This window comes from Bemisia tabaci, chromosome 1, assembly GCF_918797505.1.
Source record: "Bemisia tabaci chromosome 1, PGI_BMITA_v3".
Classification (NCBI taxonomy): domain Eukaryota; kingdom Metazoa; phylum Arthropoda; class Insecta; order Hemiptera; family Aleyrodidae; genus Bemisia; species Bemisia tabaci.
Window position 1 is genome coordinate 82,024,804 of NC_092793.1, and position 72,089 is coordinate 82,096,892.

The 72,089-nt window shown below is 40.2% G+C and overlaps 1 protein-coding gene and 1 long non-coding RNA gene across 4 annotated transcripts; one reads left to right on the top strand and one right to left on the bottom strand.

Annotated features, from left to right (window-relative positions):
• The first annotated feature begins 43,148 nt into the window (after nucleotides 1–43,148).
• On the top strand, nucleotides 43,149–48,279 carry LOC109044056 (mitochondrial intermembrane space import and assembly protein 40-B). Of its 3 annotated transcripts, none has more exons than XM_072306280.1 (4): nucleotides 43,158–43,306; nucleotides 43,896–44,053; nucleotides 44,822–44,912; nucleotides 46,889–47,143. In XM_072306280.1, the coding sequence occupies exons 1-4, from the start codon at nucleotides 43,256–43,258 to the stop codon at nucleotides 47,099–47,101; spliced, it is 513 nt and encodes a 170-aa protein (XP_072162381.1). In that variant the 5' UTR covers nucleotides 43,158–43,255; the 3' UTR covers nucleotides 47,102–47,143. The 3 variants fall into 3 exon arrangements, with proteins under 3 accessions (XP_018917089.1, XP_072162381.1, XP_072162382.1); XM_072306281.1 differs by having other exon boundaries at nucleotides 43,160–43,306; nucleotides 43,896–43,936; XM_019061544.2 differs by lacking the exon at nucleotides 43,896–44,053 and having other exon boundaries at nucleotides 43,149–43,306; nucleotides 46,889–48,279.
• A 12,556-nt stretch (nucleotides 48,280–60,835) lies between these two features.
• LOC109038789 (uncharacterized) lies at nucleotides 60,836–67,463 on the bottom strand. Its single transcript, XR_011900836.1, has 2 exons — nucleotides 67,409–67,463; nucleotides 60,836–63,615 (listed from the first exon to the last, which is right to left on the bottom strand). It is a non-coding gene; the product is annotated as an uncharacterized lncRNA (long non-coding RNA).
• Nucleotides 67,464–72,089: the final 4,626 nt, after the last annotated feature.

The window sequence follows — 72,089 nt, forward strand, 5'->3', positions numbered from 1 at the left end:
CGAAAGAAAATGGCTCGAAATCACGATGAGCACGTCGAGAAAGGCTGACATACACTCGTAACTCCACAATCTCCGTGTAAAATATGCCTTTTTTTAAGCTCCCCGCTTCAAATACGATACTACGGCACAGGTGAATATTTCGGAGGAGGGGTTGTCCCATCAAACCCTTGAGCCTTGCGCCTTAGGATGATACGCAATAATCAACATAGCCGACGCCAACCCGCCAAAACTCACTTGAAAAAAAAAAGGGATTTTGTCAACCGGCGTGTCTATTTTTACATTTTCCTTGCTTTGACAAAGGCCCTGGTGCTTCCTGACAATTTTGACGCGGAAACATCAGCCATTTTGATTATCGTGCAGCATTCTAGTGCGAAAGGGCTGGATGGAACAGCCCATCTCACGAAATGTTCCATTATGCTGTAATATTGTTTTTGAAGTGGGAAGCTTAAACGTATATTTTCAACGCAGATTGTAAAGTTCGGAATGTATTTCAGACTTTTCTGATGCGCTCATTGTGATTTTTAAGCAATTTCTTACAATATTTAACTCTACTCTTTGCTTTAGCTGAGGTTTGCGCCGGCCCATTCGCCAACAGAAAGACGATATCCAAGTGCCAAGTTGCTGATTCTTTATTATTGGAAATCTTCCCTTTGGATAACATCCACTCCGTGGAGGCCCCTGCTTCAGGCTCTCCCGCCGGTCTGCTGATCATTAATTCTCTATTTCGCACTAGGTGGACGCGCAGCACGTATCTTACGATCCTATTTTCGATGCGGGCTCTGGCAACGAAAGTAAGATGAGAGGCAGAAGCTGCGCGGATGGTCCAAAGTTTGACGGAGTCTTGGGTTTGGTTGGAGAACTTTGGGTCCACGCCACAGCGGAGCACGCTGCCACCCTGTCAGTGAGTGGTGGCCTTTAATAATGGAGCTTGTCTTGCCCTCAATTATCGGCTGTCTTTCATCAGTTCTCAACGTTCCTGGCCCTTCCCTCTCCCCCCTTCTCTCACTCCCTCTCCCCGCCCATCTAGGTCCTGCAGCCTCTTATCTAAGCAGTTTCCTTCCATCCACACCTGCTTTTCTCAGTGGCGTCATTTCACCAAAATCTTCGCGAGGCAAAGGACCTTTTTTTGCTTGTCAAAACAACATCGTACCTAAGTAAATAAATAAGTAGCACGATCAGGACATATGTAAAACGTTGATTAAAAAATGCGGTTTTTTTCTTTTCTTTCATTCATTCCCGTTCATCCCGTTATCAATACAGGGTGTACCAAAAGTCCGTCCCACCCCTGCTAACTTTTGAACGAATTGAGCTAGGGTAATGAAACTTTGGGAATGTTCCTATCTCAAGGGGGACCATCTTTTGGGAGGGTCAAAATTTTGGCCCCCCCCCACCTTTTTTTTTCAAATGGCAACCCCTATCTTGTGATACCTCATTCGAAAGAGCATAAAAAACTAAGAATTTTGGCGCAAACCGCAGATTAATATCTTAATTTTTGACCGAGTTATGATAGATCAAAGGTCAAATTTGACCTATTTTCAAAAAATCATAACTCCGGTTCAAATTATCGTAAAGAAAAAAGTAAAACGGGAAAATTTACCAAATTGTGTCCGCTTTTAAGTAAAAATTGCAGAAATCACTTCGTTTTAATTTTAAGGGGGGCTCGGACCCCCAAATACGTCAATTCAAAGGTTATTCAATTTTCCCGCGAAATAAGCCAATTTCGCCTAGATTTGCCTCCACTTAATCTCAGTAAGGTCGAAATCAGTTCAACATTACGTTGGCAAGTCCCCAAATTTTGGGAAAAGTTAAAAAAAAGAAACGAAATTTAAGGTGATTAAATTTGATTGTTTAAATTTCGTTTTTTTTTTAAATTTTTACCGAAATTTGGGGACTTGCCAACGTAATGTTGGCAAATGACAAAACTTTCAATTACGCAGCAGTAACAATTTATACTAGCATATCTACGAATAACTCATGAAAAACACATGAAAACACTGTTAAATCGCCTTTTGCCTTTATCACAGGAGGATATAAGATGTGCATAGCCTCAAACTTGCTTGCTGATAACAGCCATCTTGTTTGTTCATGCACGGCCGTAAGAACATCGTGTCAGCCTATTTTCACGCGACCAATGAAAAACCGGCACAGAAATGGCCATACCCCGTCTATATAGGTGCTCTAGTGTCTTCGACCGTGATCGAGAGGACAACTTTCACGGTGCAAAGCGAGTTTTTGCCAAGATCACAAGAAATAATTTAACGGCCACCACTCGACGGGGGCAAGTTGCTGAGCCGACCACAAGGAAGTAAGGCTCCGGAGTGCGGGTCTCAAAAATCCGCGTGCAAAGTTTGGACAGGGCTTCCGCCTCCGCCGCCACCTCCACCTCCACCTCCACCTCCACCTCCACCTCCACCTCCACCTCCACCTCCGCCTTCACCGCTCGGGAGTCGAGAAGACGACTCTCGCCGCGGTGCGGTGCGGTGCGGGTGCGGCACGGCGCGGAAACTTTTAAAACCAGCCGCAGCCGGAGGCGCTTAACTTTGTTCTCAGATGCTTGTTTATGAAGCTCCGCTTTCGGGAGCCGTCAAACCAGTTTTGACTCCGATCGGGAGGCCTAAGCTCATCACTTACTCATTCCCTGTGTTTTCCACCCTCGCCCGCGTTGCCAACTCAAACCTCTGAACAGAGACAAGACACCCTCCACTGGCCTCCTCGTGACAGGTGGCAGCTTTCACTTTCAGGGCCTATTCAACACTTCCTTATGTGCAATGAAGATGTTGCATGTGTGAGGAATTTGCGATTTGACTGTTGATTCTTCTATAAAAGTTCGCGAGACACACGATGGTGCCACTGGTTTTCTCTGAAATCAACTCCCAAGCTCAAAAAAAGCTCTCAAGTTGAGGCCAAAATGGAGGGGATATCCCACGCTATCCTGAGAGTCCACCTCTACATCAAGACAAACTCTCCATGCAAAAGATAGGGAGCAAATACATTAGCAGGGTTGCCGTGTTTTCAATTGTGGAGCCCCCAAATAAAGTGGCAGCCCTGTCAATGTATTTGCTCCCTATCTTTGCATAGAGAGTTCGTCTTGATGTAGAGGTGGACTCTCAGGATAGCGTGGGATATCCCCTCCATTTTGGCCTCAACTTGAGAGCTTTTTTTGAGCTTGGGAGTTGATTTCAGAGAAAACCAGTGGCACCATCGTGTTTCTCGCGAACTTTTACGTAAGAATCAATTGTCAAATCTGTCAAATCGCAAATTCCTCACACATGCAACATCTCCATCATAAGGGAGCAACAGTCATCACTCTGGTGAACGACGTCACCGACGTCGGTGAACCCGCAGCGAAATGACGTTGTCTCGGTAAAAATCGATTATCTCGCAAACCAGTGGTCCAAAAATAAAAATCTATAGCTCGTTAGAAAGCTAAAATCTTGTAGAACAGTATGATGCGTTGTAATATTAACTTCCTTGTCGCTGTTATCCTCCCTGAAAATTAGGGAAACTTATTTTTTTAAAGAACCGCGCAAGTTAACATAAAAATCGCTTTTATTTCCGAAGAGCCCGACAGATTTTTTTCATTTTTGGCTGAAATAACAGTACTTGCATCCTACTTCAAGCTCCCAAAGAGATTTTTTGGTGTCATCGACTTCTCATTTCAAGTTGGTTCAGACGAGCCGTGCCGGTCATCCGATGTAAACAATTACGTATATCGTAAAACAGTTACTAGGTATTCTACATCGCCATCTTGGATCGAAAATCTATATCGAGAGGATACTCGAATCTCGGCGCACAGCGGGCCCGGAACTCGTCGACCAGAACATGGCCCCCGCTCCTCTCATTATAATACGATTCTATTCTATGTACTCTATAGAAAAGGCTGATGGAAATAAAGAGGTACGAGAGTTTAAAGGGAACTGAGGGGTCCGCCGGCCACCTCCGTAGACTACGTCACATTGAAAGTCGAATTACACCTCCGAAGGGGAGAAAACTACAAAATACTCACATATCGAGGATACTAGACGCGGCTCGAAAGGACGACGTCAGCACACTAACTCGCACCTATAAAACTCAACCTGACCTAACTTATGAAATCAAATCGAAACCAAGCCGACGCCAATTTTTAAGCGCCCAGCCGATAGGCAGCGCTTTTTGATTTCGACTTGCCTCTAGAGTACTAGTATACTAGTGCTAATTCGTTTAAATGGCGCACCAGCTCATCGATGTGTAGGCTTTTTTTTGGGGGGGGGGGGGGGGGTCCAGTTTTAAAATAAATAAAGCTGTGAAAACCGTATTTTACGCTTTTAACGTAATGCGCAGGTGGTTTCGATCGTTTGTCTATAAGAGAATTTCTTAGCGGTAGAGTAATTCTTATCGAAATTGATCGTTAAACTCAAATGAAGCCTAAAAAAACGCGCCTGATGAGCTCAACGGTGACTATCATTTTTCGGGAAACGAAAAAACGCGTTTACGGTTTCCTTGGTAACCTTCGTTTGCTATCAGCTGATGTTTTATTTCCATTACCCAGCCAAGTCGACGGAGTTTATACTTCCTTTCTTCACTAAATACATTGACTAACACCTGAGCGCTTTTCTAGTACGACAGTATTAGAACTTTCCCGCTTGTTTTGTATTCCATGCGCATTGTAGCGATCTTATTGGCTATTGTTTAACCGCTTCGGGCAGAGAAGCCTCCATGTGTTAACATCCATAACACCATACAGGAAATGTTTAATTTCAGCATATTTTTCCTGTAATACTGACGAAGTTTTTCGCGAGAATCAGCCGAAATGCAGCGAGATGCGTAGGGAAAAAACGCGGGGAAACGGTGGGAAATATGCGCCCCGGAGGAGAGAGCGCACCTGAAGAGCGCAAGGCGCAACACCCGCCCAATTAAATTCTGACGACGGGTGGCTCCCTCCCCAAAACGGCATTGACTCGGGGTATTTATAATAAATTAGAGGTACTTCACTTTGGCGCGTCAAATTCCCCTCTGCTCACCATCTCGGCGCAACCCCCCCCCCCCCCCCCACGCCCCACCCCCATCGCGGAGCTCCCGTGCCCCAGCTCGTTACCCTTGATAAAGTATTGACTGTTAAAGTAAGCACTAATTAATTGGCAGTAATGATAATAACCCAAGTGCGTCAAGTGAAAGGCACGGCCTCAGCCTCACCTCAGCCCGAGTCGAGTCCCGGACCCGGGAAACTTTATTCGGCACTCTGATTAGACAGCCCTGCTCAGTGCTCGGTGCTCGGTGCTCAGTGCTCAGCCTACTCTGCACACAAGAGCTTCTAATGAATGCGTATGAACTCTCAATTCTCCGGCCTTTGCCTCTCTCACGCTTCGCTTCCGGGGTTGCCGCATCCCGGACCTTCTTAGCTGGTCCAACCCAAGGCATCGTAATGACCGAGTTCTTGCATGTGTCAGGGATCTGGGCCCATAACCTGACAAATGTAAAAGAAAAAGAACCGAGATATCATGAATGACCGTATATTGAAATGTAACAAAAAACCGCTTGTCGGGCCGCATCCCGGACCTTCTTAGCTGGTCCAACCCAAGGCATTGTAATGACCGAGTTCTGGCATGTGTCAGGGATCTGGGCCCATAACCTGACAAATGTAAAAGAAAAAGAACCGAGATATCATGAATGACCGTATGAAATGTAACAAAAAAACCGCTTGTTGGGCCTTGCCGCCACATACTTTGTCACTCGACTGACAAGCCGCGTTGAGACAATTTGCCAAAATTCGCGGATATAATGATTGATTTAAATGAATAAATCCCCAAAAACACTCACAGCCTGCGATTCTCTCATTAGCCGTGTTAAAAAATACCGAGCGGTTCCCAGATGGTTTCCGTTTTCCGGCGAACAAGGGGCTCGGAATGGCCCATTCATGGATCGACTTCATCGGCGCTTCAGTGCATTGCAACTCTATTGTACTCAATGGGTCAAACTCTCCACGCACAGATAGGAAGAAAATATGTTAGCAGGGTTGCCAATTTGTTAAGGGACTCCAAAGTTGGAGCACCGGCAACCCTATTGATGAATTTGCTCCCTATCTGTGCATGGAGAGTTTGACTGAATTTAGAGGTGGACTCTCAACGTGGCGTGAAGTATCCCTTCTTTTACGGTCTGAACTGAATAAGTACCCCCTAATAAAGATGGAAACGTTTCTCGATGCATCAGTTCAAACTTTAAACTCATAAGCGCCCAGCCCACGTACAAACTAGAGGCTTCAAAGAGGCTCATCGATGCCTTTCCCGGCTCTCGCATTGGCCAGCGGTGCGAGTCCGGGTAACCGATGAGTCTCTTTCAAGCCTTTTGATTGTACGTGGGCTGGACGCTACGAAGAAACCATAGCCTACCTGCGTTAAATCGTACACTAAATGTAGTAGGGCGGATAAGCATAACAATCGTGCATTTCTGGAAGAAAGCATGAAACTTTCAGGATATCATCTTTACCTATAGAAGGTTCAATTTCGCAAGTGAGCCCAAAATTCTGAGGCCATGGGGGCCGGGGGGGCAGGGGGCCCTGATTTCGCTATGTTTTGCCGAATTTTCGCGTTGGATCATCGTGAGAACGCCGTTAACAATGTAAAATGTGATCAAAACCTGTGTAAACGTCATTAATAGGTTCTCTCAAACAGTATCCTAAAATGCTAGCACTGTCCGATCCCGGAGCACCCCTCAAAATGCCTAAAATTCAAAATGGCGCCCATAATAAGGCCTCCGGAATATCGGTATTTTCACTTGTGCATATCCTGTCATGTGAGGTATCGTTTTCCATGTAATTTTGGTCGCAGATTTCATATTTGAAGTCAAAACAACCCCCCGGTCAAAATTGGTGCCCCCAATCCAAGATGGCGTCCAGATTTGAAAGGCAGGAGGGTGCATTTTTTAAACTTTTACGCGATAAGGCAAGTGATATGTCATTTCCTATGTAATTTTGGTCGTAGATTTCATTACTGAAGTCAAAACAGTCCTCCGGTCAAAATTGGTGCCTCAAATCCAAGATGGTGGCCAAATTTTAAAGGCAGGAGGGTGCATTTTTTCAAATTTTTACGTGATAAGGCAAGTGATATGTCATTTCCTATGTAATTTTGGTCGTACATTTCATTATTGAAGTCAAAAAAGCCCCCCGGTCAAAATTGGTGCCCGAAGTCTAAGATGTCGGCCAAATTTGAAAGGCAGGAGTGTGAATTTTTATGAGAAAAATAATCACGTGAGATGACAAGAGAGGTAGGTATCAATTCATACGCATTTTTAGTCAACAAAACGAATCTAAATGAAATGTAAAAAAAATCTTTTACACAAAAATGATACGAGATAATCAAGATGATTGCCATCATGGCTGACAAGTGAAAAATGATGAGCCACTAATAGTGAGGTGTCTTGCTGGTTACTGCACAAAAACTCTGAACTCAATTTCAGATGCCCTAGACTCAGAGGATGAACAATTAATAAGTACCGAAAATAATTTAGAAAACTTTCAGTCGGTTTCAGTTGGTGGGTCTCTACTCCATCGAGTGCGATCGAAGCATAGGCATACTTACGAATCCATTGCACAAACCTATGTTCCATCAAATTGATGAGCAGACACCAATGTTTCTTTGCGTTTTCAAAGTGATGTTAAACGCGCAAAATCCGAGATGATAGCTGTTCTTGCATGCGTTTACTGGTTGCCATTCAACCCCTCACATCCATAAAATAGGAACAGCAACTTTATTCTGTACGCTTTTATGTGATCCTTACCTGCAAGAATCTAAAGAAAGGTTCTTGGAACCTAATCAAAACCATGAACGGATATAAAGAGCTGGAAAAGAGTAAATCGATGGTGAAACTGCTTAAATACTATTTCGGTTTGCGGTGTTGCAGACTTCTTGTCATACTTCCGTTCCTTCATTAAAAAATACTGGAGTCATTTCTTGAAAACTTTGCTTGTTTTCACTCTCTATGTGAGGAATATTCTGTAAAAATGTCAAGCCATGATGTTGGTTTGGTCCCCTTTCAAAAAATAAAATAGGAGCGAATATTTTGAAATCCTGCAACCAAGATACGCACTTTTGCTGTTTCACCGTCGAAATATTACTCCTCAATGGTAGCCAAAAAAATGTGACTTTCGAAGACCTCCGTCATCATATATCGAAGGAAAAATTTCCAGCTTTCAAAGTCTTCATTCAATTAGAGAAATTACCCTCGATATCATCAGCAATGAAGTAGGTAACATTAATTTAGGAGCTACTTTTATACTCAACTGTGGATGGGATGAAGTGATCTGGATGCTTGTCTTTGGGGATGGATGAATAAAAACAAGGAGCTTCATCCTATTTTAAGTGACTTGCCTCCAGCTTCCGGAATCCCCGCTTAAAATTATCCGGTGTAATTGTAAGAAAGGGAGTGACACCATGCTGTACCACCAAGAAAATAATATTTTCGTTCTTAGACTCATGCAGAAGTTCTGAAGACTCCAACTGTAAAAACTTACAGAACCGTAGGAGGAAGATCCTGAAGAGCCTCACTGGGAATGTGAATCAGCATGTGTTGATTAGGATTTTCTCCTATACTGACTGGAGAGGGTACGGCAGGTGCGTCGCGTGAAATGTCCTTATCTTTATTGAGAAATTATATGGGCTTAAAAATGAATAAAATAGCTCATTATAGATGCTCCTGTTAACATCATTCCTACCGTGGACGGCCAAACTGATCACCCTCTTAATTATCTCGTATCATTTTTGTGTAAAAGATTTTTTTTACATTTCATTTAGATTCGTTTTGTTGACTAAAAATGCGTATGAATTGATACCTACCTCTCTTGTCATCTCACGTGATTATTTTTCTCATAAAAATTCACACTCCTGCCTTTCAAATTTGGCCGACATCTTAGACTTCGGGCACCAATTTTGACCGGGGGGCTTTTTTGACTTCAATAATGAAATGTACGACCAAAATTACATAGGAAATGACATATCACTTGCCTTATCACGTAAAAATTTGAAAAAATGCACCCTCCTGCCTTTAAAATTTGGCCACCATCTTGGATTTGAGGCACCAATTTTGACCGGAGGACTGTTTTGACTTCAGTAATGAAATCTACGACCAAAATTACATAGGAAATGACATATCACTTGCCTTATCGCGTAAAAGTTTAAAAAATGCACCCTCCTGCCTTTCAAATCTGGACGCCATCTTGGATTGGGGGCACCAATTTTGACCGGGGGTTGTTTTGACTTCAAATATGAAATCTGCGACCAAAATTACATGGAAAACGATACCTCACATGACAGGATATGCACAAGTGAAAATACCGATATTCCGGAGGCCTTATTATGGGCGCCATTTTGAATTTTAGGCATTTTGAGGGGTGCTCCGGGATCGGACAGTGCTAGCATTTTAGGATACTGTTTGAGAGAACCTATTAATGACGTTTACACAGGTTTTGATCACATTTTACATTGTTAACGGCGTTCTCACGATGATCCAACGCGAAAATTCGGCAAAACATAGCGAAATCAGGGCCCCCTGCCCCCCCGGCCCCCATGGCCTCAGAATTTTGGGCTCACTTGCGAAATTGAACCTTCTATAGGTAAAGATGATATCCTGAAAGTTTCATGCTTTCTTCCAGAAATGCACGATTCTGGGAACTTTTCCCCTTATCCGCCCTACTAATGTGACCGTGACAGTCTTTGAAGTATGAGAATGTGACGATCTCAATATCGGCGCTTCGGCTCAGCCATTGCAATTTGTTCATGCTTTGAGCGCCACAGGGTGGGGAAAGAGCACATCTCGATTAAGGAGCCTGCCAGAACCGTTGTAGTGCGCGATTCTATTCAAGTAGATTCTTTGTTTTTCCTCTGGGCGAGAAATTAACATTTTCTGTGACCAATTCTAGAGAAAAACCTCAATATCTTGATTGGAAGTTTTCAGTTCAATTCTCTTCGCGCGCATCGTGTTTTACTTAACATTTTGAAGAGGAAACACATATCAGAATGCTTAAATTTGGTCATTGTCTGGTGATCCATTACCAGCAAGGTAAAATTATCCAGTGGCGAGACGTGAATAATCGATTATCGATGTTTTCCGATTTGCAGCTATGGTTAAAAATCGTTTATTGAGGTGTTAATTGCAAACACTCTGATTATCGACTCTTTTCCGAAGATTTAAATGGCAGAACAATCGATATATCGCAAAGCGCTCCACGCCGCTGAAATCGAATGATCCTGATCGATAAATCCCTATCTGAGTAATGCTTTTTATCGATCAAGGTCATTCGATATCGATTCAACAATCGAGTCCCCGAATCCATGGCTCCAGTATGTGCGATTCCCGTGTGACATATTACGGTCGTGTAACTGTGAATAGCCTAGTGGCGTGGCGTGCTTTGCGATAAATCGATTGATCTGCCATTGAAACGTATGAAAAAGCATCGATGAGCAGAGTGTTCGCAACGAACACCTTCATAATAATCGATTCTTTTCCATAGCTTCAAATGCGGAGAAATATCGATAGTTGATCATTCACGCCACCACTGAAACAGCCGTATTCCTAATTTTTCCGTGAAAGAGGAATTCGGGAAGAATAGGAAATGACGCTGCTTTCAAAATCGTGACGGACGATTCAATCTCAAGCGAGAACAGATAACAGTTAAATCATGAACGTAAGTTTTTTCCTTGATGGCCAGAGTTTAATTGCAAGCAACGTGAAAGCACCCTTTCTGATGGATTAGATGTTTTCAGTTTCTATGCTTAGCTGAATTGAGGGAAAAGTCGGACCGGGGGGGGGGGGATGGAGGGGGAGGGGGAGGGGGCACGTGAGTGCCGAGGCTAATTTTTCTCCCCGGCCCACCGCGGAGAACGACAAAGTTGTGCTTTAACGTAAGTGCTCCAATTTTTTCCACGTATCAAAAGCGCGGGGGAAAAGCGAGAAGACGGAACACTTCCTCGCACGCGTGTTTGTTTTTTGTCAATACGAAGTCGCTGCCTGTATATTAACTCGGCACAAAAGCCATTCAGCGCAATACCCGGTGCCATTCACGACGGCACAAAGGAGTCAAATTGAAATGAATGATCCTCCAGACGGTGCAGATTTGGATATTTTAGTTTTAACGGTTAATTTTTGAAAAAGCGAAAATTTTTACAATGCAATATCCCGTAAGTGATGAGTCGACAAAGAAAGCCAGGAGACGGGAGCATTGAGAGACGGAAGCTAGAAGTGGAAATGAAAAGGGACATAAAAATCCCCGAACTAAAAGCACTCAGTGAAATTAGGCCAATATTACGAGTGTAACATCCGTCCGGTGCGCCGCCGCCGCCGCCGCCGCCGCGCCCGCGATACCTCGCTCCCCGACCCATCGAGTTTCGATTCTTTTCCCTCGAAATATAGACCCTTCGCGCCGCGGCCAAGTTTCGATTCGATCTGTCGCAGCGCGAGGCATCCAGGGGCGAGCTTTTAGTCGTTAGTTAAGTGGAGGGATATCTACTAAAAATAATGCTTTCAAGGATATTTCACGCCAAGAATGATTGCGAAAGCAGATATTACATAATGGGACTGCTTCGTTGTGTAGGAATCTTTTTCCATCATATGCGCGCCCGCCTGCCCGCCTGTCCTCCTGAGCGGTTTGAAACTTCGCTATTATGAATTGAACACCGTTGCCTTTTTGCCAATGAGTCTCTTTAACTTTTCCCATCACCAATGCAAAGGGAAAGACTTTCATACGCTCATCGGCGAGACTACTGTCGGTGTTTTGAATCCAAGGTAAATTGCCTAGTTGTAGAGCTTATATTTTCCGTCCTACATGGGTGTACTTTGAAACCAAAGTTGAGCTATTATCACATACATTCTCCAGCATTTTGTCAGTTTTTAATTGTCGTTTGATATAAGCCACTGATTACCATAACACTCCCCCCGGGCTATGGTGTTTACAATATTACAAACATATCTTTTCATAAATGTGCACATGCAGTTGCATTTGCATGTGCGTGTGTATGCGCATGCGTGCGAGTGTGTGCACGTGCATGAGTTCCATAAAATAAATACATTCTAATGAGTCAAATACAAATTAGAATATTTAGACTACATTTTGGAATGAGGAGCTACTATTTCTGGCTTTTTTCAGAAACAGGGTATGTGCCATTGGTTTTCCTATGCAGTTACCATTTTTTATGGCAGAGCCAAAAACAGTGGTCCCTTATTGCAAAATGTGATCCATTCGTAGTAGCATTTTAATAGGTAAATCTTCCAGCGGAGAACCAGTACAAAGACATCGTTCCTTTCCAACAAGTATTCCTCAAGATTTACTATCTACTGTGAGGATCATACTTTCAGTTGTTAATAGCAACAACTCAAACAAAGTATTCGATGGACGCTTTTCATTTTTATGAACGAGACCCCAAAATCCAAAAGAACTGAAGATTGACTGCATTTTGCGACAGAGAATTACTCTTTTTGGTTTATTAAAGAGACAAGATTTGTGTCTTTAATGTAGTTTCCCGACTAGTGAAATCTGCAAGTGAATTAAATATTAAATGTTAATTTCTCCCTTACGAATCATTTTGGAAGTTTTCGATATTTTGAACCAGTTTTTTGTCAAATTTTGGTGAAGGAACAAATCTTTCAGTGTAATCTTTACGTTGACTTGTAGTTCATTCACATTAGACATCGATAAAGAAATATGCAGCTTTCTTTTCGCGTCTATCATTTAAGCGGGAAATATTAGTGCTCATCATAAAACTGCACGGGCAGCACGAACTGTCCTCGGCAGAGTAGTCTCCTGGCAGGGACAACAGTATTGTCACAAGCTATTCGAAACGGCGCAGAGCGGCCCTGCGAGACGAAACCAAGCGCGCCTTCAATTTTTACATTGGCAGCACGGACGTCCAAGGAGCGCGAATAGTTGCATTGCAACATTAATGTCAGGATCGCCACCTCAAGTTGCAACTGTTGACCAGATTATTACCAACAACTACTCACACTCGTTCTTTTCATTCTTTAATGAAACGATAAAAATGTACATCCATTAGTCTTTAACACTGAAAAACATGGTCTAAAATATTTTTGTTTAAAAATTAAAAACCAACTTCTGTTTCATTAAAATATATTTTATTGAAGTTATTTGAAATAAATTTCTTGCAAGTGAAAGAATTTCTTTTAACCCACGTGAGCTTTGTCCTATTGCTTTATTTTTCAGCACTGTTACTATGCACAGAAAATTACGAGGAGATTCGTCGTTGACGACAAAGTTACATTTCTTTGAATGAAAAAGAAAGAAAAAAAAGAAAAAAAACTTGTTTGAAATAAAAACGAACTTTTTTCACCAAACAAATTTTTCTTTAAATAAAATGCAATTTTTAAATTAACTTTAAAATTTCCTTCAAATTGAAGGAACTTTGTATTAATTTTAAAAAATGGGTTTTAACTATTTTATAGGTGTACTTTTCTCTTTATCAATCCGATTTTCATTTATTTTTGAAAATGGCTGACTTTTTTGGGTTTATTTCTTTATTGTTAAGAGTATCATACTACTACTAAACTTTTCCATCCGTGTCGGTTTTACCTCACAAAGTTTTCCTACATTGCATACTTTGAAAATTGTTCATTTTAAATAGAATATTTATGTAAATAATTTAAAGTATTTTGTTGGACTTTCATATTAGTTCAAATCTCCGCAAAATAGTGTGGACCCAGTACAATTTTATTACCTTGTTATATACAGTTTGAGCCACGTTTTGTAGTGTTTTTTTCTTGATAAAGATTTGTATAGTACCTTTTGTGGCTATGGATCATCTTCATTGTTTCCTCTGATTTTCTCCTTCTTCTCATTAATTTCTGCTTCTTTTTCCTTGCAGCAAAATTGTAAGCCCTGGAGAGTGATTTAACCACGCTCTAATATTATTCTACGATACGCACTATCCCATGGATACCGGAATGATGCCATTTCAAACGTAGAATACTATGATCAATTTGAATATTCTGTTAAATTGAATATACTGGAATACTGATGAACCGCCTTAAACACAACAAGTAAAGATGTATTCAATTCGAAATATTCAATGGCGCCTCTTCGATGTTTCCTAATATATTCAAGATTTAAAGAGAAGAAAAAAAATGAAAGTGTCTTGATGCTGATGTAAAAGTGCCTTCATAGATGACCGTCCGATGATCTGTTCGTTTATTTCGAGGACTATACAAATTGCGATTGATAAATGCTCTTTGGAAAAATATTGACGATTTTTTTCTTCGTGTAAAAATTTTCCATCAGGTTGGAGATACATTTATTTCTTGGTATAAGATTGAGGAATGTGATTCTCAATTTACCAGGAACATTATGGAATCAAAAGTGAATGCCTTGAAGTAGTTGTTTCAAAAAAGGAACATGCCCATGTGCTTATTTTGTGACGGACCCTAAGGCAGTAGCATACTTAGAATAATGTTCCTATTAAATATGGCGTGACAGAAAATTCCCACTGAATTAACTAGGAATCTCTATAAAACGACAGGACGTCTCTTTGAAGTAAGAGGAATATCGTTTAAAATACGGAGATTTCCTGTTCTTTTAACGAGATTTCTGTCATGGCGTATTCCACAGGAATTCCTGTTGCTCCTATAGAGGGATTATCTCAATGTACTGTCCTGTTACTTGAGGCTCAAATCTGAAAATGATCCGTTTTCCGTCCAGAAAAACCTCATTCAAACGTGGATTCGCCCGATGACTGAAAGTTAATAAAAGGCAGAGTTGAACATACTTGCAATAGCTGTTTCCAAAATTTTCACCTCTAACCACTAATGCCACTTGATTCAGATTATACGATTTCTCGATGTCTCTATAGCACGCCTGAATGATTGCTGTTGCCCGTATAGCTGGGCTTTATATACAATAAGAAATCTCATCTCACAAATTTTACAGTAAATTGTTACAAGGATTAGTAGATTCAGAAATTAGATCCCTTTCCACCACCTCGTACATATAGTGAGCATTAGAGTATGCACACGTTTGGTGAGTTGCAATTATGATTGCCCAATGGGCCTGTTGCAAACTTTTGCTAGAGCAAAACTAAGAGTTGTTTCCTACAGATAATGCCTCAAAAATCACGATGAGCGCATCGGCAAAGTCTGAAATGCACTCATAACTTCACAATCTGCGTAAGAAATTTGCGGTTTTTTGAGCTTCCCGCTTCGAAAACGATACTACGGTACAGGTGAACATTTTGTTAGAGGAGTCGTTCCATTGGCGACAATACTCATCATGGCCGACGCCAGTCCGCCAAAACACGTGTGATGGGACGAGATAACACCTGAACAGGATTAAACCATATAACAATCGGCGTGTTTACGTTCATATTTTCCTCGCCCGCCTTAATTGACCTTGAACTCTCCTCGAATTACGCGAGGAACTGCGCAAGCGTCGGCCATGATGAATATTGCCGACGATGGAGCGACTCCTCTAACAAAATGTTCACCTGTGCAGTAGTATCGTTTTTGAAGCGGGAAGCTCAAAATAACGCAAATTTCTTACGCAGATTGTGAAGTTATGAGTGCATTTCAGACTTTGCCGATGCGCTCATCGTGATTTTTGAGGCATTATCTATAGGAAACAACTCTTCATTCTGCTCTAGCAAAAGTTTGCAACAGGCCCATTCCCTTAATGTTGACTTTACTTTGATTGTGTTATATTTGTTATTTTTTTCGTCTAAAACGTGATTTTGCTGCGTGAATTCGAATCATTCGACCCATCAAGCCAAGAGCTATGATTTAAAATTCCATCTCCGGTTGAAATTTACTTCCTTACAGGAAAACTCAGCTTCTTTTCTACTTTGCCTTAACGATCCTGTATACTCTTGGTAGAATTTTAGTAAACAGAAGGGGGCGTCCCTAAATTTTTTAACGCTAAAGTTGGGGGTGTTTGACACTCCCCCTCCTGTAACGCTCCTTAATGCTATGCTAGACCCCCCTAAAAAATTACGTAACGCTTGCCGAGACCCCCACCCCCCATTTTGATAAAAAATAATCTGAATATCACTTTATATTTACTGGACGGATTGGCGTTTCTTTTTCGTGAGGAAACGTGAAAGTATTGCCGAGAATTTCTTTGAAATTCTTTAACATTTCTAAAGACGACGGACGAGAAATTCCAGAGAAACTTGCAAAAAACTTAAACTCGTTACGTAACGTTTCACTCTGTACCCCACCCTCTGGAGCGTTACGTAATTGAATCAGTGAGAACGAAAACGCATCAACTCGAAAACATGAAAATAAATCAAGACACACACAAAACTGCATATAAGGTGAAGAAGTTAGTCTAAGAAAAAGATTTTTGGTGCCTAAAAGCAAGTATTTGAGGAAACTTAAATGTCCAAATGTATATTGGCATAGATACGGTAACTTCAATGACCTTTGTGAAAATTGTGTGTCCTTAGTGAAAAGAGAGCATTTCCGCGGTACCGAGTTGGTGTGTTTTCGTTCTCAATGATTCAATTTAGGGACGGCTCCAAAGGCCGAGTGTGCGTAGTTGATCTTGACTTGATGCGCTCTCCTCCCCGCGAGACTGAAGCGCGCTGTAATTTGGCACCAAGGCCCGGCAACATAATTTGCAGAGCCAAAGTTTCCGTCCTAAATGAGCACAACGGTGCAGGTTTATAATCAGAGTTTATTACGTGACAATCATATCGCAGGTGGGGGAGGAGCGGTGGAGACTCAGAGGGGTGGGGGTCGGAGCGAGGAGTGGGGACGGAGAAAGGGGGTGGGGGTGGGGTGGAAGTTTACCCCGTTGAATAGCAGCTGATGAATGAGGCAGCACTGGCTGCGGCGAGGCGCCTCCTATAACCCATCTCGTTACCGGCTATTTCTAATTCACTCCTTCATTTTCTTTCCGTCTCCTGGAAATCGTTTTGATTCCTCCCACCCCCGGCCCCACCCTCCCATACCCTGTGCTCCCCAAAGCGGGTTCGGCTTTTGATCAGCGGCGGGCTTACACGTTTTCACGCTCGGGAAAATTGGATCGGAAAACTCGGGAAATTGGGTGGCTCGTTTGGGCAGTTGCGATCGTTTTGAAAGATGGCTTTACGATTCCGCCGCAACGCAACGCAACGCGCCTCTCCGGCATCCTGATCATTGCTGGGAATTCGGTACTCTTTGGTGTTTTAGGGATCGGATGCGATACGCACGGCGGAGAGGTCGAGGGGCGTTTATTTGACAGTGTAAACTAAGAAAATGTGGCGTCAGCCTACGCAGGAAGAAAAAGTAACCAAAATGTTGTAATAAAATGGAAAGTAAAATGTAAAGTAACGGGACTGGGGTTAATTCTTTGTGTCCTAGTTTTCCCTGTATCAAATCGAAAAAAACTTTAGGTTGAAGTGACCATATCTTCTTATCGAATATCTGCGACCTCGTTAAGAACCGTGCGCCAGCCGCCAAGGTCAAACCTGGATCGCAAAAGAGGTGATCCAATTCATAAGCCACTCGCAAGTCGCAGCCAAGTCCAAGTAAGGGAGATTAACAAGCGTACATAGGTTCCAGGATAACCTACGGTTTGGGTCGATTCAACACAAAATTGTGTTGAGCAACCAAGTCCCTCGGGTTGATCTGACACAAAAAAGTAGCATAGAGTGACACTAAACACGGACATTTTTAACAGTGTAGCATTCCAGGCAGAAGTGTGGAATTCTATCGAGAGATAAAGGAAGATTGTAGAAATAAAATCCGAAATCTGCCACGAAATTATTTTCAAAAATTGATACTTAATTCAATTCGCCGCCAAAGTGTATTTTAATCACCCCTTTATCATCTATGATAATGTCATCTCCTGACTTACTTTCAGACAGGCTGGGCAGATGTACTCGTACATGAGTTTACCTGACAACACAGGGGCGGATTGGCACCGAAAAAGTGACCGAGAATATCGGTCCATCAGAGCTCCAATTGGCCCATTTTGGTTGTTTTTTGTCATGTAAAGGGGGTAAATCGATTAAAAACCTAAAAAAAAAAACCAGCCGACGGGGATTTTCTCGGTGCTTTCGCCTGCCTGTCCGCCTTCGGGTACATTTTCAGACAGAGTACGGCCACTGAAGGTTCCACTCGTAATTAGCTCAGCCATCTGAGGCCTATCATAGAGCTCTTAGAAGGATCAAAAAAATGGCATACGATTCCTAAGTGCAGATAATGAGATTTCATTCGCATATTTGACCATGGAATTGACTCGAATTCCAAGGGTAGACGTATTTACTAAGTTCCCAATCCAATATGGGGCATTACATTTGAAAACGGACTTTTAACTTGGACCTCTACTTTGTCGTGCCATGGTAGAGATTCAAGTTACCAACCTCGGTTTGTAAGAGGTGGAGCAAGGGGGTCAAAGGCTGGCAACAACCCCTTCTCGCCCGCTCCCATCTTTTCCCACCTAGAGTCGCCGCCATTTTTTGGATCCTAGGAGCTCCATGTAACCCAGCGTCCATACTCCCTCTATAAAGATACTCTATTCCGTCCCTGCTGGCAAATTAGTTTTTTGTTTGAAAAGATTTCCGGGGAAGAACCGAGGAAAACACTTCCCCCTCCGTTTCTTAAATACTCGCTTTTCTCCGGGCTTTCTCTCGACAGGTGGAGGATCTGAAGATAATGAAACATAACGAATATCCCAAGGAACATCGGATCCGCGCAAAAAACCGCGACGAGATCATAATTACTCGTGTCAACAAGAGCTGTCTCGAAAGCAATTAAACTTGTTAAGACGCGGCCGGGCACTGCACCGCGCCGCATCGCACCGAGCCACAGGGAAAAGGAGCAAACACGTGAGTTGTTAAAGGTACTCTACTAATTAAAATACCTCGCATAACCGCTGTTGTTTCGCCATGAGTCCACCTCCCAGTGCTGTCTATTTTTCGGCGTCAGGGAAAATCTTGGAAATTCTTCCTCATCTCCCTAATCGGGTTGTCACTAATGAGGCACCAAGCATAGACAAGGTGCCAACTAAAACCCTCCGTTAATATTACGCTCTTCAAAAATTTCCCGTGAAATGTATTTCGGTCCACGGAAAGTTCGACCAGCCATATTTGGCTGCACGGAAAAGCCTACCGGTCAAAGGATTCGGTTAAGGCACGGGAAAGGATGTGCGTTGACGACGGCGCAGAGATACAACTATTCGTGCTTGATGGATGGCTGTGTTGCATCTGAAAAATTGAAGGCGCGATGGCGCGAGGCGTGAACTCGCAACTCTCCGCTCTATGCTGCCGATGAGGTGTCGCTCAGATTCGGGAGAGGGGTTAGAAACCGAGGCCCGATTACGGCTCTGCAGTCTCGAGGCACCTCTGCAAATGAGACGTCAAGAAAAAGATTCTCCTCGGCACTCTGTAAGTATTTTTGAAAATAAATTCAATTATTTAGCATTATGAGAGAAAACCCGAGATACGCGTTTTGCTACTCGAGTTCAAACTCTCAAAGTAACTCGAGATTTTTTGATTGAGGCTCTAAACCTATCCTCCACCAAATTCGGTTCAATAGAATCAAAACTGAAGAAATAAAAGAATTTGGAAGAATGCCGTGTTTGAATTTACCTCGGTTTCCTGGCAACCCCCAGAAGGGCGCAAAGCACCCTCTGGGGATCGGGCCGCGTAGCGACCCGGGGGCGTAAACCCTACCAAGCGCTTTTCGCGACTCGGAGACGGATCTCACACGTTGTAATATTTCAGAAATTGTCAACAACCAGGCATCCCCGACAAAAACTGACATGATGGGGGAGAGAGACTCCGGTAATCGGCCTCGCCGCAAATTAAGCAAAATTGACTTACTGTCACCCCAAAAGAGACCGATATCCATGGCGGAATGCCCCCAGTGACAAGCTCAAGCAATGCGAGGAATTATTGAAAGAGGAGAGACCGGTGGTGTCGATCCGCCCCTTTTTCAGCGCGAAGCCAAATGTGCTGCCGAAGTTTCCGGGCGAAAAGTGACATCGTCGGGATTGACTGAAGATACCTGGCGCTGTCAGACGGATGTTGGCCACTTGGAAAGTTGGTGTCAAACTTGGTGGGAAATGTATTGTGGTGTCGTGGACGGGATCCCGCTCAAAATTGGTCCGCTCGCGTCGAGAGCTTCTAACGAGTCGGGCTCCGTTGATGGACTCGAACCGCAACTTCAACATCCCTATGAGGGAGCCTCCTCCTCGACGTCAAGCGTTTACGATTCCGAGCTAAATAATATTGAAGCTTTCAGAGGGCGGATAGGGGTGGGCAGTTAGAGACAATATATCTTTCAGACCCAACGCCAACCTGCAAAGTTACCGGGAGTCGTGGGCATACATTCCTGCGCAATATTGGAATCCAAGTATTCGCCTCGATCGTTTTCGCGAGCGAAAACCAAGGTTAATTGGATTGCATTTTGCAAAATACATGTCGGAACACATGTCGGATACATGTTGGAAATACATGTCTTATCAACCAAAATTTGGCAACTCTCGAATGTTCATACGGCGTTTTTCCCTAGCACGGCAGAATGCGTCCATATGATTCCTTGTCAGTTTTTAATTTTCAAGTATTTGTCGGTATTGTCGATCGGGAGCGTTGAGGCGGCGCGGCGGGGGCGGGCGTGCTGCGGGCTGCGTTCCAGCGAGGAGCAGGGGCAAACTTACGTGCGCGGCGGCGAATAAAAGACACGGGCGGGCGGCGGATCGGCGCGGCAAATGCAAATCCGGGATGCGACACGACGCTGATGGAGTTAAAAATAATGACGCCGCAGCGCGGGAAAAGTAAGAGTGAAGTCGAGGAATTTTGATTGAGGGAGGATTTTGCGGATTTGAATCGAGACCCTCGCAAAGGGAGGGGCGAGGGCGGGGGGGGGGGAGCATGGAGACTACAACAGGCGTCAGATATTAATGGGATCGGTCTTTATTAAAAATGCATGCTACACAGCAGTAACGATGCTTGTTAAGCACACTCGCATCTATAAATCCTTCTAATGAACCTTCTAGTTTCCGTCAGTCCCTCTCCACGCCAATAGAATTGTGCAAATAGATACCATTATTGCTGCTCCGTTTTTCTCTACCCTCCCGCCCCCTCCCGCCCCCCTCCTCGCACTTCCTCCGATCCGGGAAATTCCTGTCAAAAGTTGCTCGCAGGAAAATTGGTCCAGTCTCTGCCTTTGCCTTTAATTGGTTCTTCAGCGTCTGTCATGGGGCATTGGGGAAGCCCGTTGATTTATGTGCCGATTTCGGAACGGCGCGCCGCGGCGCCTTTCCATAATTGTTCCTACCGTTCGACGCCTCCTCCAAATTCCTCGTCGAGTCAGGTAAAGAAAGTACCTAATTTCCGATGAGGAAATGTTTGCATGGTTATGTTGTAATTTTTTCCTATCTTTGATATCCCTTTACGTATAAAATATTGGGAAATTTGATCCGCCCTCTTTCGATGGATTCGTAATTTTTGAAAATCGATCAAAAGACAAATTTAGTCCGAATAGAAATTCATTTCTACCAATTAAACATGAACACAATGTAACGATATAATTAAAATTTGCTCGTCTCCTAATATTCTGCCGTGCTACGGAAAAACGCCGTATGAACATTCGAGAGTTGCCAAGTTTCCTCCGATACGATGTTTATTTTAAAGGAAAATTGTCAATGCTTTTCCTTGAAATTTTCAACCTTTTTAGATCAAATTACGAACAAAATTGTCTGAGAAATTGGAAGAAAAATAAGCGCAAATTTTCTGGAAAATTGGTGATTTGTCTTAGGGAACTTGGCAACGCCTGAAGGCTAGTACGGCATTTTTCCTTAGCGCGGCAGTAATGTTCCGGTTCAATTGTACTGGTACAATTTTAAATGTAATCAGTAAAAAGGTTTCTGCGCTATTTTTGGCCCCTATGGATGAAAACCATTCCTCCAGAGCTGCGGATCGATGGCCAAAGTGCGACTTCCCGTTATACTTTATTGTCTGTTTGGAAAATTAGTCAACGCAATTTTTTAAAAACCTCCTTGTTTTATTTTCTCGATTATCAGAATATTCCGTATAAATTTTAAGCCATCGAGTTAAGTGATACGTGGTTTCGCACTTCAGCCATCGATAATATTGTAGAGCCAAGTTGCAAGTGGTTACAAAGACACAATCCTGCTATTGTTGCGAAAGGCTGAGCAATGGACGTTTACTCTGCTTGGCTCTGAATCTCAAATTCGTGTGCCCTGGCGCGGTTTACAATCGCGACACAATTGTGATTATTTGCGAATTAATTAAATCGAGGATGAGAAGAACCCCAGAAAATGAATCATTTTCAATTAGAATAAACTCATTTGTGCATTTCCCCAAACCCCTCGCAGGTTCTTCCCCTCTCTTTTTCGCACCTTTTTCGGTTTGATTTTCTCTTGCGGGCTGAATTCTCCTCCCTTTCCTCCGGGCGGCCAGGCCAAATCTCAGCCAACTAAAAGTTGCCAGTCTCGATTAATTTTGGCGAATTTTCAAGATGCAGAAAAATTTTACCCCCCCCCCCCCCCCCAGCAAGAATATTGCACCTAAAATGAGCCCACGCTGATCTAGACAGTTGTCTTCCGTCGTAAATAAATTGGTCGAGCCAACTCATCCTGGAGCGAGATGATCCGGATGGGTCAAAGTCATAAAATACTCAAGGCATATACGTAATTTTGAAACATTCGGAGCCGAAATCGAACTGTACGCATTTATGCTGAATGGAACTAAGCGCCAATTTTAGTTCCTTTTGACGATTTAGAATCCTAGATTTTGAATTTTATCAAAAGGAACTAAACGCCATCGAAAAGCATTCTGAGCATAGGACAAAGAAAAGCTTCACAACAACGGGCCCGCCGATGACGCCACCAGTGCTCTATACTGCTTATGGGCAGACACCCAAAGGCGCTTAGTTCCTATTAGCGTCCAACTAACTTTCTTTTTAGCGTTTTTACGTCCAATTGATAGTAACGCGATCGTAAATGCAATTTCAAAATTCCTTGAGAACTAAGAACCGCAGCCATGCCATGTGTTGTCAATAAGGAAAGCTAGAGCGCCTGCAATTTTTGTGTATGCAACACGGACAGCCCCAGAACACGAATAGTTGCATCCACCCCCCTCATTCCGGGGGCAGCAGTGGTTATAGTTACGCCACCGTTCATTGAATATCAAATGGACTGCATTTTGCAATTTGGAACTATAAATTCTGGTCCGGTTTTAAAACAACGTATGTGCCATTAGTTTCCCTATGTATATAAGTGTTTTTTCAGATGAGCCAGAATTTATAGTTCCAAATTGCAAAATGCAGTCCAAATAGCGGTCGTCTATTTTACAGATGGCTGATTGAATGAAAGAGACTACATATTTTATGCTTCGTGCATCATGGATGATATTTTTTGACACATCCTCGAGGAACCTACACGACTGAGCGAGCGATTGTGATGAAAGGAGGCCGCACTCAGTTTCCAGGTTTCGATTTATAAAATTAAGCATGAAGCCAAATTAGAAACACCGCGAATTGAGTTGCGATACAGTAACTGATTGATGAAGTGTGGATATCTCGACCCTCCACTTTCCATGGAGGCCGTAGGACCCAAAAATATTGGCGTTTTGTTTTGGTTTTTGATGATGGGAGGGGGTCATCGCCAACTTTTAACGGTTATCGCCAGCCGCACTTGCTGCCAACCTTACTGTATCCAAGATGATTTTTCTCACAAATAGCGCATGATTAGCCGTAAAACTATGTAAACACGTCGTAGTTATGCATTTGAGTAAAGTTCCCGGTGCCATATGCGAATAAAACTACATGTTAAGTTATTTTGCAATTACATTTATTTACAGCATCCGCCATTTTTTGGACCCAAGAGCTCCATGAAGTTCAAGATGGAGGAGTAAACCACAATGATAGCCACATGGCAATACTTTCTCTATCGAGTTACTCTAAGCAGGTGCGAGCTTTTTTTGTTCCCTTCGGGAAACTACTGAGTTCGTTGATGGTATTCCAAATGGAGGCGTTAGACTCAAATTCGGCAGCACTGGACTAGCCGAAGCTTCAGACTAAAATGAATCCCATTTAACTGAAATTTCAATTAGTTTTCCTTGTTCTGATGGAACTGCGTTCCGAGCTGAGCGCGCTCTGGCGGGTGCAACAAAGACGCCGTATAAGAGTGTGTGAGATGCGGGTGCGGGAACGCAATCGTATTAAATTCCGCTCGCCAGGGGAGGAGCGGGGTGGGGTCCGGGCGGGGGCGGAGTAGGGGCGGGGGCGGAGTAGGGGCAGGGGCGGAGTAGGGGCAAGAGGGAAAAGAAAAACACGGCCGGGAATCGAATGAAAAACCGTTAGGAATCAATTTAAAATGCACTGCCGAAAGTCTGAGAGAAACATAAACAGGGATTCAGTCTTGTTGCTCCAGAGAGGAGAGGGAATGATGAAGCACCCGTGTTGATTGCGACCGAAAAAAGTAATCCTTTTAGTGCGTTTTACTTTTGTTTCGTGCCACCGATCAACAACAACATTGTCGATCGGGTGTAGTTAAAACGTGTTCAAGTACTGACGTTGCTTGATCGAATGCATTTAAATGGGAAAAGTATAGTCTATCTGTGCAACCGCATATCACACGATTCGCAAATGCTGTGACCATTGATCGAGAGACATAGATGGACCCGGGGGGGGGGGGGGGGGGTAGAGGGCGTATACACCCCGTATGACCGAAAAAAAGGAGGAAGAAAAAGGAAACAAAGAAAAAAGGAAGGACTTTTAGATTTGGTAATTATTCATAACATAATTGACTCAAACTAGTACATTATAAAACGCTTTAAAATTTTGAAACATTTCTGGGAGAAGTTACCCGGAACCCCCTCCTCCTCCTTGCGCAACCTCTCCTCCCCCCCCCCCCCAGGCGTTTGAAATGTCTGGATCCGCCTATGTCTGCACCTCTTTCGTGTAACAGGACTTAATTATCTTTCAAGAAATTCCCACCTTATTATACCTGAACCGGATAAACCTCTATACTTGCCTCAGCTAAAGGCTCTTAGAGTTTTCTTGTGTACGATAAGTATCTTGATTTATTTTGCGAGGAAAGATCTGTACTTTTGAAGGATGCCTGTCATTCTTAATACGTTCAATTTCGTATAGTACCATGCAACACCTGTGTTGTGAAACAGTTGCTTCAGGCGCCGCCGCACGGCGAGCGGGCGGCCAGCGCGAAACGCGCATTGGCGCCTACAAACCTAAGTTGACACTTCAAGCATTGTGCAATGCTTGAAGTATCCATTTAGGTTTGTAGGCGCCAGTGAGCCTCTCGCGCTGGCAGCACACTGCTCCGCTCTGTAAGGCTTTAATATTTATCGTTTCTTAACTAATGATTTTGAAATGTTAGCACACTCTGCATTGATTATTCTCATTTAAATTGATGGTAAAAAAATATGTATCAATTTATCAAAGGAGAATAATAATATAATGTGTGTTTTTTAAATATTGGTGGTTCCGTGTCACATTTAATGATTCCCAAAGCACTTTGATTTTTTCTTTTACATTTTGTGCTTTTATTGTGCTGCAGCGAGGTTGCGAGGTGTACGCGCAACGAAACGCTCAAAATTTGACGTATTTGACTCTAAAAGATGGATGTAGAAATGGGTTAAAACTAAAGATCGCCTGCTCCTTGGTTTTTTCCCCTCTTTTATTCATTTTTGCAGTTTCTGTCGGCACCACTGCGGCTCATTGAGATTACTGTCGCTTGGAAAAGGTTTTACAAATATTTTTCACGTTTTAAAAATATAAATGTTTTCAAAACGAAGTAATAATTTCGTAAAGAAAAAATAAAAGAAAGTACCTATACATACATGAGGTATATTGTACATTCAATATTTTAAGGATTGAAATAAAAACAAATACTCACCAATGACAATTTAAAAAAGATGATTCAAAAGGAGAAAGTAATAACATTTCATTTAGAAAATGAGCAACCATAACAACACCTCCTTCTCTCTGAATTTCTCATTTCCATATTGTCAATATAATTTTACATACCGACTAAAATATAACGCTTGGACCAAGTCACTGTTGCTTATTTTACGTGTGGGCGTGAACTACTGGACAAAAAAGGTGCGCGGACAAAAAATCGTTGACAAAATGTCCTGAAATCCCACCGCCATTCCTCAAATTCCAATTCAAGCCAAGATGACGAGTAATGTTCAAGAATCAGCGCTCATCCGCAAAAATGAGTAAATTTATGCAAAAACTAAGTGATATACGTGCTTTACAAATGACGAGTCTTGACAATTGCAAAAGCTAATCGTTCTGGATAATTTGAATTCATAGGTTAGCCGCTTTTTTGGGCCCTAAAATCTGCGGAGGCATCGGTAAAGGCCTGATGGATTATCGGAGTTTCACACTTGTCTATATTCTTGCTATACAGGTACTCTTTAGTGACAAATTATTTAAGAAATTCTCTTAGATTCATAATAACAGGTAGAAACTTTCATCATCACTTACTCGGTATTGGCATCGCTATCAAAACTTCCTGTTTATTCGGCTCTGAAATGTAACTCGGAGCAAGCGCGCAAAAAATCCCTTCAAAATTATAAATATGCAACCCCACGACAGCACTGTTCGAATAGTTATCTTCTCAAATCCAAGGGGCTTATCTAGCGAAATTCAAACAAGTTGCAAGTGGTCCGTCTAATAATATTCTGCTTAGGTTGCCAACGTATATACTTACAATTTCGATGCTCCGATTTTGTCAAGGAGCATGTTGAATTGTTGAGCTCTGTGGCACAAAATTCAGCCAGAAATGACGGACAGAAGCTTTTGACTACCTTTGCAAATTAATAGTCAGTGGTTAAAATCTCTTGTGTCCTCTCCGCGGTCTTTGTGACGTATTCGAATTTTCAAGCCGTGCAGGAACCAAGCAGTGCAATCAATGGCACAAAACGGTCACTTATAGGCTACTGGAATGTTGACGAACAGACTAAAAAAAAAAAAGAAAAAACATTCAATGCTTTACAATGATTTTTTTTTTGGTCACCTATATCAATTCATCTATTGTGGCTGCCTTGACAGTGAGAACTTGTTTAAATTTAAACAAACCGTCTTGTGTATTGAAAACAGCTCTTTGTTTTTAACTTAAATTTTTATCCAAGATTGAGATCGCGGAGGAAACCAATTCCCCGGTGAAATAAACCAAATTAGTTGTAAGATGACGCGAAAATGCTTGCAGAGAAAAGTTTTCAGCAGGTTTTTGATCGATAAGCCGAGGCCGAAAGGAAGCAGGGACCAGGAAGCTAAAGTTTTTGACAGTTGGCACGTTGGTGCAGGTAATGGCCTAAGCCTCTTTTGTTCATTTATAATTACATATTGATTTTACTTTCCAGCCTCTGTATGATTCTCTCTCCCTCCTTTGAAATCGCTCGTCCATCTCTCTTCCTCTCTCTTCTCCCTCTCTCTATCTTTCTCTTTATCTCTACGTATACAGAGTGTTCTGCCATGGGACGTCCATGTCTGTTCCCGAGACATTGGTTTGATAATATCTCGGGAGCTTGCGGAAAGACAACAACTCTCGAAGTTGACCGAGCTGCAAATCGAAGTTCATCGGTAAAAAGTTTTTAGTCCGGACCAAAAAGCAAGGTATTAATTGAAGCATTGTTTGTTTTAAACTTTTCCTCAAATAAATAGAATGAATGCACACCGCAAAATGAAAATCAATGCCTCCCCACTGTACCGGCGATTAAAATTAATACGGGTTACCTAGTAAAAAAAGGCCGGCGCTTCATTACCACACGAATAGCGTATAATTCACCTTCGAATAAAGTTCATTGAAAATTACTTCGATTTTGATTTCAAGTTGATATTTTTAATCTTTATTCGTGCGTATCGTTTTCGACGTCAAATTAATTTTCTGCTGTTATTCTTCACCTCATATCTTTACTTACTGGCCCGCCGTGTTGTTTTTCCCGGACGCTCCAGGCATGTCTACTTTCTGTAGATTATTCGATATCGAACGGAGACGATCATGCCAATTTTTTGTACAATTTATTTACAGCGTAAAAAGTTTTGGGGGCCTAACACAATAGCAGACTGAATACGAATATTATTTTCCCGAGAGCTTTTTGACTTTTGGATAGGTTACGGTGATCATATTTGTGCACGATGCTCTGTGAAATAGGAGCAACATTTTTGTTTAGGATCACTAAGAGGGTCCATCATAAGCCCTACAATCCTTATACATCTACAGCTACAAGCAAAATCTTGGAAGCACTATTCCTGACGAACTGCCGGACCGATAAGGATGATCTTTACATGTATGTCATCTGTAGTAGATGTAGATGTGCAAACAATTATGAAACCCCGAACCGTTAATGTTGTAGAGCTTTTAAAGCTCATATCACTTAAGTCCAATGTTAATAGCGTGAGAGATATGTCGTTTCCGCTAGAAACGTCAAGGTGTGGGATTCTACCTGAGTGACTCAAATAAACAAGAAAACAATGGAAAAGCTCGTGAAGGACTCCTCATTCGAAGAGTTGAGGAACGGTGCATCGCTCAGGGTTCAAGGTTCAAGGTCCAAGGCACAAGGTTTAACTCAATTTTTTCTGCATTCTTCCGGCTTCGATTTGTGGCACATTGGTCAATTTACTTGATTGCTGAATTTCTATTAATATTTACAGCAGATACAAAGTGAGAAGACAGGCGCTGCGTCGCCTCGGGACGGACCAAATATTATTAACTCTTAACGGTCGAAATCCGATTTTTCTTTTAAATTAAGTATTTAAAAATAACATAATAAATGGAAATTTCTCCAGTAAGTGGACTGTGAAATTATGTTCATCCAGCTATTCCTCATCATTTACAAATCTGAGTGTTTCGTCAAAAATTTTGAAATCGATGCAGCTCGAACACAAAGTGGTGTATTAAAATGGAAGAACATTTTTGCCAATACATGAGGGCGCGAGGCGCTCTCCCGGGGGTTGGGCCGCGTAGCGGTCAGGGGGCAAGGGCCCCTAGTTTCTTATGCCAATCATGGTTATACCCTCAAAAATGGCTGAGAGGCTTTGGTGTAACTTTTGTCTAAATGAGACGGATGAACTACATACGTTGCATTTTATAAATTCCTCCAAGTTCTTTATCGGGAGTGTGGCCCATATCAATGGCAAGGCGTGAATGATCGCTTATCGACATTTCCCCATTTGAAACTACGATAAATAATCGATTATTAAAGAGTCGATCCTTTCATTCCTTCCCCATAGGTTTAAAGACTATTCAATCAATTTAATCGCGAGGTACGCCACGCCGCTTTAAACATTGTGCATTGTATGCGTCTTTGCTTATATTGCGTTTTATGCGTATTAGCATTAATAGCGTTTTATGCGTATTTGCGTTTAATGCATGTAAGGAGTATTTGCGTTTATTGCGTTTCCTGCGTATTTGCGTTTATTGCGTTTCCTTCGTATTGCGTTTATTGCGTTTCCTGTGTATTTGCGTTTATTGCGTTTCCTGCGTATTTGCGTTTATTGCGTTTTTTGCGTTTCCTGCGTATTTGCGTTTTTTGCGTTTCCTGCGTATTTGCGTTTTTTGCGTTTCCTGCGTATTTGCGTTTTTTGCGTTTCCTGCGTATTTGCGTTTCCTGCGTATTTGCGTTTATTGCGTTTCCTTCGTATTGCCGTTTATTGCGTTTCCTGCGTATTTGCGTTTATTGCGTTTCCTGCGTATTTGCGTTTATTGCGTTTTTGCGTTTCCTGCGTATTTGCGTTTTTTGCGTTTCCTGCGTATTTGCGTTTTTTGCGTTTCCTGCGTATTTGCGTTTTTTGCGTTTCCTGCGTATTTGCGTTTATTGCGTTTCCTGCGTATTTGCGTTTTTTGCGTTTCCTGCGTATTTGCGTTTCCTGCGTATTTGCGTTTATTGCGTTTCCTTCGTATTGCCGTTTATTGCGTTTCCTGCGTATTTCGGTTTATTGCGTTTCATGCGTATTTTCATTTTTTGCGTATTTGCGTTTTTTGCGTTTCCTGCGTAATTTCGCTTATTGCGTTTCCTACGTATATGTGTTTTTTGCGTTTCCTGCATATTTGCGTTAATTGCGTTTTATACGTGTTTGCGTTCATTGCGTATTTGTGGTTATTGCGTTTCATGCGGATTCGCGTTTATTACGTTTATTGCGTTTCATGCGTTTTTGCGTGCATTGCGTATTTGCGGTTATTTCGTTTAATGTGTATTTGCTTTCAATGTATATTTGCGTTTATTTCGTTCCACGCGTATTTGCGTTTAGGAACTGTAATTTCTGGCTAATCCTTGAAAACGCTCACATCGACGGCGTGGGTTGGCAATACATATCTCGTTTGCGGTGTTTAAAAATCTCCCCCTCTATGTTACTTTTTTAATGGAGAACAATAAAGTGTCATCATTGCTCGAAGTTTTTGCAAAATTTTTTCCGCACAGAGAAGAAAAATCACGGCAGTTTTAAAGAATTGACGTTGAGTAATTTTCCGTTTAAAATAGAAAGTTTGACAGGAGGTCTGCGACGTCGCAAACCGAGTTACCGAGCTACCCGAGCCACAAACGAATGAAATCTCCGGGTTCCCGCAAACAGGGGTCAAAAAAGGCCGTTTTTTGGAAGGCTTTTTTGGCCTCGCTTGATCTACGAGACAAACTCTCGTTGAGGAGGCTTTTCACGTGCATATTGGAGGTTTCCAATCAACGGAAAGACTTGGCAGGTGCCCGGTCGTGAGGAGGGTTGCATCAAATTTGCGATTTACGGGCCACACTGTACAAAAACACGCAGCGTCTCACTCGTATCACCGAGTGCACTATGCTCTCCTCTCTCTTTGCCGCAAGCGCGCCGCACTTCTCTCTCATTATATCAAGCGCGCTTAATGATCGCGGACGACATGAATGCTAGTAATTAAGGTGCATGAAAAGAGTCATCTCGGCTCCCACATTAATTTTAAGCGTTGCCCGCTGTGTTTTCTTAATAATTACGGAGGGAGGGACTCAAATAGGAGGGGAGGAATCCCCAACTTCATCGAAAAGTTGTGCGTATCGCGGTACGGCGTGATGTCCCGCTTTGACAAATCTTCGAATATCGGTTGGACAGCGCGGCCATGTTGACCAGGTGTTCTGGAAACTGGGACATTGCATCACAGAGATCGGGCACTGATATCTTCCGCATAGTGTAAAACTTACTCGAGGAAGACAACATTTAGATTCGTCTGATCACAACCGGATCACATTTTGCAATGGTTTCGCACCTCAGTCGGAGCGATACGGACATCCAACAAGCTAAAATGGTTGCATCAAGTCCCCGTCACCGCCAACCAACGAGTTTGTCGATCGAATCAACTACAGATAGTATGAGCAGGCAGTTGAAACGCCTTCAATTTTTCGAACGCAATACGGACATCCGTCGAGGTTGTATAGTTGTATCATGGCGCCGTAGCAAACCCGTCCCATTGTTTATCGTTACACACGAATAGAAGTTGAGAGAGGAAAGTCATAATGCCTTCAATTTTATACATACATATTTTTGGGCAAAATGAGAGACGACGTTTCTCCATTTGCGACGTTGCAGACTTCCTTAGAAATTTTATTTTTCTCTCGAGAAGCTGGTCAACATAAAATTTAAATTCTCCATGATTTTTCGTATTCGATAGCAGAAGATTTGGTTGAAAATTTAAAGTCGTAAATTTGGATTGCTTCTCATGGAAGAGATAAAATAGGAACGGAAATTTTGAAACACCGCAATGGAGATACGTGCGGAACAAACACGGAAAAAAGAGTATGAGGTTGCTGGATGATACGGACATTTCCATTAATCGTGGTAGTATTCCAATAAACTAGGTCGCTAAGCTATATTTTGTGGTGCTACCCCAACGCTCCGGTACCACCACCATTAATGGGAAACGTCCATACCATCCAACAAACTGGGGTAGTACCACAATTTTAGGTGATAGCCCCTAACTTTTTTTCCTTGAAAATTTGTAATTAATCCATGAAATTACCCCTCTGTACAAGGAAATTAATTAACACATATGAGGGGCTTGGAGGATAAGGCGCATCAGTGCACTTTTTGAAAAATGTTAGATATTCATGAACTCAACTATTCTAATTTGAAAGTATATCCTGTGCAAAATGCACAACTAATTGCCAATTTTAAAGCATCAAAAAGTAAGGTTAAACTTCCTCTCCCCATGAGGCTCCATGTAATTTTGAAACTTTAAAAACGAGCATCTCTTGAAATAGCAAAAACTGCACTTATGCGCCCTGTCCTCCAAGCCCCTCACATGATGTTTCTAAAATGAGCCAGAAATCGTAATTCCCACTTGTAAAGTTTGATCTGAGTGATGACCAAAGATTTGAGCCGTAGGTTCAGCAATCCTAACCTAATTTGCAGAAAGTCCCTGGCAAAGTGCTCACCTCAACACTCATCAGTTGTCATTAGAAGAATCATTTTTATATTTTTTGCTCATAAGCCATCATTAGAAGAATATGTTTTTACCAGTAGCATTTGCCCGCTACGCGACCGCCAACCACCGAAAAAACTACACCTATAAAATCGTAGAACAACCATGTTCAAGTTATTCAAGCGATAAATGGATTTAAAAGCCAAAGGGTGCTCGCAAAAGAAAGCGTATTTATTTCTGACTGCAACGTTATGCACCACTTTTTATGTTTTATTTTTGAATACCATTTTTAAATAGCTACGCACTGTTTTTTCTGAAGAGTTTCCTTACAGTTTCCTAATTTATCTCAAATATAAGCATCGAAAATTTCGACGCGATATTTTCGTTCGTTCTTTTTTCTTTTTATGTGACCAAATAAAATTAAAAATCATCAGAGTTTCTGAATCGTTATAAAGAGGATTCATATTTTCCCTTTGATTATGGTAATAACCGGATCAGACAGTCAAGAATGATGACACGTAATCCTAGTTTAGCAGTGGCTTCAGCGTCGCACGAGCCAAGGAAGGAAACGCGGTGAAGTCATCGTTGCAGTGTGACGCGCCTTTCATCCGGCTAGCGGCAACATGCTTAATAGTTATCTCGTTACGCCTGTCGTGAATGAAATCAAATATCGACCCCTGCACGCTGAAAAAAGTGTTCTTATCTGCGAATACAACGTTGCACATCTCCACTCGTGTTTTTTTTTTTTTTTTTTTTTTTTTTTTAATTTTTTTTTTATGTATTATAAATGCTACACACAATTTTTTTTTTTTAGAAATTTCCGAGAAATATCCAGAATGATTTAAAATAAAATCACAGACAATTTCGACGCGATACTATAGTTCGTTATATTTTCTCTTTATAAAACCAAAATTAATTTAATGCGAATCAATTTTCAGAACCGCTGCATCGTTTAAACATCGCCAGGGAAGGGAGCGCGGTCGAGTCATCTTCACAGTGTGATGTGCCTTTAATCCAGCTAGCGGCAATGTGCCTATACCCGTAGTCGAATCGTCATCGCAAATAACTCTTGCATTGCGTTTGGTGTAATGCGAGAATAAAATTCATGCAGGCTAGTAGGCGCTAATATGCGTCTGCCGCCGAGCGCACTGTTTGGCGCAATGCATGAAGTATTCTTGCAGTCTTGCAGGCGCTGATATGATATTGACGCCGACCGCACCGTGTTTGGCGCGATTATTCGAACTCGGCATCGAACAGTGGTGCTTAAAAGGCCTATGTCGTGTTTGGATGCCGTATGAGCATTCCAACGTTGCCTCATTTCTCCCGATAACTTTTTTTTTTTTTTCTGAGAAAAGCTAGGAAAGTTCTCTATTTTCGCTTTTTTTAGATTGAATGGACCATTGAGCAAAACAAGAATTTAAGCACTCTGAATTCGTGGCCGATTAACATGATTTTTGCGGCTATCGACGGGGACACCGGGACAGTCTCTAGATGAGCCTCTTCTATTTAGACTAGCTCACGAAACAGGCTGTTTGGAGAGAGCGAGAGCCTTTAAGGGGTTAGGCCACGCAGTGGGCAGGGGGCGTGCCCCCTGGAAGTATGTAACCAGGAATCTGGTATTCGGTAACATACTTTTTCATGCGTGCAAAGCAATCAGATATGTTGAATGGGCAATCGGTACAACATTTTTGCTCAGATTGGAACCATTGAATGTATCGATGACGTATTTATCTAATGTAGCAGTGAGCAGGACTTGGCAACGGGCGGTCTCATTTCACCGTAATGGTGAGCGGTTGAAGTTTTGCCGAAGTCTGTACTGGAATCCGCGGGGTTTAGACTAATCCCACTTCAGCTACCAGGATGCGTCCATCCCTGTTCATAGATCAGATGCGCCGTGCCGATAAACGAAGTGTTTACAGCATCTAATTTGATCTGCTTGTCCTCCTATGGCTCTGGATAGGATATTTTTCTCAAACTTGGACAGCCCTCAGGAAAGTTCTCCTGCCCCGCTTCAAAGACTTACCAGAGATGTATGAGACAACCATCCTCGTATTCTCTTCTCTGTTAGAACACTTTATTTGAGGTGAAATTGCTGTTGTACTGTTACTCTGCAGACGGTAAACCTCAGGACCACTTGGCGCGGCAATTTTCATGCTGTTCAGGCTTCGGTTCTTTGAAATGGAGCAGCTCTGAGCAGTATTGACATTATTCTACCATCCTGTCACCAACCAACAGGTTAGCATCATCGTTTATCGGTTCATAACGTTATGCAAATGTGTCTTTCAAATCGATAACAATTTGCACTCTCCGGTATCTGCCTATTGTGCCGGTGTGCATGCCTATTCAATGGCGGCGCGTAATGGGTGCACGTGGGTGCAGTTGTAATTTTTTCGTCAAATCCCTCCCTTTTTTAAACAACTTAATCTCCAAATTTAATTTTTCCTTTCCTTGTCTATTTTTTTTAAAACATTTTTGTTGATGTCTCTTCTCTAAGGTCACTGGTAAAAAAAACCTCTTGGACCAATGCCGCGGTGCATTGACTTAAGAGTGCAGTTTCTTGTCGCCGGATTTAAGAGTCTTGAACTCTTATTTCGAGCGGATTTTGCATTGATTCAATTCAAAATCCGCTTGAAACAAGAGTCCAGAGTCTTAAATCCGGCGACAAGAAACTGCACTCTTGAAGTCAATGCACCGGTTCTGTTCAGAGTTTTTTTTTACCAGTGATGGCCTATGCATCATTGAAGCAGCCGCAAATAAATGTATTAACCAACCAACCAACTGACCATGTATATTAGGGCCCGAAATTTGAGTTCAAAGACAAAGCGAGAGCGGGCCTTAGGAGGGGGGGGGGGCGATTCTGAGAACTTTTCTGGGGTGCGCGGCCGGCAAAAAGCGACCAAGCCCTCTCGACTCGCGACGGGATTGGGAATTGCGGAGCCGGAAAACCTTTGTCGTGACAATCTATTTATTTTCCCGATTCCCGAATTCACGGCGATAGCAGGCATCGTTTATTCATAGCCGATAGTTTTTTGCTCGCGCGACGGCACCTCCCGAACGCTGTCGATCCCGACATCCATGCTCGCAGCCACGCTGCCGAAATGTATTAATTTTGCATCGGCGCTTACGGGAAATGTCTTCGTTACCCGGGAAGTCGGCAACATCGCAAAAAACGAGGGACTCGTGTTGCCGGATTCACCTAAAAATTCACGTATCCCCCATCGGCTCTGACGGGGGCTTGAGTCGATCGGGCAGCGCTGTCGGCGGTCTTTCAACGGGTACATGGAGAAGGCGGAACTCCTAACTCTGGAAGCACCCCAAACTCGAGGCTTCGCCCTATTCCCCCATTCTTCCGTTCGTTTTATTGGCTCGCGGTAAAAAACTAAAGTCATCCGATAAAAAATAAATAAACAACCCGCATCGGATTGACTGACAATAAGTTCATTAGATCTGCCTTGAGTCGAACAGAAGAGACACCGATCCAGCGTATGCATGAGCCTTCTTGAGCTCTCATAGCGATGGCCAAAATGTGACACCACGTGCGTGCATAGCTCCAGAATGTCTCGTCTCTTTTCAGGAGTTATCCTTTCCATTTAGACGTATTTTTGCTGAAAGGAACTATGTGCAAGTGGAAGGATGGGGTGCGCTCGTGGTGAGCTGGATAAGAAACAATGTGAAAGTGGATATAGATCCTTTTGAGAAAATGGGGAAGCGAGATTTTACATGAAATCAAAAGGAAATGAGCGCTAACTCGTGAACCTTGGAAAGGTGACAAGAGCCTTGTGGACAGGGCTCATGAGTTAAGGGGAGCCAGCCACCCTATCTTCCCAATGTTAACGTTTGTACCTTTTTCTCAGGATCTACTGAACAAAAATTACTTCTCTTTTTTTTGTTTTGAACTTTGAATCCTCCCGAACATTTTAACGCGGGCTTTTTTTAAAATTTAAAAATTTGAAATTTTGGTGAATTTTTGAAATTTTTTTGTTAGAAATCAAAGAATTTGGACATTTGAAATCAAATTAAAAAAAATCCAGCTCGAAATTTTGGGAAAGCTCGTGTTAAAATGTGCAGGAGAGTGCAAGGATTAGAACAAAACAAAGTTTTTGAAAATCGGTTCAGTAGATCCTGAGAAAAAGGTACATGAGTGCTGAAAAATGTAGTTTTCGGGAAATGAGGAATTAAAAAAAAACAGCAAAATCAGTTTTAGTGTAATTAGTAGTGTATTTAGTAAACCTTCCCTCACTAAACCGCGCGTAACTTCAAAACTACTCATCAGATCAAGTAAAACTTGGTCTGAAATTAAACGTGAGGAGTAGGAAATTAAGATTAGCCAGAAAATAAAAAAAAACATTTTTTTTTCAATTTTCAAGTGGCTGGCTCCCCTTAATGCTCGGCGACGGTGGCTTCGCCGCTGACGTTCACTCTTCCCATTCACTCGTATGGCCCTTAACTAACGAGCACATCCCATCTTTCCACTTGCACATAGGTCCATTTAGCATAAATACGTCCAATTAGGATAAACAGGGTCTAAAACCGGTTATGACGCGTGTTAAAAGCAGAGATAACGTTATTCCTCCGACGTAAGGGCGTATCTCAATTTACACGCGAGCCCCATCTTACATATAAAACCATACTCTCTGGGGCTCATGCGGAAAAAGAGATACGCCCTTACGTCAGAGGAGCGGCGATAAGTGCGTAGTGTTTCCTATTTAAATATCCTATATAAATTTTCAAGAATTCATATTCAACCCACCTTGTGTGACTGATAAGCGTGTAATAATATGTTCGTGGAGCGTACCCTTTTTCCTGTCCCTGGCTCGGGCAACGGTAAAGTCGCCGCAAAACTATATGACTTCGCGCAATTAATTATTCTTGACTCTGCTCGGTTTTAATGATAATTAAAGGGCATTTATTACAACAATTCAGAAACTCGGACGATGTTAAATTTTTCACTGATTTAAAAAAAAAAAAAAAAAAAAAAAAAAAAAAAAACAAAAAACGGATTAAAACGAACTGAAATATTCATCAAAACCAAAAATTATTTCATTCTAAAATTAAGTATACCTCATATCGTAATTTTTGAGGGGAAAAATAAAACTAACACTGATAGGAGGTAAAAATAGGGCCGCGAAGCGGCCCATTGACGGTGTGGAGCGCCTTCAGGAGGTTGGACCGCGTAGCGGTCAGGGGGCATAGCCCCCTAGTATTTGACTATTTGTCTAGGCATTTGACAAAATGCCTAATTTTACTATTTGCCTGCGACATATCGATTGCAGTGTTTGAAAATTTCTTCCCCCCCCCCTCCCCTTGGCACCAAGTTTTACGAAAATCCGACGAGCAGGAACCGAGATAGCGTTTTAAGCCACGCTCGCCATCTTGGTTTTTCGAATTTTCGAAATTAGACTAAAAATTCGAATTTAATCGATGGAATGGGAGCCGATGTATCAATTTAGGCTACGTCCGCCGTCTTAAATTTTCAAATTCAGAAAATTCAACTTGAAACGCATCATACCCAAAATCTAAGCTCAGATTCGGCTTCCTCGTGAAAAATCGATGCTATTTCATGTACCATATGTTACCATAGCATAAAGAAAAGAGGGTAATTGTAGGCGTAAAGATTCTATCAAAGCCGGCCGGTATGCGGAAGTAGGCACAGAATTCTAACGTTTGAGCTACGCCGCCAGGCGCCGGCGTCAAGCATTTGGTTCGTCCGTTTCCGAGAAAACAAACTTCTTCTTACTCATCAGCTGACCCACTCCGAATCACCCACGTTGCCACGTCGGACTGATATGTTAGAATATACACGCCTACGTTAATCTCTTTCCTTCATGATATGGTGACATATGATACATGAAATTGCATCGATTTTTCACGAGGAAGCCGAATCTGAGCTTAGATTTCGGATATTATGCGTTTTAAGTCAAATTTTCTTTTATCTATTTTAAATCACTCAGGAAAATCTGCGGAAACTCATTAGAATAACAGTGTGTATTCTTTTAAAAACATTGATCAAAAATAAAACATTGACGGTATTTGAATCCATTAATCTCGGAGATAACTTGAACACGGTTGTTCTACGACTTTTTACGTATGTTGTTTTCTTCCGCATTGGTTGTCGGCAGCGTAGCGGCCAAAGGCCCCTGGTACTAATAATAGTTTTCAAAATCAATTTGTTTCTACATTCAAAATTCCAAGGAAATGGCAGAAATTTATCAATTGTTACTAATGTTTTAACAATGTTTTTTGTCAATTATATGCTGTCGTTAAGCTAAACATCCCAGGTTTACCAGTAGGCTAGGCATGCACTATATTTAACACCATGTCAAGGCTTCAGTACTTTAGAAGGGTAATTTTTTTATTTTCTATTCTACATAATCTCACTTGTTCAAAAGTAAGTAGCCTGGGCTTATTTGTCCAATGCTAGAAGCACTTTAGCCAATCATAAAAATAATCCTAGTTTGAAAATTTTGAATTGATTCTCAACATAAAAAGAAAAAAAGAAAAAATAGATAAATAAAATGCAGTTATAAATAACAACGAAGAGATATTTAATGAAGTATAAAAATTAAAATGAAGTGACTGAATTAAAGTAAAAAAAATAAAAAATTGCATGAAATAAAATAAAGTAAGTAACGGTAAAATACAGGGAAGAAATAAAGAATAAATAATCAAAGAAAAATAATATTAAGTAAAGAAAAAACAATAAAGTGAAACATTAAAATTAAGTAAAGAAACAAAGGAAAAAAATATAATAAAGTAAATAAATAAAAATGAAATAATCAAGGAAAAATTATATTACGTAAAGAAAAAAAATAAAGTAAAAAATTTAAAATGAAGTAACGAAATAAAATAAAGTAAAAAACTGAAATAACGTTAAAAAATAAAATGAAATACAAAAATTAGAAAAATGAATGAACCAATCTAAGTATGTAGATTGAATATCCTGGTTTTCCGTTCAAATCAAAGCTATGTACAGGTTTTTCGATCAAGATTCTCATCCTAGTGTATAGCTCACTCGTTAGGGTCTTCGGCTAGGGTTGGATAGGTCCCAGGTTCAATCCCCACGGTAGATTAAAAAATTTGATAGATCGGATACAACTACAGCACCTCACAATAAGTACTGTAGTCTCATTTTACTCGATTTCGAAATTTATTTACGCGATTAACCCTTTTCCACCATCCCCTAGCTGCGAACCCCGACATTGCACACCTTTGTATTCAATTTTTTTAGCTGTACGTTTCACAAGAAAATACTCCTCTTTATGGCTAAAAACACAAAATATTAGGTTCTCCTTGCTTTCATGATTGATACACTAAACATCCGGATGGGTCAGTTTACCATCTTTGAAGGTCTATCTCAGCAACGTTGTGCAGGACGTCTACGGAGGACGGCGCGCCCGCCCAGCAGTGTTGGTGCGAATTACCATCTTTGTTGTCAACGCCTACTTGATCGCGGTTTGAGGTTTCTAACCATCATACATTTGTGCTCGTAGCAAAATTGTTCTCAGGGGTCGAATCAGGGAATCCAAGATGGTAAATGTCACCTACTATCTGGCTATAAGCACCAAAGATTTTTTTCCGTGCAATGTAATGGTGGTGGTCCCAATTCTTCACAGTTCCTATTTTCGGAGAATGAAATGCCGTGAATATTGCCCTGGCACATTTTGTTTGTGGTGCAGTCTCCTGCATTCAGTTACCCTTCATTTGAGAGCGTAGGCAATATCGACGGCGAAAGTACCAGACCACGTATCACGGAGGGCCAGCAGCCAAGTTTAGCCGGTCAAAAGTCCTCAGAGGCGCCTGAACTTACTAATATGAGAGAATGTATGTTTTTAGGGGTAATTTAGATCGCTGAATCCATATTTTGGGTTTCTTTAAAGAAATTTTGAAGTTTTTGATGAGAATTATTTAAAAAAATTGCTTTATCAACGGGTAATTAATAGCAATTTTTCACTCAAATCTTCAGAGGTACCTGAGATTGTTTTGTGTGAAGAAATTGGTTTCTGAGGGTTATTTTAGTGAGTAAATTACAGTTTTGCTTTCTTTGTTCAACATTTTTCAGTTTAAAATTTAAAAAATTTGAAAAGTGATGATTTATCTTTGGGTAATATATGGGAATATATGTCGCGTATTTTTCAGCAGAATTAGCATTGCATCTCATCTCGCCCAACGAAAATATTCATAGCCTAGAAAACTGCCGAAAACTGCAAGTGAACCAAAGAAATTCTCAAATTTCTGAGTGTGCTTTTACTTAAAATTGACAATTTGAACCCTTCCGACATGTCCAGAAAATTCAGGAGTCGTCTGCATGTCGCGTATTTTTCAGCGTAATTATAGTATTGAATCTCATCTCGCCCAACGAAAATACTCATTGCTCAGAAAATTGCGAAAAATTGCGAGTAGACCAAAGAAATTCTAAAATTTCGGAGTGTGTTCTTACACAAAATTGACCATTTGAACTCTCCAGACATGTCCAGAAAATTCAGGAGTCGTCTGCTTGTCGCGTATTTTTTGGCGGAACCAATGAAAATATTGTTTTAAAGAATGCACTTCTTTTGCCAGAAATTAGAAGATAGAGAGGCAAAGCCGGAATAAAACCTTGAATTAGAAAATTTTATTCAGAATCAGTCATAATTTAACCCCAGAAGTCGGGCAGCAATTGTATGGACATCTATAATAACAATATAAGTAGATTAGCGTAGGATAGCGCCATTATACGACATGCTTGCAATTTGGCAACACTGTCTTTCATCCATATGAACACATCTACGATAGAATCGATATATATCGAAAATCCTAACCTAGAATCGATTTTCGTTAGTGTATTTACAATGAGAAAGAGCATTGATGCCAACATGCAAGAATCGCCAATGCCTGGCACGTGAGTGATCTAATATAAGAAATTAGCATAAAATCCTCGATCTTGCGTCACAAAAAAATTCATAACTCACGGTAAAGCAAGAAAAAGCAAATGAACCAATGAAAATTTAGATGTTTAGGATGTACTGAACCACATGGTAGCGGTCCGTAACCTTACAGATCTTTACAGAAAATTGCAGACCACTTTAAACCTAAAAATTAGGACATTTTCGTGCCCAGTTTTTAATTTTGTGTACCAGACTATACAATGCACAAAATTGATAAAAATACCTTAAAGTAAAATGAAAACATGTTAATCTAACTTGGTAAAACACTCGTTATGTTGGGAAACACTCGAAGGTTTGTGGAACATAACCTTTTGGATGAGCGTTGAACCAAGCCAGCATATAGGATAAATAAACACACCACGCGCGCTCGGGAAAATCTTGGCATCGCAGTCTTATTAGTGATAAGACCCCCAAACCCAGTGATGTACAGATACTCCATGATATACCTCATCGCTCAGTGGTGTCTATTTTCGAATTTTCTGGACAAGCCAAAATGGACTTTTGTCCAGCTAAATTCGATTCCTGGCCCTCTGTGCGTATCTCGGTTAGCGACGCTGTAGATTTCCAGTCATACTTTATTTTTTAAATAGAAAACTACTCAAAGTTAATTCTTGAAAACTCCCCTATTATTTCTTCTCTTTACGGAGAAAACTGTGAAAATTTCAAGAAATTTTACTGGTTTGTTCTCCTTCAAAAAAATAAAATAGGAGTGGAGATTTTTAAACACCGCAAACGAGATACGTGGTCTGGTAGTTTCACCGTCGATAAGCGCTCTCGCAAGAGTTCAAATAGTGGTATCGTTTCAACGTTTTTTTTTCTTTTTATTTAAACGTGTTACCAGTGCTTTTACCCTTCCTGATACAATATATAAACAGAAGAGAATGTACCACAGAAATTTTACATGCAATTTGGACCCTTCCTCTCTCTCCTTCTCCTTCTCTTCTCCTCTTCCTCTTTTCATTTAATTTTTTCCTTCTCACTCTCTTCCTCTTCTTCTTCACTCATTTTTCTTCTTCCCCTTCTTCGATCTTTTCTTCTCCTTCTGTATCTTTCTTTGCTCCCTCTTCTCCTTACTTTTCCTCTCCCACTTTGATTTTCCTTGTGCAGATAGGCAATTTTATGATTGAACCAGAAATGAGGGGCTTGGAGGACACAGCTCATAAGTGCAGTTTTTGAACTCATTGAGATAATAATGATTTAAAGTAAAAGTAGTCTTAATGCAAATTCTGTGAAAAATTCGCTTTCATATTCCACTTTTTAAGCATCAAAAAGTAGGTTTGAACTTTCTTTCCGCCATGAGGATCCATGTAATTTCGAAACTTCAAACGCGTAATTCTCGAAATAGCAAAAACTGCATTTATGCGCCCTGTCTTTCAAGCCCCACAAATATAGTGGTAAAATATACTCCGTTTGCAATTCATCTTAAAGTTAGTCTTTGTGCGTACCTTAAAATTTCCTGGAAAACTATGTTCCCGATTTTGATTTGTTCTCCCGTGTCTTCTTCGGCTCCAAGAATCTGGATATTGAGAACATAGAGCGGCATCTTGACAATGCTACGTATGTAAAGTTGCATATGATGGCTTTTATCAGTAGTGACGCGAGTATAGTGGGGGGGGGGCTCAATCTGAAGCTGCGAAGGGGGGACCGGGATGTAATAAAAATCTATAAGTAAGTTGTGGAGAGTTTGCAAAATACTGCGATGTCGTTTTTTGGAAAGTATCTTCAAAGAGGAGAATAAATGAGGGATTCTTGAAAACATATTTTCAATGCTCCATTCTGTATTTAATGGGGACATTACATTGTAATGCCCTCGCTATACATAATATGTATAAAAAAAAGCGCATGAAACGCCTTAAATCCAGCGCGTAGGCAAACTTGTTCTTTGGTGAGTGTTGGACACTTCTTATCAGCAACGCTGACGCCGTTTGTTGACATAACCTCACTTGAAGAACACTACACTACGAATTGACGAATTTCTCATCGATTTTCCGCGTATTTCTTATTTTTGATGGCTTCAAAATGCAGTTATGCTTTCCAACTATTACCTGGATGTGTCTTTGTGAGTAACCTTTGCCACTTTTCTATCGCAAGTCGTTCATAAGTTGTTCATAATATCATGTGAAGTGTCCACCATGCCTGTCCCTGAGCATGTGATTCTGACTCATCTCAGACCATCTTTCCAGCTTCTAAATCGAAGAAACCAACAGATCCTCATTCCTCACATTTTACCCCTAAACTTTAGTTTTTTGATGCCCCTCCAGCAAAAGACCTATGAAATGATATCTGCTCTTCTGCTTACTGTGTCACCACATCTTCAAGTGAGTGTGGGTGAAGCGCCATGAACTTGGTCATGTAAACATGTGAAGTTTCTCTTCGGTGACCATAAGAATTTCTGTTAGGAACATTTGATGTAGTAGAATCCACCAGTAATCCATTGTTAGTGCAGTTTTGATGGAAAGGAATATCGGTGGTGTAAGTCAGCAATCATATAACTCGGTTTGCAACGTCGCAGACTTCCGATCATACTTTATTTTTGAAATGGAAAACTACTTTAAGTCTATTCTGTAAAACTGCCGTGATTTTTCTTCTCTGTGCGAAGAAAATTTTGTGAAAATTTCAAGGAATGATGTCAAGTTGTTCTCTTTTAGAAAAATAACAGATGCGGAGATTTTCAGACACCGCAAACCAGGTATGTGATTGGGGACTTACGCCGTCAACATATTGATAAACAAAGTGCGAAACTACGACTGGGGGAAATTAAGAATGGATTAAAGTTGCATCAACCTGAATACATCAATCATCAGTGGTTAGAACAAATAATTTTCTTAAATGCCATTTTTTGATGTGACATTTGTGCATTCTTTTTTTTTGCCTGATTCTATGAAAATTTGAATGCTATGTTGCTGACTTCCTGTGATACCTACTTTATTTTTCTTCTTAATACTAGTCAACGTAATTTCTTGAACACTTCCTTGACTTAAATGCTCAACTAACAAAATACTTTAAATAAATTTGATGGTATGAAGTTGGCTCGTTTCTTTCTGAAACTTTAAAGTAGCAAATTGAAAAGAACCATGCTTGTAATACTGAGAAGCCTGCAGCGGCTAAATTTTGATTTTATTTGGTATGATATTCCTTATGCCCTTCTGAGCACCACGATTTTAAAATTGAACTTCTCAGTGCTGGAAAATGAATATTTTCCAGCCTTCTATGCAGCTCCAGGTCTTCCTCATTCGTTCGGACTACAACTCGCTCTCAGTGAGTACCTAAAAACACAGTAGCCCTTTCCGTTAAGTTTTACTCAACTCTCAGTTGAGAGATTGATGCCAAGCCTGGGGTCAACCCCTTTATGTATGTGGATGGGGAAATGGAGCCATCTCTGCCCAGGTAGTGTTTTAAATTGTCTCCATTGTCCTCGAACAACACAGCTTTTATGCCCCTTTTTCCTCTTGAGTAAGGATCTTCATGGCCTGAATTGATAGATGTACATTGCTCTGGTCACTAAATCAATTCTTTTTTAATTCGCAAGCACCAAGCAAACTGAATGTGTAAATTCTTTTTTATTTTTTCTCAGGAAATTCGAGGTTTTGCCGAAACACTCTGAAATCTCAGCTGTTGATTTTAAACACCATGTTATGAAATCAGTGAAGATTTTATTCGGCCAGGTAATTTTCAACATTTATTAGTAGTATTCTTTTTTCAGAGCATTAGCTCTTATTGCAAGCCAATGTTTCAAAGAAAGTACTTCTGTACTACACTGTACTAGTGATTAATTTAACACTCAATGTTATTTCAGAGCACCGGCCCCGAAATTAATCGATTGGTCCAATAAATTCAACTATAGTATAAGTCCTCTCTGTTGATTTCTCCTTGAGTCCATGCCAAATAAGTTTACCCACTTTTAGACAGCAACTGAAGATCCACCATCTTGATTCTTGCTTTTACTTTCCATGCTAAAATGACGTCAGACGATTTTCTGTCGCAGTCTAAAAGTGTGTAAAATTATTTGGTGTGAGCTCTAGCTTTGGTTTTGGTGTCATGACACGTCCCAAACCTTTTTCTTTTGTCTGTGTCATTGACCACACACCATTCAGTTCAGGTATCTCAGTGTGGGTGAAAAGCGGGGCTTTTCCATCCTAATTTCACTTCAAGGAGTATTTTATTCCAATGAATAATCTGCTGTTCCAAAACCCTATTCTCTCCATGAGTATTCATAATGGAGAGTTTTTACTTTCTTCATGGGGCGGTTGTTTTGATCATTGTTGATTAAGATCAGTGCTTAGCAGAATTATGTGTCTTGTTTTTCCAGGATTTTCATTTTTACAACTGAAATAATTACAGGTATGAGTAAGATTTCAATAATTATGGCATTCAAAAAGCAGTGTAGTTGATACCTACGCTGGTTTACGAAAATCTGTGAAACACCTATAAAAACTTGGGGATCTAATGATGGGCCAGTTTGAATTGATCACTGGACAGAATACAACTTTAAGCGTTTTAATATTTCATCTTACAAACTTCAAAGAAACCTTGATTAGCGCAATGAAAATAACTTAAATTAACTCCAAACCAAAGATATCAACGTTCTTATTCAGTGCTGGTCACTCAAAATTTAAATTTTCCACTTAAAAGAAAAACCAGCCTTTGTTAATCAAATTGCGCACTACAATGATTTTTGGTTCAGAAGGCTCCTTAGTTTAGCAGTGTCCTCACCCTGCCCTGTGCTGCTCGAAGTGTAAACAGTGTGCAACATCTGAGTTGAGAGGCGGAGATTGAGGTTGCCACATTTTAGTACATCAGAGGCTATTACAGTAACGCTTAGTGAGAGGTTTAACTCAAAGAGGTTTTTTTTTATAAGCAGGAGGTCTGAATTAATGTGTCGAAAAATGTTTGTATCTTGGTCAGGAGTTATTTTACATAATTTTATTCCACAAATCGTTTTCTATGTGAAATTTTGATGAGAAAACACACCATTGTGCCTTCATTCCCACCTAGTCTAGTATTCCATTGTTGATACTTTCCTATTGTAGAGTTCATTCTGCGTTTGTAGTTCCTAAAAGTATCTAAGTATGAATTTGAAAAATTGTCCACATCTGAGGAACTTAAAGTTTTTCATCAGTGAGTGTCAATTTAGTTAAAGATGATTTAACAATGAATAAGTACTGTTCACTGTAACTCAATCATCATAACAATTAATTCAATGTCAGTTAACAATTTCCATCTCCTTAATTATTGACGGTTCATCATCAGAAATTAAAAACCACTCATATCAACCCTAAAACCTCCTATGTTTGCTCTCTTCAAAAGTTTTTACCTGGGTCACTTTGTTTCAATGAGCAGCGAGCACTAATGGTTTATTTTATTAACAATGGACCAAAGGTTTCCTTGGCTCTGTCTCTCAGCTCTTACTTCACAGGACGATAGCTAAAAAAGTTCTTTTACGTTGACTAGAAAAACCATTATTAGGAACAAAGTTTTGCAACATCTTCTCTATTGGGCCTCAGTAATATGTTTAGAACGATAATTTTAGTCTTTGATTTTGTTTCCTTAGTTCTCATCAGATTTTTGCCGGATCTATTTCACAATTGCTTTATTTGTTTGAAATTCTCTGTTTTTAACCAAGTTTCCTGTTCTTTTTCAGGTGGGGATCAACGAATTCATTGAACTACTCTCTTATGATACGGTGAATCATCGAGGTATTTTTGTGTGCTCCAGAGAATTCTATGTGAAATTTCGTGCTGCCATATCTTTGACAAAAAAATTTGAAGGTTTTAACTGCAGTTACCTTGTGAACAAAGTATCACCGAACGCTCTGTCCTTGCTATCCAATAGCCGAACATATACCCACGAGTAATTTCCTCTATTTTTAACCTCTTTAAAATAATTTAATCAACCATGTCATACTGTCGCAAAGAAGGCAAAGATTTAATCATATTTGCAACAAAAGAAAACCACGAGCAACCTAGCTCAGTTACATTAGGGGAACCAGAGCAGGGCCCTGGCCTTATAAATCAAGACGGAACAATCAACTGGAACTGTCCATGTCTAGGGGGCATGGCGACTGGGCCATGTGGTCTAGAATTTAGGGAAGCTTTCTCTTGTTTCCACTACAGTAAAGAAGAAGTCAAAGGTTCTGACTGTTTTGAAGAGTTTAGAACAATGCAGAATTGTATGTCCAAGTATCCTAGTGTTTACGGCCATCATGATTTGAATGAGAATGACCGAGATGATGATGATGATGATGATTTTGATCTTGATGATAGAGAACCAAGTGGGCCAAATCCTAGCAAACCAAGCGGGTCAGAGGTGCAAGAAGTTAAATCAAATCTTGAAGGAAAAAGTTGAATATCTTTATTTGTAGTCAGTAAAGCTACGAGCTGTATTCTTGTGGGAGAAGAAGCTTGGATGTGATCGAACCATTTTAAAACGCAGTATGATCCTCATGTGTTAAGGCAGTCAACTAGACTCATACTTGCTCATACTTATGAAAGTTTTCGTTTTATCATGATAGTAGGTCACTCTGATCAGCAGTATTGAACGATTAATGTCCCATCTGTATTTGTGGCTAATTTACCATGTGAGGAAAAGTTGCAATGGTGGGAATATACAAAAGTAGTCCATTACCTGAACACAATTTGGAACAGACTCTTCAAGCTCAATAGTGTTAAAAAGAATGAGTGAAGAAGTAGAGAAGGTAAGGAGGGAAAAACCTGATGTAACTGGTTCAAGTCAAGCTCTGATAGTTGAAAATGGTTCATAGGAAATTCAAGCATCCTCTTTTGCCTGAGTATAGTGGTCATTGTCCTTCGTTACTTACAAGTTTTGTATGTTTTGCTTTAAGCTAGTTTTAAGGTGTTACAAATGTTTTGCACCTAGGGTAGTTTTTTGTCTTTATTTCTCTTAAATCTGGATGAATATGTTTCATTTTTTTTACTGTCTTTTTGTTGTTCTTAATTGCATAACATCAGAACAATCTCTGAGAACTCTGCACAGTCTTTAGCGTGTAAGAATGCAATAAAGCATGAGTTCTTAGTTTGTCAATTTTATTTTCCTCTAATCAAGCCATGACTTTCCAAACTGAAATTTGGCTTTTTGAACTGTCCAAAATAAATCACTTTATTTGAAAAATTTACAATACTTTAGAAAGTATTTCCCACCAGATTACACAGTTATTTTGAAATCATGAAAGATGAATTTTTGCCACTTCTCTTGTAGTAAGACATTCGTTTAGGAAAAAATTACAAAATCTGATCATGCTGATCATTTTCCAAATGACATAAGCCCCAGTCTCTTGAAACTGTATCATTCCCTCTGCTGCTAATTTTTGCGTGTCAATAAATGTGCGCTTCTTTAGATATCAATTTGTCTTTCTGAAATTATTATTGCTCAATAAACTTTGCAGTGGCGAACTCTTCTCTGAAAAAAGTGAGACTTGGCACTTATGTCCATTCAATCATCAAATTAAAAAAAAAAAAAAAAAAAAAAAAAAAAAAATTCAATGTCTAGTTAATAAGGGGGATAGCGAAATGCATTAAAAATGTGATATCTCTCTTTTTACCTGTACAGGCAATAATAATTAATTAAATTCTCAATTTTGGAATTTTGACGTTTATGTCATTTGGAGAATGGACGGTTCAATTAAACAAGCTACGGCATTCTTCCAAGAATGGGAGCGTAAACCTAGCCAAGCCATAACGTTTGAATTCGTCTCACTCTGAAGGCTTCTAAAGCAAAAATGTGTTTTTCTCAAGAGGATTGCCTCCTTAAACTATTTTGATAAGGGTCTATTTTTCAAAAAAAATACTGTCACTTTTTAAGAAATGCAAAATTTTAAATGACTTTGAATGCAAAATTCTACAGGTTCTCCACCATTATGTCTATCTATAATATGCTCAATGTATACACACAAGATTTTAACCCAGATCTAATGAGAAAGTTACCCTCTGTGGAGAATTTTAAGGGATGGCATGTGATAAACTTGTATACCTAAACTTGAGTCTCAAATTAAAGAATGAGCCGCAAACTTATTTTAATCCAAATATTTTATGCCATGGAGCACTAGGTAAATCAAGTTACTTGAAGCTCTTACTCAATCATTTGCTTTTGTCAGTAATAAAATGTGTAATTGTCAGGTCTCTCTTCAAAGAAGTGGGAAAAATAGAGACTAATGCTTTATTGCTCTCAGCTTGGTAAGGTTATTCTTTTAAAAAGCAGAAGGTTGGGTTGAGAATATCATAACAATCGATGCCAGGAGGTAGGGCTGCCTGTGGGTATCATGGGCCAATGCTTCTTTACCATCAGCTCAGTTGTTCAGAGAAGTCCAGGAGTCCACAATCAGACAACTTTCAAGAGGCTGTTTAGTGTGAATGCTGTTTTTAGCCCTTTATCATGACTCCCATGCACAAAATGTCGCAGTGTAAAATCACCTAAGTAAATACATTATTTTAAGTGTGAGAAACTTTAAATCTATATCAGGAGATCAGCTTCAGTTTTGTAGTACCCATGCCCAAGTGGCATGGCCTGCCAAACTATTCTGTGAAACTTTGAGGGAGGGAGGGGGGTTGATTAGGAGTCTTACAAAAGGGGACAGGGAGTACAGGGGCCTGCATCAAGTAATTTAAATACTTAACAAATTAATATTTTTCATAAAAAAGAAGAATTAATAAAACCAAAAAAAAAACTAGTGAAAGCAAGGAATCCTGCCCAGTTACTTACCTACCTACTTGGAGGAAGGCCGAACCCAAGAAATAATAAGTAGAGAGTAATAGAATAATTAATCAAAATAAAATTAAAAGTAATGTCAAGAATTGAATTTCTGACCATTATCCTGCGAATTTTTTATTATTTATTTAATATATATACATTAAGAAATAAATAAATAATAAAAAATTCGCAGCATAATGGTCAGAAATTCAATTCTTTTCATTAATTTAATTTTAATTTTATTTTTATAGTGGCTGCTTCGCCAAGCATGTTTTTTAAATATACCTATAATTGGTGCTTGAGTCTGGCCAAAGAGATTTTAAGGAGGGGGAAACAAGGAAATGACTCGACCACAGCTCACAGGAGTTGAATACTCCATCATTTGGCGCACTCAACAACAAAATTCCAAACATTGACTTTTTCCAAGTCATCTCAATGTAGGTAGTAGGAGGAAAGCTGAAGATTAAAGAGGAACGCCTCCAATGATTGCTGGCGGTGTTCCCAGCCTCCAAAATGATCATTCACTGTAAATGCGGTTTCAACATTAAAAATTATGCAGATTATGGATTGAAATTTTGACCTATTGTCCTTGAGATTCAGTATTAAAAAGCGTTCATAAATTGACTTGTGGAAATTGATATTTTTTACAACAAATCTGCTTCTCTGCTGCACTGAACAAATAGAGTTTCCGTCTGAGGGGCTTTAGTATCTGCCTCTCTCACTTTAAGTTTCTCAATCTCTTCCACCGTTTTTCATCGGAGTGCGTACGTAAATACTCTCCCACTGAATTTAAACGCATGGAGTCGGCATGTACGAACAATTGCCTAGTCAATGACTCGTAGGCGTTTTATTGACGCAGTCAACTTCTCGCGTGTCGTCCTGGTCCGCTTTCTAAAGTCTCTCTCAAAAAAAGTATTCACACTCCGGAAATGATGAACCAAAAACAGGGATATCGCCGCGGGTGAAATTACGGGGGGGGGGGGGGGGGGGTTATGCCTCCCTCAGACATCTATTTTGCCCGTTCCAAGGAATGTGCAGGATTACAATTATGCTAAGTATGCAGAGCATGACACTATCTTCCATCTTTGAAATTGTAATTTACTTAATCAAATATTCTGTGAGAATCACTCAAAATTGCTTCTAAGACGACTCAATTTTTCAAAATTGTATAGGAGAGGCTCCCGGCCTCATGAAAGGAAATGCCCCGAACCCTCTTATGGAGCCAGGAAAGTTTCACAAACCTCTGTTACTGGGGTTTCTCTCGGTGCCTCTTATAATGAGGTACCTGTCCACCCCCCTCCCCCACAAAAAGTTCCTAGTTTTGCCCATAGATATTGCTTGCCAGGAAGGAAAGTGTTTTATTTGAAAGGACTGCTTTGCGCCCTGAGAAGTAATCGTGACTCAGCGAGCGAAAATAGTGAATGATACGACCTCCTTGGAGGGAGCAGCAATATGTAATTTAAATGGGTCCTTGCCTTGCCCCCTCCATGCCACGTAAAATTTTGCTGATTACGCTTATGCAAGAGAGAGTCAATTTTTACAACTTTAAAGTCGCACCCGAAGAAAAACTCGTACCTACTTATAAGTCAAGAATAATCGGTTTTTCAGGTTTTATGCAAAATATTCGTAGGTTGATGAAAATAGAAAAATATTCGAAGAGTGAACAAGATTTTTTACGAACATCTGTACCTAATATCACATGACAGATTCAAGATCATTGTGACAGGCAAGATTTTTACATTTTTTTGTTGGTGGGGGGGGGGGGGGGGAGGGGGTTATAAGTTCAAACGTGTCTTGGCGTTACTACAGTTAGTAGGAACCTACTAGTACATGGCGAGGAAGATTAAAATAGGTAATTACCTATTTGTAGGTACTAACTGTGATGGAGCCAAGCATCACGCATAATTAATAATTATCGAGGGGTACGATCTGTTACATGTAAAAAAAATTGACGAGTAATTAACAGCTGCTTCAAGCCCTGCTTCCAGCAGATCTAATTCAAGAGAGAGAGAGAGAGTAGGTGAGTCCTTGTCCATGCCTACAGGGTGTACCAAAAGTCCGTCCCACCCCTGCTAACTTTTGAACGATTGAGGTAGGGTAATGAAACTTTGGGAATATTCCTATCTCAAAGGGGACCATCTTTTGGGGGGGTCAAAATTTTGGTCCCCCCTCAGGGGGGGCGCGGGGGGCCCCCAACTTTTTTTTTCAAATGACAACCCCTATCTGTGATACATCATTCGAAAGAGCATAAAAAACTAAGAATTTTGGCGCAAACCGCAGATCAATATCTTAATTTTTGACCGAGTTATGATAGGTCAAAGGTCAAATTTGACCTATTTTCAAAAAATCATAACTCCGGTTCAAATTATCGTAAAGAAAAAAATAAAACGGGAAAATTTACCAAATTGTGTCCGCTTTTAAGTAAAAATTGCAGAAATCACTTCGCTGTAATTTTAAGGGGGGGCTCGGACCCCCAAATACGTCAATTCAAAGGTCATTCAATTTTCCCGCGAAAAAAGGCAATTTCCCCTAGATTTGCCTCCACATTATCTCAGTAAGGTCAAAATTAGTTCAACATTACGTTGGCAAGTCCCCAAATTTCGGGAAAAGTTTAAAAAAAAACGAAATTGAAGGTGATTAAATTTGACCGTTTAAATTTCGTTTTTTTGTTAACTTTTCCCGAAATTTGGGGACTTGCCAACGTAATGTTGAACTAATTTTGACCTTACTGAGATAATGTGGAGGCAAATCTAGGGGAAATTGCCTTTTTTCGCGGGAAAATTGAATGACCTTTGAATTGACGTATTTGGGGGTCCGAGCCCCCCCTTAAAATTACAGCGAAGTGATTTCTGCAATTTTTACTTAAAAGCGGACACAATTTGGTAAATTTTCCCGTTTTATTTTTTTCTTTACGATAATTTGAACCGGAGTTATGATTTTTTGAAAATAGGTCAAATTTGACCTTTGACCTATCATAACTCGGTCAAAAATTAAGATATTGATCTGCGGTTTGCGCCAAAATTCTTAGTTTTTTATGCTCTTTCGAATGATGTATCACAAGATAGGGGTTGCCATTTGAAAAAAAAAAGTTGGGGGCCCCCCGCGCCCCCCCTGAGGGGGGACCAAAATTTTGACCCCCCCCATAAGATGGTCCCCTTTGAGATAGGAATATTCCCAAAGTTTCATTACCCTACCTCAATTCGTTCAAAAGTTAGCAGGGTGGGACGGACTTTTGGTACACCCTGTATTTATCAAGGAGCGCCTCGATTAGAAACCACCAATAATGACAATATTTGAATTGGTTAATAATCCAGATTTTATTAAAGATTTGGCAATGTGATGTCCGCTGATAGATGGAAAAATTCGTTGTTGGTGGTGATAAGAAACGAGATTTGCTGGACACCAAGCTCAAAGTTCATCTGTAGTTCGATAGATCGATAGTATCGGTAGCCTTGAAATCGAGGGATCGAAGCCTCTAATGGCCGCTTTTCGATATCGATTTCGATGTTGTGTTAAAGGAAATCTGGAAGTAGGCTATGTGCAAGTCCGATTTTCAAAACAAAATTTGGTCAGTTTTTTAAGTTTTATCGGTCAGTTCAATCGTGCTGTTGTGATTTTCGTACATACGAAAAACCGCCGTGCCAATGACGGCCCAAACTTTTGCTTTTATATTCCCTAAAGATTTCGTTTCAGGGAAATAGTGGTGATTACCTCGGACGTCGTGTTAACAGTTTCCATAAAAATTGCGTGTTTTCCTTGCTTTTTCGTATGCTAATCTTTAGTTGTGCGTTGGTTCCAGTGTCTAATTACGCTGTGTGTGTGTGATTTATAATTTTAGTGCGCCCCAATTCTTCAAAAAATGGATAAAAAGTTGTCTGCCAAACCTGTGAAGGAGAAAAAGAGGTACAGTCTGTCTACTATCCACTTCTCATGCACCTGTATTTTTGGGCTTCCATGTTACCTCATGTCATTGCCCATTTTCTGTTGTTTGTTTCCACTCACAATTTTCTTCCCCGAACATCCTCTCAAACGCATCATTGGCCTAAACTGTCTTGGTAGGTTTATTACGCTCAGATGCTAGCCGTGACAGTATCTTGAAGGCCCCTTTGTTAATTACAGCGTATTCAGGAAACTTTGGATGGTTGTTGCCATGCATTTGATTAGGTTGTCACCACTTAGAATTCATGACGTGAATTGCAGTATGACGGTGGATGCGGCCGAGTTGTTAGGAACCGCACACCCCACGGACACATGGTTCCTCTCCTGTCCATGAAGTCCCTGATTTCACGGGACGGAAACTAGCGTTCACTGCTTCAATATTATGCTCAAATATATCAAATTACGCATCCAGTTACTGCCTGTCAAATGATGGTCACTGTGTATTGTCCATGATGAGCTTTACTATCGGTGAACAGTTGATCCAGAATTCTTGCCTTAGAAAATACCTATGTACTTAGCCCCCTGTTTGTGTTCTGATCATTCTTCAACTAAGTAATCTCTCTTTTATTGCGCCATGCAAGATCACGAGTCAGTTATCTTATCTGTATTCTTGATCGGTAAGAATGTTTCTTCATTTTTAGTCTGGAGGGGGTTTGAATCGGACTCATGAATGGTGAATAGAGGTCGTCTGATGAAATATTTTGATGATGGTACTGTCTCTTAGTTCAATAGTGTGTGAATTTTAAAGTTCTATTTTTCGTGTGAAAAAATAAGTTTGAATGACATCTAAGTAACTGTACCTATCTCACTCTTTACGGGAATTGTCTATTTGCTTGAATCTGAAATCCCATGGATTAATTTTAAGACTTTAAGCATATTCATTATAAAAAATAGGTCCTCCCAAGCCATTGTCACTTGACGAGTCTTTCCTTCTTCACAGGCGAAGTGTTATGAGGCAGCTTTTGCTTATGACCATCAGAAGAGTATGAAGCTGCTATATTACGCCTTCTCATCAAAATATTGATTCTATGAGACAAAAGAGAAAGTCAATAAACCATGATATTGATGAATAGGATCTAAATATCTTGTGGATGGTGGCAGTGAAACTGCATACCTTCTCACAATGGGAAAAAGGGAAGATGAAATGATAGATTATGTAACAAGTTGAGGTGATCCAATGCTGAAAAATTTAATGCAGTCTTATGGGTGCTCTTTTAGTAAATAGTTATTCAACTCTCATTCGGTTCAAAGCTATTATCCAAGTGCCTTTTGAATTTAACGCAATTTATAGGTACTGAAATTGAGAGATTTTTGCTATTCTTTGTCTGCATTGTTTGAGACATATTCTGATTTCCCATTTTTTCCTCCAGGAAATTCCTCACCTATGTCATGCTGAAACTCAGATCCCATATCAACGGTGAAACGGCAGTAGCTTGTATCTTAGTTTGTGACGCTGTAGACTTTCTTTTCTCGTATTATTTTTTTAATAGAAAACTGGGTAATCAACATCATTACTTGAACATTTTGGCAATTGTTTCACTATGTGAAGAATATTCTGTAAAACTTTTAAGCTATGATGTTTGTTCAGTCTTCTCTAGAAAATTAAAAAATAGGTACAGAGATTTTGAAACGCTGCAATCGAGATGTAGGTACATTGTTGCAGTTTCACTGTTGATAATTGACTGTTGATGGACAATGGGACCTTAGTTTACAAAAAACATAAAATGAACTTGTACCAAAGCTTCGAAGAGTGGTCTCTAGATATTTTGAACTAATAAACACTCAAAAATGTCAAAATAAAACTACTTAGAGTTATGGTGGTTTGAAGTTTGTATTTTAACGGACGCAGTTCCGAGAAGAAGTCATCTCTGATTCTAACTTTCAATGTCCAGGATACTGAATTTTCCGGTTAGAACATACCTTTGCCCCCTTTCTTGGTACGAAAGAGAACTAAACCGTCCAAAATTTGCTCTTTATGAAATCGTAATCGTTTTTTCTTGTTTATACTGTTTTCGTTGAAATCTCGGAATCTGAGCTTTTGATTGAGAAATTGCAAGCAAACACTTCACTGTAAATTTTGCCGTAGTGGACTTAGGTCCCTCTACACGTAGAGGATTACGTAAATACGAGTACATGAATACAATAAATAGGTGCAAGTGCTATGTTTGAACCCACAATAGAATAATTTGGAAAGCCCGTTCAGACCTAACTTTTTTGGAAAGTTGAGAAATTAAGCGCCTAAGTAAAACCAAACGAAAACATTTTTTTGACAGGCAGAAAGTGTTTTCTTGTCCTCCATCGCATAGATTTAAGTGCCTTCCTTTCGTTCTGTTTCATATTTTTCTAATGAGTAAAAATTACGTGCGCCTTGTCGCGCCAGACAGGGAAGGATACGCGGTCGAACCATTTGCTCATTGTGACGCGCCTTCAATCCGGCTAGCGGCAGCATGCGTACATCCGCGTTCGAATAGTTATCTCGTTACGCCTGCTGTGAATGAATTCAAAAATTTACCGTTTCACGCGAAAAAAGCGTTTTTATCTCCGATTGCAATGTTGCACACCTTTATTTATGATTTCTTTTTAAACAAAATTTTTTGGAAAGCTACTCCCAGGTTTTCTGAGAAGTTTCCGGAAATTTTCCGAAACGATATCGAAGAAAATTTCCGAAAATTTCGAGCTCCATTTTCTTGTTCTTTTTCCCCGAAGAAAAAAATTATTTAAATATCGTCCGAGTTTTTGAATCTTTGCATTTCTACCCTAAAATTCATGGAAATTTGAATAGCAGGAAAACGCGTCACCCAGTCAGTGTTCATTTAAATGGAATTGAGGGGGCACTAGACCTCTCAAGGTATGAAGGAAGGTGTCCCACACTCAGGGCCGGATTAAGGGGGTGGCCACATGGACCGCGGCCTATGGCGGCAAAATTAAGGGGCGGTAAATTTTGCAATTTTTTTAAATGCAGGTCTACGAAAAAATCGGATTCAGAAAAAAAATTACAAATAAGAAAAGGTGATAAAATCTCTCATTTCCTGAGAGTTCATTAATTTCTAATTTTGTCGTATTTCGGTGATACAAAAGACTGCGCACCTTTAACTAGTTGAGTTAAGAGAGAAACCAAACATGTAATTCGGCCTGGAGTGGCGCGGCGCAAAGAGAAATGATGACGAGGACTTGAGATGAAAAGGAGAAGCCCTCGACGCGGCGGTCGGCATGTAACACATATTAGTGCCTACAAGACTGCATGAATACTTCACGCATTGCGCCAAACACTGTGTGGTCAGCGCGGCACGGCGGCGGAAGTTAAAATTATTAAACCACTTTTATGTTTGTTCCTCCTTAATTTTTTGGTTTATTTTTACAAATGAAAGGCCTTGTCCCCACAGAGATAGGTTTACGGAACTGAACTTTCGCGCGAAGTTCCGTGAACTTTTGCTAGTAGTGTTGACAGGGCTTACGCAAAAAATGTGTCCAACAAGAGTGAACGCGTCTTATGCACCCTTCTCCCTCCGGCACGTTCACTTGATGGTTTTTATTGATGTTTTAAAATGAATGAGAAGAGGGCGGCGAAATACAGGCGGCCCATGGGCGGCAAGTAGGTAAATCCGGCCATGCCCACACTAATAACGATGTTAAGATAGGTAATTTAATATAGTCGGGTTGTTAAGTTTAAGCTCCCAGGGGAACGGAACTTTAACTCTACGCAGGGACATTTTTCACCCTTACTCTTGCAGCAGGCATCGCACCAAGGATTTCTTGCATCATGTCGATCGTTTTTTTCCGTCTCTTTTTCAGAAGTTTTCGAGAGAAATTTGAAAAGAAATCACTGAATTCCCTTATCAAGACAGGTCATCGTGATGGTAGTAGGCAGGAGTCTTTTTCAGTAAAACTATGAGAAAGTCCAGAAATTTTGATATACGCAGTGGAGGATTTCTTTGTTAAAACCGATGGATTCCCCTCATCTTGCAATCCTGGAAAGGTCCGTGAAACATGAGATATGCTCTCAATGTAATCTTGAAGTTCATTAAGGTTGCCCGGCAGGTCGGCAAAGAGGCTCTGGACGTTTTTAATGTATTTTGAGATTCCCTTTCACTTTACCTCTACGTATTGCGTATTTCAAAACGATGGCCAAAGCGTGAAACCGCGTACATCTGTTTGCGACGTCGCAGATTTCCCGCCATACCTTACGTACCATTTTGGAAAGCTAGTCAAATCAATTTCTTGAAGACTTCCGTGATCTTTCTTCTCTGTTAGGAGAGTATTTTGCATACATTTTAAGCTATGTCCTCCACTTGTATCTCTACAAATAATAATACAGGAGCAGAGATTTTGAAACACCGCAATGGAGTCTCGTGGTTTTGCACTTCAGCCATCGACAAGCAATGCTTCCTCCTACATTATTTCCCCGAAAATTAAACTTTCTATTCGACCAAGAAATTATCAGATTCGTCGCTGGTGCTGTTCACGGCTGCAGAATAATGAGCGATCACCCTTCAACCATTTCAGCTCCTCGGCGGCGATAAGAATAAACGGCGCACCGTAAAGACACTTGATCGGTGCCGTATTTTTCCTGATCACATGTACGAATTCTCTCGGAACCTCGTGAATTTTTCCGTTAATTGTCTCAGAGAACTTTATAGGTATATAATTTAATCTGGTGTGTCTGAAAATTTCGAAGAAAAATACTTTCTCACCTACCTAGAACTTTTTATCAAAATCACAAAATTGTGTGTGTTTGCAAACATTCGAATGCACAAACTGCGCTACTGCCGTGCTTAGGAAAAACTCCGTATGAACCTTCAGGCGTTGCCAAATTTCCTTCGGTAAATCACGAACTTTGGGGAAAATTTGTGAATATTTTTAATCCAATTTCTCAGAAAATTTTGTTCGCAATTTCAATTGAAGTTCCTGAAAATTTCAAGGAGAAATATTCGTAGCTTTCCTCCAAAATGAACATTTTATCGGAGGAAATTTGGCAACTCTTGAATGTTCATATCATACGGCGTTTTTCCTTAGCGCGGCAGCCAGGCAGCATTACACGATCGACGATCGGCCTGTGATCAGAGGCGATTCTAGAAAGTTGGCAACACTGTTACACTGCCGTGCTAAGGATAAACGCCGTATGAACATTCGAGAGTTGCTAAATTTCCCTCGGTAAAGTATGCATTTTTGACGACATTCACGCACATTTTTCCTACTAATTGAAATTTTCAGATATTTTAGATTAAATACAATATTGTCTGAAAATTTCAGAAAGAAATGTTCACAAATTTCTCAGTAATTTCGGTTTTTATCGAAGGGAACTTGGCAGCGTCTGAAGGCTCATACGTCGTTTTTCCTTAGCACGGCAGTACACTGCTCAATAGTTTTAGTGGATTTAAATGGAGGAAAACAATGTCTCGAGGTTGCAAAGTTGGCACTGCCCGTGATTCAGTAAATGTCTTTGCGCAACAGTTTCATTATTATCGTGGCTCCTCTGACGTAAGGGCTATCTCGCTCTCCGCATGAGCCCTAGAAAGCTTAGATTTACTTGTAAAACAATCTGAAAAAAAAAAAAAAAAAAAAATCTCGGTGAATTCACTAAGAAAAGGGTAAAATTACCAAGAATTCAAGGTTCTATTTGATCCTAGTTTTTTCTTGGTATAATTACCATTTATGGAATTGGTAATTTTACCGAGAAATCTCGGTAATTTTACTGGACCCCGGTAAAAACGCCAATATTTTTTATCGACTGTGGTAGAATTACCGAGATAAAGTGGCAAAGTTACCGGGAATTGATTACCAATAAAAGTGGTATTCTTACCTGAGAAAAACAGTAAATATGCCGGTTTTTAGGTAAGCTTACCAGTCTGTCTTGGTAAAATTACCGATGATTGGTAAGAAAAGTGAGATGGCAAAGGTGCCAACGGACCTTGGTAAAAACGCCGAGAATTTTTTTTCAGTGCAGGGCTCACACCGAAATTGAGATGCGCCCTCACGTCTAAGTGCCGACGTTATTTGGTTTGTGATTGACGTTGTAAACCTGTCCCACCCGTGACATTGAAATTGCCATTAAGCACAAAATAATGGGCTGTTCTCAATCTAAGATTAGTAAAAGGCGTGAAAAAAAGAAAGAAATAAAGTGGGGAGGAAAGAAAGAGAAAGCGTTGGAATGTGCTGAAATATGGCGGAATGGCGAATTGTAAGTCCAGATTACTTAAGAACGGAACGTAATGGCAGCACGAAGCCATCGTTGCGGTAATTAGCTCGATTCGGCGTCCACACTGGAGTGGTAAGGAAGAATGCCGTATGAACATTCGAGAGTTGCCAAATTTCCTCCAATGAAATGTTAATTTTTGAGGAAAGATATGATTATTTTTCCCTGAAATTTTCAGGGACTTCAGGTGAAATTACGAACAAAATCATCTGAACAATTGGAAGGAAAATATTCATAAGTTTACCAGGAAATTCTTGTTTTATCAAAATAAATTTGGCAACGCCTGATGGTTCATGGTGGTTCACTGGTGCAGTGCTAAGGAAGCTCCCTGTATACGCCTTCAGATTTTGCCAAATTCTTCTGATAAAATACGAATTTTCAATGAAACTTTTGGATGTTTTTCTTTTAATTCTTCAGAGAATTTGATTCGTAATTTAATCTACAGCATCTGAAACTTTCAAAGAAAAGAATTATAAAATTTTCTCAAAAACGAATGTTTTATGAGGGGAAATTTAGCAACACTCATTGTCAGATGTTCATACGGCCCTCTTCCTTAGCTCGGCAGCGTAGTGGAGTGAGTCAACGGAAGAGGTTTGATATGAAGTGGGAACTTTAAAACGCCCATATGTTGGGTTCACGCGTATACCTTTGTTACGCATTTTCTCACAAAAAATAGAGGTTAGGCAAGACAAGAATAAAGGAAAAGTGATGGAAACGAACCTTAGGAAGGAAGAATTTGGAAACCCAAATTAAGCTAAAAGAAGCATTTAATGAAACAAGAAGGCACACAACTTTCTTACCTTATAATAAGGAGTAATTGTAATAAATAACAAGAATAACTGGGTTTTTACCAAAATGAAGACAGATCATACAAACATAGATCAAGTTGTAAGACAATATAGAAAAAACATGGTAACCATGGATATATATATGGAACATACCGCGCCCCTTGAACCCTGCAAGGGATTCAACAGATTCTTTCAGGGACTTAATAAGGGAGCAAGTTTACAAATTGGTCTGGTTAAGTAACCGTTACTAGTGAAAAGTTCAGCAACTCTGGTATGTCCATCCTTGCCGTAAAATAATTTATTTACACGTCCAAAACTCCAGCTGGCCGGTAAAAAATTAGAACTAGAATTTTGAATTAACACAAGTGTACCTGGTTTTAAATCAGCTTGAGGAGACTTCCATTTGGAGCGTCGTTGCAATTCAACTAAATATTCCGATTTCCATCTAATCCAAAACTGCTTAGCTCTATTTTGTAATAATACCCAACGATCATTTAATTTAACAGACTCAATGTTGGACTTCGAAGAGTGGAATGGAAGTGCGGTCAATTCTTGTCCGATTAAAAAATGAGCTGGAGTAAGAGGTGTTAAATCATTTGAATTATCACTCATAGCTGTTAGGGGACGAGAATTCAAGGGGGGCGTTGAACATATGCAAAAAACTCTTATCAGTTTAGAAAGAGAAGAGTATTTCTCAAATAAGTCAAAGGGCTTAATTGAAATTACGTGAGAAGTACAAGAAGACTACATTTCAGTAGACAAATCATTATCAAACTTAATGTCTTGATGACAATGTTGGAAAATACCCGGGTTATGTAACATTTCTGGTCCATGCCACCATAAACTTGAGTTTATTAAAGTCGAAGACTGAACCCCACGAGAAATTAAATCAGCAGGATTTTGATCTGATGATACATGACACCAGTGAGCATTTTTAGTATTCAACTGAATTTCAGCCACTCTATTCGCTACAAAGGTTTTCCAACGATTTGGAGGTTCACGAATCCAGTCAAGAGTAATCGTCGAATCAGTCCACAAGAAAATCGCCGAAAAGGGCATCCGCATAGCATTTAAAACTTGAGACAATAATCGTGATAAAAGTAATGCCCCACATAGTTCTAATCTTGGTAAACTAGTAGAATGCAACGGAGCCACGCGGGATTTTGAAATTAATAATTGACAGTGAGAGGTTTTGTCTTTATCAATCGAACGAACGTAAATGCAAGCACCGTAAGCTCGGATTGACGCATCAGAAAAACCATGCAACTCTACATTAACAGCATAAGGAGAAACAACGTGTCTAGGAATTTCTAATTTTGAGATTAACAACATATCTGAACAAAAATTTGTCCATAGAGTAAAAATAGACTGAGGCACCGATTCATCCCAGAGAATCTTTAGCTTCCAAATGTCTTGCATTATCAGCTTGGCCCGTATTACTAACGGACTTAAGAAAGATAATGGGTCAAAAATCTTAGAAGTATCAGAGAGAATGCTACGTTTAGTAATTTTTGAATTTTTAGTGTGCTCAAATATCGATAAATTAGATATCAAAAAAACAATCTTTAAAAGTATTATAAACAAGGCCAAGGGTTTTTACTATATCATTTGGCGCAAGTTGATGTATAGATCGAATCGCTTGAAATGCAGAGGGTTTTAATCCAAAGGTAACTCGAGTCAAGCGGTAAGTCAAAATCTCCCCAGTTTGGCGGTCACGCCAAAGAATCCTCAACATATCCCGATCATTAGGATCTATTGAAACTTGTCGATACATTTTTTCAATATCTGCAATTAGTACGTATTTATGTTTTCGGAAACGTAGTAAAATTGAAATTAGATCTTCTTGGATTGTTGGACCTGACATTAGAACATCATTTAATGATACCCCTGAAGTAGTGGTAGCTGAGCCATCAAAAACTACACGCAATTTAGAAGTCAATTTTGACTCATTTATGACAGCATGATGGGGTAAATAAAATACACGTGAATTGTTTAACTCACTTTCGGGAACCAATTCTAAATGCCCCAATGACAAATATTCATTTATAACATCAGAGTATCTTACAAATAACTCTGGAGTGAGCCGCTTCTCAAGAGATAATAAACGACGTAGCGCTTGAGATCTAGACTCTCCCAAAAATGGCAGTTTATCATTAAAAGGTAACTTTAGTTCATACCTTCCGCAAGGTAGACGTTTATAGGTATTTAAAAAATGTTTCTCGCATTCAACTTCTTCGATAGATTTACCTTTAAATTTAGGGGTATAGGCTGAACTCTCTTCTAATTCCCAAAATTTGCCTAAATTATCAAATTTTCCATTGAAGATTGGCAAATCCGCAGGTTTCAGATTTAAAATTGATAGGAAGGGAGAAATTTGAGAACCGATGGAAACTGCAGCTGAGTTATTCTGAGTGCATGCCGCATCTTGAAGCATTTTTGTCTTCGCTAGCGCCTGAAAATACTGATTCTCGAAAGCTTGTAGATTAGGAGCTCTGGAAGGATCAATTTTTTTCCATTCATGAATCACCCGAAATTGCCTATCCAGAAGGGGTAAGACGCTCTTATACCTGACTTCCAGTTCATTCGGAGAGATATTACCGGATGCCAAATACGCGGTAAAGGAATCCAGCTGACTTTGGATCGATTCACTGGTTACCTCCAGAGCCAATGGTCTCACATCGGCATCAGAGTCCATCGTGCGAGAAGGATAAGGAAGGAGAAGGGAAGAGAAAAGGCCAGGAACAGCTAAAATAAAATGAATACTAACATTAATATTTGAAACACCGCGTTTAAAGTCATTGATTTTAGACTCACCATAGATGATCATATCAAAGATTGAATAGCAGCACAACCATAAAACAGAAAATCGATATTTCATCGAAAATTCTTACTCTGGAACTCAGTGGGTATAGTCCAGGCAAACAAGGAAAAGAGCCTGCAAAAATCCCGGGTAGCAATGTTTTCATCGATTCCTATGTAGTTTTTGACGCTGAATCCGAATTTCAACTTTGCGCCATTTTATTCGGACCGGAAAGTTGCCAAATTTGGCAAAAATGGCCTAAAATCGGCATTTTTTGCGGATTATGGCCTGTAACTCGCCAAAAATTGATCTGACGACAAAATTAGTTATTTTCAGAAATAAAGCTCGTTAAATTTCCTATAAAAAAGTTTCTATACATTTTTTGCCTAGGGGCAAAATTAAGCGCGCTGGCGGGCGCCAAACTTTGAAAAATGAGCGAAAATTGCGTTTTTTTGCGGATTATGGCCTGTAACTCGCTAAAAATTGATCTGAAGACAAAATTAGTTGTTTCGGAAATAAAGCTCGTTAAATTTCCTATAAAAAGGTTTCATACATTTTTTGCCTACGGGCAAAATTAAGCGCGCTGGCGGGCGCCGAACTTTGAAAAATGAGCGAACATTGCGGGGTTTTTTTGCGGTTTTTGCTGTATGTCTCCTTTTTTACCCGTCTGCAGAGTAATTTCTGGACAAATTAAGTGAAGATAATAAAATTCACACTGAGTTCCATGAATCGATGTGAAAAATAAGCAGCCCAACACATTGCAGTGTTGCCAAAATTACCTAAAATTGTTCGTTGGCGGTTTTGGACCATTAATTGCCTTATTATCCGTCTATTTGTTTAGTCTCCATTTTGTAAAGCGGGGATAATGAATCGAAATCAGCGAAAAGGAGGATGAAATAATTCTTTGTCACAATTTTTTTCATCAGAATGAGGTGGAAACACTTCAGAGGGTCGTGCGTCCACTAAAGTGCTCTATCGTGACACTTGTAGTACAGTTGCTGGATGGATGATCTTGAGCTTCTCTTAAAGCTTAGACGGTCTACTTTCATAAAATAATAGTTTTGTAATTTTTCGTGCGTTCCCTTCAACGCTGCGGCTCAAAATGTAAAAAAATTGAAATTTTGAGCTACGGCAACGTGGCAACAATGGATGAAAATTTCAAAATGGACCGATTTCATGAATACCAGCTAAAATCTGATAATTTTCTCTAAATTTTGAGACCAATACCATCTCTCTACGACAAACCGTTCACGAGATATGCTCGTTTAAAGTTTTAACTTTAACACTCTTCGCCTCCCGCCATAATTATCCAAATTCAAAAATCGTCAGTGTTTTGGACTTGAGAAGTAGTTCTCTATCAACCCTGAAAATATTACGAAGATTTGGCTGGTGTTGGAAATGGCCGATTTTGAATAAGGTCCTTTTCTTGGCCGCTTTTTATGATTGAGTGACTGAATGTTTGTGAATGTACGCGTGCACGTCCTTATTTGTGAGGCAATAATAATTAAAACATACTTACCATTTTTGAGATGAGTAATTTTTAAGAATTTAAGTTTCGTGAAAAACTTGGTCTCAGGTTGTGGCGACACCACGCAAAAATAAAACGCGCCATGTACTGGACCTCTTGGGTGGCGTGGAAGCAAGTACTAATAATTATATTTATATATTCTGCCTTAATATGTACGTTACTTTTATATAAAATGAAGTTAATCGATTTTATATTAATTGCCAAACTAATTTCATACTTTGCATTGTTCGATCTATGCCATTTTCAAGGAGCTCGATGTCCTGGCGCAACTTCACTACAAGTGTCACGATAGAGCACTTTAGTGGACGCACGACCCTCTGAAGTGTTTCCACCTCATTCTGATGAAAAAAATTGTGACAAAGAATTATTTCATCCTCCTTTTCGCTGATTTCGATTCATTATCCCCGCTTTACAAAATGGAGACTAAACAAATAGACGGATAATAAGGCAATTAATGGTCCAAAACCGCCAACGAACAATTTTAGGTAATTTTGGCAACACTGCAATGTGTTGGGCTGCTTATTTTTCACATCGATTCATGGAACTCAGTGTGAATTTTATTATCTTCACTTAATTTGTCCAGAAATTACTCTGCAGACGGGTAAAAAAGGAGACATACAGCAAAAACCGCAAAAAAACCCCGCAATGTTCGCTCATTTTTCAAAGTTCGGCGCCCGCCAGCGCGCTTAATTTTGCCCGTAGGCAAAAAATGTATGAAACCTTTTTATAGGAAATTTAACGAGCTTTATTTCCGAAACAACTAATTTTGTCTTCAGATCAATTTTTAGCGAGTTACAGGCCATAATCCGCAAAAAAACGCAATTTTCGCTCATTTTTCAAAGTTTGGCGCCCGCCAGCGCGCTTAATTTTGCCCCTAGGCAAAAAATGTATAGAAACTTTTTTATAGGAAATTTAACGAGCTTTATTTCTGAAAATAACTAATTTTGTCGTCAGATCAATTTTTGGCGAGTTACAGGCCATAATCCGCAAAAAATGCCGATTTTAGGCCATTTTTGCCAAATTTGGCAACTTTCCGGTCCGAATAAAATGGCGCAAAGTTGAAATTCGGATTCAGCGTCAAAAACTACATAGGAATCGATGAAAACATTGCTACCCGGGATTTTTGCAGGCTATAGCCCCTTTCATGGCTTATTTGCCTGGACTAGTAGTCATACCGATACTCTGCCATATTCTGACTTACTATACTAGTAGTCAAGCTCTGGCCAGAGTCACTGAAGTGAAGAAAGACATATCGAGATTCTAACAGAATCAAGCGCTCAGTCAGTGGGTAGTCATACCGATACTCTGCCATATTCTGACTTACTAAACTAGTAGTCAAGCTCTGGCCAGAGTCACTGTACTGAAGATAGCTGCGCAAACTATCAAGAATCGGTCAGATTCTGCGCCCAATCAGTGGGTAGTCATACCGATACTTTGCCATATTCTGACTTACTAAACTAGTAGTCAAGCTCTGGCCAAAGTCACTGTCGATTGATCGATAGTCAACTGAAGAATCTGGCAGATTCGATACTCATATCGAATCGTCTTGTCTAGATGGAGAAGGTACATGTTAGTAAATAAGTTCATCAATACAAAAAGGGCATACAACAACACACAAATGAAAGAGCAAATTCAATGAAGAGTAATTCAAGAAAAATTCATCAATGACATTCCATGATCCTCAAAGGGGAGTAAGGAAAACAATAATCTTCAACATTAGGTTAGTATTTTCTTCTTAAAACGAAAATGAAAATGAGAATCCATCAGCTGTTATCTAAACAGATATCGAACAACTGAACCGTTGCCAATTTTAACATATAAAATTATAACTCAGAAAGCATCAGCTGTTATCTGAAAGGTATCGAAGTAGCAACTGAACTGCGTTGCCAAACTTCATAATAAAATGAAAAACCTTGAAAACGTCAGATTGAAACAATTTGAAAAGATTCCTTCAAACTTTCTGAAATATTGCCAAAACCTCAAAACAAAGACCACCAGAAATCATATACTGTAAATAAATTTCCTGCGTTGTGTATATCCTGGTCACGGCACCAAAAAATGTTACGCATTTTCTCACAAAAAATAGAGGTTAGGCAAGACAAGAATAAAGGAAAATTGATGGAAACGAACCTTAGGAAGGAAGAATTTGGAAACCCAAATTAAGCTAAAAGAAGCATTTAATGAAACAAGAAGGCACACTACTTTCTTACCTTATAATAAGGAGTAATTGTAATAAATAACAAGAATAACTGGGTTTTTACCAAAATGAAGACAGATCATACAAACATAGATCAAGTTGTAAGACAATATAGAAAAAACATGGTAACCATGGATATATATATGGAACAACCTTCGTTAAGGTAATTCGTCAAGCTCAAAAGAAGTAATCGAACTGGCATGCGATATATCGCATTTTTTAGGTAAAAAATCTCGGCAGATTTTGAATTTTCAGGAAAAAAAAGGACGATAGCCCTTGCGCATGAGCTGAAAGAATCATTCTAAACTCAAAAATCGGAAAAATTTAGAGAAATGAAAGCAGAATAGTGTTCGGAAAAAAAACCTCGCATCCGGTACAGAAATTCTCTGTACCGAATGCGTAGAAAATAAAGCATGACACGGAGTCTGCAACGCCGCAAACCGAGGCACGCATTTCTGCCGTTTCACCGTCGAATTTTAGTTCCTAAGTGATTGTAAAATGTAGTCCAATTAGCGCATTCAATCAATCTGTCCCTCTCTGCTGTGCTAAGGAAAAACGCCGTATGAACATTCAGGCGTTGCCAAATTTCCTTTGATAAAACACGGATTTCCCGCTACGTTTATGAATATTTTCCTTCCGATTTTTCAGATAATTGTGTACGCATTTTCACCTAAAGTCCCTGAAAATTTTAAGGGAAAATATTCATAACTCTCTTCAAAAATGAAGATTTCATCGAAGGTAATTTGGCAACTCTCGAATGTTCATACGTTGTTTTTCCTTAACACGGCTGCTCTGGCAACATCGTCGGTACGGGGTGATGCGTTTTCTCCTCGCCTGTTCTCCAAATATCGCTATCTTATGACGTAGCATATGTAGCAATATTTAAGGAGCTGATTGGCTACCAGCTGGTACGAACTCACCACTCTATATTATGTGTCCTGTCTCTCGTCATCGCACGCGACGGCGGGGCGCGGCGTTCGGCCGCTGCCGTCTCGTGTCACACGGTAGAAGCAGTCCTGCTGGATCGTGCGTCACACACTTCGCAACCACCACCACTCCCCCCCCCCCCCCCCCCCCAAGTCGAAGCCCCGAAACGGCCAAACTGGTTCATCCGCTTCCGTGGTCTCAGAGTTTGTGCAATTGCACCATCTAAATAGGGAGAGCATTGACTGATTAGTTCGTGGAGACTGCAGTGCCCAAGAGGACAGCCGACCATCCCACACGAAATATCCGAAGCAGGGTTGCTGTCAACCATCACCCATCACCCCATACACGTTTAATACAATCTAGACCGCGCATTAAGACATTTCGGCGAGACGATAGGCAACCCGGATTGCAAAGGGTTCCCAGACAATAGAAATGCCAGTCTTGCCTGCGTCGCGTCGTTGCCTGGCACCGCATCCTTCGTATGTCCGGCTGTATCAACTATAAGCTTCTTATCTCCCCCCGCCTAACTTCGGGCCTAGTGCGCGGTCTACATTGTGTTATAAGTCAATGCATCACCCTCAGAGAGAAGCAGGCAAGCAGTGCCTAGCAGTGAGGTTCAGTTGTTTCAAAAATTGACCTGGAACGCGACCCACGAAGACTTCTCAAAACGGGACTACATTTTGGAGTTAGGAACTACTATTTCCAGCTCACTTTAGAAACAGCGTATGTGCCATTAGTTTCCATATGCAGGTCCGCCACATCCCATCTCGGGCCCTAGTACCAGTTTTAAGGTCCGGGCCCCAAGCACGGAGGAAGGGGGGTCCGAGGGGCATCCCCCGAGAAATTTTAGAATTTATACGACTAATCGAACGCATTTTGAAGCTTCAATGAAGAATGTTTCCATCAATTTCTGCGGAATAATTATGTTTTTTTTTTTTTTTTTTTTTTTTTTTTTTTGAATGCAACAATTCGCAAGTATTTTGTGTTGAAAGTAAAAAAAAAAAAAAAAAAAAAAAAAAAAAAAAAAAAAAAAAACATAATTATTCCGCAGAAATTGATGGGAACATTCTTCATTGAAGCTACAAAATGCGTTCTATTAGTCGTATAAATTCTAAAACTTCTCGGGGGATGCCCCTCGGACCCCCCCCCTCCGTGCTTTGGGCCCGGACCTTAAAACTGGTACCAGGGCCCGAGATGGGATCTGGCGGGCCTGTCCATATGCAGATAATTGCTTTTACTAATGAGTCAGATGTTGTAGTTCCGAAGTGCAAAATCAAGTCCAACTGATCGGAAGTGTAAAACATCGTATGTGACAAGAACTGAGGAAAGGGGCCAAATTGTCCAGGAAAGCCGAATTTTGGAAAGAAGGCCTGGGAAAGTCGGGGAAATTGAAAACAATTCGGAAAGCCGAGTCTGGGAATTTTTCTCCAAGTCAAGGAATTTCCCAGGACTGCAGCTCAACAAGCAACAAGCTGAAGCCTCCATTGGGCGCCGGTACCGCACATCAGCGTTGCCGGATTTTCAAAGATCTCTCCCATAAAGCGAATGCCTTGAGTACTGAATTCGCGATTTCTGCGCTAGTTCAACTTGAAGGGATCTAAATATTCATGCTTATCTGTTCTTGATAATTGTTTTTTATTTGTTTCTCCAATTGTCTTATTCAGGCATGAAAGATCTACAACATTCCCAGGCAACATATATATATTGCTGTATTCGGGTTTTTTGCAAGTTTCAACTTTTTACATGCAATTGCTGTGCTGCACATTTTGGATCGCTGTTTTTCAGTTAACCTTTTTCTTTTCTCTTTGTAAGAAGTCAAGGAAATGTTAAGAACGAAACGATGAAGGTCAGCGTCAGATTTTTTATAAAGTCAGGGCGAGTAAACCGGCAGGGAATTTTGAAAGTTGATGAAAATGTGCAACCCTGTGAATGCAATTTGAGAGTTTCAGGAGTTGAAATAGTTGTATCGCGCATTTAAGTTCAGCGTTATGTCCAGGGACGAGTGAAGTGGCTATCGCTGTAATCTTCGTGTTGAATGTGCATCGCAGCGAAACGTCCAGTTAATTTTTCTCGATTCTTCTCGCAGAAAACTATTTTGATATTGACATTGAGATACTTACACTGCAACCGCATTGAACGAACTATTTTGATATTTTTTCAATTTTTGTGTCAATTAACTTTCTAAAATCCTCGCACCCAACGAGTCGCCCAGGGCGTATACCTAATGGAACTTAACGCGCGCGTTTTCGGCGTCTTGAATGCGTCCAGAAATTTTGGTGTGCCACGTCCATCTCTACTTCCCTACACGGGGTGGGGATCTAGTCGCGAAGTATGAATACGCATTAGGAATTTACTGTGGAGATTTGCCTATAGCTAGCTTAGAAATAAATCAGTTTTATTTACTAAATCTAAAAAACATATAAATACAATAAAATATGTAGTAGCAGTTCATCAGATTTATTTGGCCTGAAAGCATCTACGTATATTGGCTGTGAGGTACACACAGAGGAAACTAGACTGTAACGCCTATACGTAAACGTGACCTTTCTTATTTTTGTTTAAAGAAAAATCGGAGAATTCACAAGGCTTGAATCTGATCGAATTTGGTCAAACGTCATACGCATCGCGCTACACTCGAAAAAAACCTTCGTGAGAGTTGGCCAGATAGATATCCAGATCTCTCTGGTACAAGAAATCGCTTATTTCTTTTTTTTTTAAAAAAAACATACCTATACTGATAAAAATATAAATAAGTATAACGAAATAAACGAGAAAATGCACTTAATTGTAAGAAATAGACCTACCTGTGTAAAAAAATGATGGAAAAATTTTTTTTTTTAAATTTATTCATTCGTTCATTTAACATTAAGTTCTTTATACAATTAAAATTGTGATCGTGATCTCCATCATAAACTCCCAAACGTTTCAAATTTTCACGTATTTTGCGAGTCGTTTTTCCAAAAATTTTGTTATGTAATTCCCATGACTGTGCAGCCAATGGAAGCTAATAATCGCTAGATGAAGCTGTTGTCTTTTAATTTTCAAATTATGAACTGCGGAGCGTCTCTAGGGGGTTGGACTGCGTAGCGACCAGGGGAAGTGTGGATCTAGTCACCTAATAGATCTCGAATTTTTTTCCTGTACCAATATTATGTATTTTTCTGTCTCTGCACTATCGCACTGTTCCCTCGACATCATATTTAAATTACTCGCGACAGAAATGAGGCTGTAGGGCACGAGTGTTTTCAATTTAAATGCAAAGATTTGAAGTTCTACGGTAAGGAAATTTTCCACTGACGGACATATGTAGTCTCAGCTGTTGGGTGTTGAATATTTCAGCGCGCTTGCCTGTTTGTTGTCCGTCTGACAGTGATGGATGGTCAAGAAGCTGTGATTCCTCCCAACTGAACTCAAATTGGTCATCGGAAGTTTTTGTCAAGCTTTTGACTTCATTTTGGCGGTATCTTTGATCGTTTTACTCTTTTGCCGCAAGGTTTGTCGTGATTTCATGATGCAACTCCAGTTTATTAAGTATGGTCGCTCGTGTGTATTTTCAAGGATGTATTTACCGTTCACGCCGACTTATTTACTAGCCGGTTGGATTTCGTCTATTTTCCCCGTTTCTTATCTCTTACACATTTTCAACGGAGATGCATTTAGGCTTTATTTCGCGATGCATTTTTCCAAGTGATTTTTTTTCCATACCTAGCACGTGAAACACAACCATAATACTTACAAGTGTGCTCTTGAATGAAAAGTGACGGCAG

Bases quoted from the DNA above. Each gene is read 5' to 3' on its own strand.
- LOC109044056 (XM_072306280.1), top strand. From the start codon at position 43,256: ATGGCTTCAAAATGCAGTTATGCTTTCCAACTATTACCTGGATGTGTC. The intron at 43,307-43,895 runs GTGAGTAACCTT...GTTCTCTTTTAG, and splicing joins TATTACCTGGATGTGTCTTT to AAAAATAACAGATGCGGAGA. The intron at 44,054-44,821 runs GTTAGAACAAAT...ATTTTTTCTCAG, and splicing joins GAATACATCAATCATCAGTG to GAAATTCGAGGTTTTGCCGA.